Consider the following 72,089-nt stretch of genomic DNA (forward strand, 5'->3'; position numbering starts at 1 on the left):
TAACTATTTTGATTTGACAATCTCACCTGTCAGCTCTTCTAGTTTCATTCATCCTCTTTATTTGAGCTGATCAAAAACCTTATATGAAGATTTGTCGTTGAGTTCTTGTCGTTTTTTGATAGAAAAATATTTTTCAATGCAAGAAACTTGAATCAAAAATGATAGAAAGCAGCATATTCAAGAATTTTTTAATTACAAAGTGTCCCATAGAAACACTCGAGTTAAACCTCTGCGATTTCTCTTTCGTTGTGATCCAAATGATTGAAATTGTCACTTTTCCTAAAAATCAAGTTAAAGCCATACAAATTTAGAACTTTTTTATCCTTTAATTTTTGTGACTAGTTTATACAGGGTGTCCCGAAATTCATGCAACAAAATTTGATCACAGATTCTTAAGACGTTTAGAGGACCCGTATTTTTTATTTTTGTCAAGTGGCCTCCTCTTTCGGAGTTCAAGCCCCCTGAAGCCCGCCCCTAAGAATAATCTTTTTTTTATATTTTAGAACCCTGTTGTACGAGAATCACTAAATTGGTACACAGGGGTTTTACGACATGTGGAATTTGATGCTGCTACGTTTTTTGGCGGGGAACCCCCTTAAGATAATTTTTCGTGGGCCCCCTTGTCTTTGGAGCCAAAAAAATTTGGTCGCATATTTAAATTTATTAAAAATTATCAGTCCACTAGAAAAACATTAAATTTAGAAACTTTTTGTCTCTTTATACTTTTTTCGTAAAACGCAATGTTTTCGAGAAAAATGTCAATATGTGATCGAATGCATATCGTGATTCGCCATTTTCCTCAAAAACAATGCGTTTTACGAAACAAATATCAAGTGACAAAAAAGTTTCTAAATTCAATGGCTTTCTAGCTAACTAATAATTTAAAAAAAAAATCAAATTTGCGACCAAATTTTTCTGGTTCCAAATACAAGGAGGCCCACGAAAAAATGTCTTAAGGGGGTTTGTCACCAAAATACGGGTCCCCTAAATTTGTCTTAAGAATCTATGACCAAATTTTGTTACATGAATTTCGGGACACCCTGTATTGCAATATTCCACAGATAAAGTTCAGAGCGTTATAAATTTAATTTTTACTAAAAGTTTTGTATTTCGTATATAATTTATAAAGTAATATTCATATGTCAATTAATTCCAATCTAAAAAGGAGGCCAAGAAAAAATCTCTAAAATGAGAAATATATCAGATCTGTTATCGTGGTTAAATGCGCGTTCAATGTTTTATCATAGTCTAAGGTGATTTTCTTTGAAAACTAACATTATTTAAACATTTCGCTTAGAAAAAATAAAAATACAAAAGGTAATATAAAAAATGTATAATTAAAAAATATATAAGACTATCGATGTCTGGCTTCATGTCTTTACCAAAATCTAAATCAATTTACAGGTCCCTTCAACATTCCCATCTTCACTGGAACCTTTCGTCCATAAACAATAACCCAGGAAGAGGCATACGGTCCGGGGTGAGGTCTCCTTGTACTCTTGCTCGCAGGAGGTACGGACTGGTGAAAATTCAGGCCAAGCTTTGCAGGAGCACTATGGAGGCGATGCCCCACGTCCAGAACGCCGCCATGTTGGCCTCGGAAACCTGCAGGAACGTGTTCAAACACAGAAGGTGGAACTGTTCCTCGATTGTCACAGCTCCATATCTCACACCAGATTTAACCAGAGGTAAGAAAAAATGATTCTAGATTTGTAAGCAATCAGTGAAAATATTTTGGATATGTGTCTTTTTCACTAGCCTTTATGTTTGATTAATTGCAAGAATTGCGCTCAAAATGAATTTCAAAAGTGTAGTAAAAATATCCTCGAATAAATTATTAGAAACAATTTAGTCAATCGGTTGCCAAAATGCATTACATATTTTCGACAAAGCATTCTTTATATGATGCCTGATGCTGACATTTAATGAAGGGATTGTGCTCTAAATTAAATTTAAATACAAATCTTAAAAAAATATATTAAATTATTAGAAACAATTCAGTCACTCAGTTGTCCAAAAATTCATTTATATGACGCTTTGATCTTGATGATGACTAGATTCGAGTAGTAATACCAGAGCTCAGATTTTCGCCAGAGTTTCGAACAACCCATCGGCGACAAGCATGTACACAATAACAGGCGTTTTGTTTTCCGCGCACGTTTTCCAGGTCGATTCTTCTCCCTCGCAATCATTAATAATGACGGTAAAAGTATATTATCTAAAAAGATTAAAGCAATCGCCGAAAAAGAAAATCCAATCCACGTAGCGATGTCCCTTTTTCCAGACTTTCTTTTATTCGATCAGTTTCCCGACGTGCGCTGAATTCGGGATACATGCATCGGCAACCTAAGCGAGAAAAGTTTTTTGGTAGCATCACGGCAGTGGCGTATCACGGGGAATAATTTAACGAAGGTGCAAATAACTGATATCTTTAAAAATTAATTCCTGAATACAAACGATAACATGAAAATAGAATAGACAGATAGACAAGTTCTTAAAAGTGTTCAGTAATATGTACTTGAATATAGAAAAAAAACACTAATTCACATCAGATAGCCTGAATCATTCTAAACAAAAAAGGTCTCTTGTAATTTTTTTGTAAAATTAACGATTTCTGAGCAAAATATTTTTTTAAAATCACAAGGCACGATTGGCATAGGGTAGAAATTTTGTCGAACTGTAGTTTTTCTAGTAGGCAGCTGTCACGTTGACATTTTATAATGGCAACTCAATTGTTTAATTGATTCAATTATTTCATTAAATATGTTAAAAAAATACAATATCTTTATCGATTTCGCTTACTGTTAAAAATGTATATTATTGCGCTTCACTAGATAGTTCTTAAAATTGTTTAATCTGTGATGATAAAAATTGTAAGGTTAAGACTAATAGTGTGGCTTAAGATTAAGGTAATGGAAGACTAGATTAAGACCAAAGTTGTCGTAAATATAGTGATACAACAAGTTCCTATGACACTTTCTTGAACACAGAATATTAACAGAGTGACATAACCTCAGTTGTTTTTTTACTTAAATTTTGCCATACCTTTTTGGTAGTCAGTTTTTCTGATTCATTTTAAAAAAAAGTCACGCAATCATCGACTTACCGATATAACATTTCAAAACCTAAACACTTTTTAGTTTGATTTAAAAAAAAATCATGCAATCAACGGTTTACACATATAAGTAAGATTTAAAAACCTAAACACATTTTGATTTCATTTTGCCAGATTTTACCGAGACACCCCAATCTTGTGAAACCCGGAGCTATAGCCCCCGTAGCCCCCCTAGACAAGGGCCTAACTGTCAGCAATTGTAGATAGTCTCTAGGTTCCATATTTCAAAAATGGATAAAAAAAATGTTCGGTTAAAAAAGTTAACCTTCTGCAAATATATTTATTTGTCGTCACGTTATGCGAAAACCGAGTACGACCCTGGATTGTACGATTTACTGTCGGACCTTTTATATTTTTAAAGTTAAAGTAACTTTTCTTTAACATATGTAGAAAATAAGTATCTACACACTAAGCGGAGTTCTCTGTATGTACTATTTTTCTACGTGATAACTTTATATATCATCAGAATTTTTTTAATTCGCATTTTCTCCAGCCACACGAGAACAAGCGTACGTTTACGCCATCAGCTCGGCGGCGCTGACTTTCACGATGGCCCGTGCATGTTCCAGCGGGTCCCTGTACCACTGCACGTGTGCCAGCAAGCCCAGCAGCCCCACGAACGGGCAGTTCCAGTGGGGTGGGTGCGGGGATAACATCAAATGGGGGACGCAGTTCGCCAAGCGGTTCATTGACAACGTGGAAAAGTACACGCTGGAGAAGAGCGGGACGAAGGCGAAGAGGCATAGCGGCAATGGGAAAACTGAGGAAGGAGAGAAGATGGTAACAAACGAGGTGGCCGCCGTTAACTTGCACAACAACAGGGTAGGCAGAAAGGTGAGTTAGTGGAGTTGACATTTATGAATTGTTTAAAACTCCCTAAAATCTCGAAAATGAAAACTTTGCGAGTAGTATTGGGTAGTGGATATAATAATATATGACTTAAATTCTTGGTACAAACGATATACAGGGTGTAAGAAGCTTAACTGCCATTACTTCAGCATGAGAGTAATCATAAGTGAACAAAAAAGTTGTATATTACAGGGGCGTAAGATTAACAGTTTTCAAAATACAACGATATTGGGGAGTTTCATCACAACGTGACAACAGCGCTTAACCCGCTGATGCACACACGTGTGCACACGGCAGACTTGTCCTACGGAAAAAATGTAAACAACTATTATTGTGAAACATTTAGTAAATTTCTAGACAATTATTTTCAGGTTTTGAAATAAATAAAATAAAATGTATCGATTTTGTAGTACGAAGATAGTGTTGTGCTTAAATTTTAGCTCGAATATTAGAAATTAGAAATCTCTTATAGTCTGTTTGGAAATGAAAGAGAACAATAAAACCCCGAGATAAGAACCGGCCATGGGCGTGGTAATATTTCGTTTCAGGTAATTATCGGGTAACACTAATGCTAACAGGTAATGGGTGTACATTAGTATGTTTTACTGGATACATCATAGGGCAGGAGCCAGTGTATTGTGACAGATCAATCCAGTCTTAGAGCTGAATATACGAAGACGTGCTAGTGCAGTAGAGTAAAATTCGACTTGTGTTTAGTGGCTATTGTGCCAGTGAATATAATATTGTTTGGGTAAAATGTCGAGCTTATCAGATTACGTACCTGCTAAACGCTTGAAAAGATGTGCGCTGTCTCAGAATGAGAAGATTATTATATTAAATGTATTTAATGCATTGAAACACCAAAATCCTACCAACAGTGTTGACGACATCGTGGAAAAGTGTTCCAAAATGACAGGGATTGGAAAATCGACTATCTACAGACTTCTAAAGGAAACAAAAAATGAACAAGATACTGTAAATCCCCCAAAATCATCTACAGGGAGGTCAAAAGTCGTTATAGATGATTTCTTCAAAAATGTCATTCGCAGAAAAGTACACCCATTTTATTTTAAAAAAGAAATACCAACGCTAAACAAACTTTTAAGTGAACTTTCAGAGGACAACGATTTGCCAAAAATCAGTAGAAGCAAACTATGGGCCGTCTTACGAGAGTTGAATTTTTGCTGGGAAAAGCAGAACAGGAAAAACATGAAATTATTTGTTGGCGAAGATCCTACTTAAGGAATATTTATTATCTAGACGAAACTTGGGTCACCGAGGGATATACTGTAACAAAATTATGGCAAGATAAAAACGTATAAAGTTTTCAACAAGCATTTTTGGATGGATTTCAACAGGGTTCAAGGCACCTTCAGGTAAAGGGCGAAGATTAATAGTGACACATATAGGTAGTGCCAGTGGTTTTGTAGATGGCGGTTTACTTTTATTTGAATCTAAAAATACAGGTGACTATCACGAAGACATGAACGCAGATGTTTTCGAAGAGTATTTTACACAGATGTTGGATCTCATTCCTCCGGGATCTGTAATTGTCATGGATAATCCCAGTTACCATTCACGGCAGACCGAGCGGACGCTTACGGCTGCTTGGAGGAAAGCCGATATAATTCAATGGTTATCCGGAAAAAACATTTCTTTTGAAACAAATATGGTGAAAAAGGAACTTTTGACACTTGTCAATCTTAATAAAGATCAGAAAAAATATGTTATCGATGAAATGGCAACAAATCGCCAAATAACGGTACTACGGTTACCACCTTATCACTGTGAACTTAACCCAATCGAATTAGTCTGGGCGCAGGTAAAAGGAGATGTAGCGCGAAATAATACGACGTTTAAATTAAGTGACGTGAAGAATTTGTTAAAAAATTCCTTGGAAGGAGTAACTGCAGATAACTGGCAAAGATGTATACATCATGTACAAAAAGAAGAGGAGAAAATGTGGGATCTCGATAATTTAATTGACGTTACTGTGGAACCTATCGTTATCAATCTAGGAGAAGAAGATAATTCATCAGAATATTCAGAGGATGAATTTTAATATACCTACTTTTTTATTTTCTTTATTGTACATTTATACAACACTACATTTACTTACCATAATTTGAATTTTCAAAATACATATATTTTTGTGTGGAATAAAAGTCTATTCATTAAATTTAAATAAATATTTTGATAATAATATTGAATAATTTTATTTGAATTACTAAAGACCCTCTTAACCCGGTTATGATACTTAAAGTAGCCTCATGTTTTGAAATGCTGTTTTTATATTGTTTACTTATAAGAGAAATGGACCGAGAAATTGAAGCGGCATAGACAAAGACGGATTGTCGGGGATTAAATTTTAGCTACCTGCTACAATTTAGTACAGTCCGATCGCACAAAGTTTTTTTTAAAAGTACAATATAAAAATATTGAATATAAGCACCAGTACTACATTTATTTACGATTTGCATACATGATAAGCTTTTATTACTCTCTTTCATTTCTAAACAGACTATAAAACAGGAATTTGACTTTTAATCAAATTGTTGATTTGAAAAATATGAATTAAAGTAGGTCCCAAATATTCACGTCATCCAAATAATCATACGTTTTAAAAATAATTTAGGAACTTATCAAAGAGCAAAATTTTTTAACGCACATGTACAAAACAAACTCCGACATATGCTTGAAATGTCCACCGCCATTTTCGATGCGCGCACGACACCTTCGAATCCAATTTTCTTGCACTCGCTGTGAAACACTTCAAGAAAAGGAAATAGTGGTACACAAAAAACACTCAGACACGGTCCAATTCCAGATACCAACTGAATTGCGTAATTCTGGACAACTTAGTACCTCGTGTTATCTGCCGCGCCGTTGTCACATTGCTCGATATGATTTTATCGTATTTTAAATTTATTACAACGCTAATTATTTTTTAGAATTAAGCATAAAGAAGTTAAAAAAGTGATAATCATTGTATTTTATGGTATTCTATGCACGCAGTTATGTCAATATTCCTTAATTAATCGAACTTTTGTACGTCAAGTTGAAGATTTTTATAATTTTTTTCTCGGAAATGGTTGAGTTTAGGACCTATGTCATATATGGTTTTTTTGTTTATTTTAATGTATTCTATCGTCTGTTAAGGCAGTCAAACTTCTAACACCCTATATTTCTCTTTACAGCAGTATAGAATGCGCAAAACACAACAAACCAAAGTGGTTCGCGCATCAAGTCCTGACCAGCTTTCAAAATATTCATTGTAAATTTAGTGATGAGTTCTTCATACTTTTATTCATCCTTGACAATTTGTTTAAAACGAAAATAGCTATTACCAATATTGCAAGCAAGCTATATCAGTATCTTGTTTTAGGCTTTGGCTTGCCCAGCAGTTGTTTGGAGATCTCCTGTGAGTTGCTGAAATATCGAAGCTTCTTGGAGTTTGTGTAGGTTTTCTATTAGTACCTACTTATAAATTTAGGCAGCTTCTTGTAACTTATCCCTTGGAATCCTCTCTGCAGGATTGAACAAAATTCCTCGGTGAATGGAGCGACAGAACTGAGGCCTAGGCTGAAAGCAATATGCTCGTAAAAGAATTTGTGAAAAGTTTTTTAACAAAGTTTCGAATTATTAAAAATAGATTTATTATTAAAATATATATTTATAACAAACGAGTATTTGATTATTGATCTTTATATAATGCAAAATGGCAATAATTTAAATATTTAAAACGTACTCACGTATTCATCTGGTTCCGTATCTGGTTAATGAACGGCAAGGCATTAGAGTTCGATCACAGTTTTTGATGAGTCCGCAGAGGTCTTGTAGCGAAGTCCGCCTTAGGTTTGGACAATTGGCGTAACCGGATTATATCCCGCTTTGGATTCTCGCCGACTAGAGCCAATGATCGGCTTCTAGTCTGACGTAGTACCTATTTGGTTTGGTCTTGCGGTTCTCCAGTTCGAATTCCGTAATATTCGGAAAACTTTTCAGTTTCCGAAATTCGAAACTGAGGTGAATTTTATATTTTTGCAGCGTTTCATCGGCTACTGCTCTGTCGATAGCATCGGCCTCTGGCGGTGTCATTTGCTGCGGCTTCCGTGTTTGGAGGTAGCTGAGAGCTTCTTAGGAACTTCAGTGGAAACTTAGTTGAAAATGTTAATATCCGAGTCGCGCCTTCTACTTCTAAGAGTTTCGGTCCCCTCGGAATTATTTTATTCTCAGCTAAAGTTTGGCGTGTGCAAAAAATCAAGACTCACATAAACTTTCAACTTAAAGTAGGTACTCAGAAACCAGTGATTTTTTGAAAATTTTTTATATAGGTTGCGGAATTTGTTTGGAAATTATTTTCTGTGTGACGGCACTGGAAATAAAATCCAACTGAACAATCTCTATCTTTTATTCTTGGTTCACTACTGATCATTACTATTATTATAAATACTTATAAAATTTTAAATAGTTATTTATTGATATTTCACGTGAACCACTTCTTGTACTCGAAAAATCTGCGGCGACAAAAAAATACTACGATTAAAGAACTACAATTGAAGTTAATAACATCTAACATCTGCGTCAACTTACAGGTAATGGCTGAAAGCCTACAAACGCAGTGCAAGTGCCATGGCGTTTCCGGATCCTGTAACATAAAGACTTGTTGGAAAGCACTTCCACCTATGTTGGTGATTGGTCAAAAGATTCTCCAAAAATACACTAACGCTATTGAGATCCCGAAGGCTTCGCTGGAGAAGGGTTTGCCAGAAAGCGGGTCCAAGAAAAATAAGAACAAATCTCTCAAATCTCAGCAACTGATTTATCTTTCAAAGTCGCCTGATTATTGTACAAAAGACGAGAAGCTGGGCAGCTTTGGCACCGTGGGAAGGTAAGTAACCTAGAATTGTTCAATAACCCACGATGGTTGCTGCGCTTAGTTTGCTATACTCCGCGGTCGAAATTATAGAGAGTGACTCATCGCTAGCTTTTGGACTAGTAAGGGGGATGAAGCGTGCCGGGAACGAAAATCCATTGGCGTGTCTGTGTAAAAGGCAACAAGACATAGAAAATATTGAAAAAAGATAATAAAACATAACATCTAATATACGGTTTGCTATAACCGGCACTTTGATCCATTTTAATTATTACAGCATTTTAAAACGTCCCAGTTGTGTTTTTTTAATTTATAAATTTATTATAGCAATGGAATTAAACCCCTCGTCTACGCTTTTGCTATGACGTTACTCAGGACGGCTAAATCAAGTCCGTTTAACCCACTAAAAAAATATTTCCCTATTCCCTACCAAGTGCAAAAGACAGATATAGAATATAGATCGACGTTCAGTGTAACTCAGTCTATAGACGATTATAGATTCTATCGATGTGCGTAGTGAGCGGCACAAAGATAAATAATATTGAACCGTTATAAAAATCATTTTATATTTTATGCGCATTATGGTAATAGTGTGTTTATATTATGTCTGAATCACTCTCTATAATTTCGACCGCGGAGTATAGCATGATCGATCGTGACGAGAGAAAAGAAGTTGCATACATTTTTTTAATTATCTAGAAATAATCCTTATACCTTATATAATCATGTAATAAAAATATTAGAAATATCTTAGAGGTTGTTAATTAATAATTAATTAAAGTTTGGCGCGCAATTTAATATTTTAAATGGGGTTTGCTGTTACGCTAATTAGTGACGTCATTTAGTGCGACCGAGAACGTGGCAACCAATCCGGCAGTTATTCAAACAAATACTATTTAGTTCTGTAAAATGTTATTTAATTAACGCAAAAGCTATAACAGCAAATTTACAACATTGCTATCAAAGTTATGAAATAAAATAACACGTTTTCCATATTTCCTAACCCACCGTGATTCAAGAAATTAAGAACCTTAAATCTCTAGGTATTTTCTCCGTCATCACCTGCACCTCCTGGCTCATTTCAACAAAAGGCAGTTTAGGTGGCCGCTGCAAATTATAACTAAGAAAAAAGGATACTTCTGCAAGATTTATGGGCGCTAATTACACCGGGCCCCTCTTAACAAAAAGTGGACAGTATCCACATTCAGAAAACAAATTAAAATGTTTCAGTTATATGAAAGCATTTTTAACGGGAGCGGGAGAGCAGTCGGCAGTTATCTGTGGCCGCAATTAAGCTCAGTTTTTGCGCCCTGCACTGAAGTGTACGCCTTCCTTAATACATTAGATGACATAACTGAGAAATTTGCGGTAGTGCTAGAGATATATATTGCGGAAAATTACTTTTGCCACCGCTAAAATGAGTAGCGATATCTTTTAGTTTCCGTTAAGAATGTCTAAACGATTTAAACTCACGCTAAAAATGTGCCCAGTTCAAATAATCTATAGAAGCAGTATAATTTTTGTCAAAAAAAAATACATTTAATATTTATTTTTAACTTAAATAAAAATATTACTAATTTGCCTTACTGATGATGCCACTTTTCCCCGTAAATTGGGTAAATTAGCACGGTTTTAAGAAATTATTATACAGTGTAATGAAAATACTCCGCGAAACTTTATTTACGTCAAATTAAGAAAACAAGTTTGAAGTGTGTGTCCAGAAGCACTTTGTTTTACGATTTATTTCCAGTAGCAAAAAATAGTTAAGGAAAACATGAAAGAACACATAAATAAAATTTTATTTCTATCATCGATAATATAATTGTAGCAAGAACATTGTAAAGCTTCTAGTGCTCCATCAAAATTTGGTTAGAAAAAAATTGTGAGCAAAAATTGACATTAGTGGACGGCCAACACAACGTCCCTGTGGGTATAAGAACACTATGATGTGTAGATACTGTATGAGTAACCTAAATTAAATCTATATAACAAATATAAATGAGATCGATTTTAAAAACACATTTTTTTCTTTTAATTTCGACGTTTTCTGACACATGTTTATAGGAACTCTTTTATTAATTTGTGATGTATAATTTTCCATACGCGCCAATATACTAAGCAGGAAAAATTACCTCGAATGGGGCGAGGTCGAGCAGGACTATCGCTCTTTACCCACGCCATCTCTGAAGAACCGAACGTCTCGTAAAGGCAGGCCCTTTCCCCGTCATCCCGGACCGCTATAATTTGCCAATAAAATCTAGCTAAACATTTTAGTTAGGTGTACGTACACCAAACCTTTGGGTGTAGATGAGATACAATCTATACTAAGTATGTCATATTAATGCCATTACTATTCGATGCCTACTAGCATGAAGCATCGCTTATTCTTGTGTACCTACTGGCAGAGAGCGACCTGCTTATTAGCCATATGACATACTTTGTAGGTTATATCACCAACACTCAAACTATGTGTGTGCATCACTCCTCTGGTATACCATTGAAAAATAATAAATTTAAAACTGGTGTATATTCTGTTGACGAACGATCTTTGCTGTTTTCTAGATATTGCGGGTGTAATTTAATGCTAAACGGGTCAGCCCACATTATCATTAGTTAAAAAGTTTGTTTTACCTTGGGTGGAGACACATTGCAAGATACCAATGTGTTAAAACATATCAAACTTTTAACTGACATAAATGATATTTTATTATAAAGGGGGAACATCAATTGTTAAAAAAATATAATTTCTTTCCATTTTGCCCTGTGTTTCCCTATTAATTAAATATCTACTTATTTTTCTAGGCAATGTAACGTGACCTCCAACGGTCTAGAGAGCTGCAGGCAGCTTTGTTGTGGACGGGGATACAGAACTGTTGTGGATGAAAAAATTGAGCGGTGTCAGTGCAAGATCTACGGCTGTTGCTACGTTAAATGCAAGATATGTAGAATGATGACTCAAGTTTATGAATGCTTATAAAGGAAATTTCCAGTTCAAAAGTATAATCAAAAGCAATATATTTTGTAATCAAATCTAAAATAATGACTTAAGAATCGAAAATTGTACAGTGTGGCTTATTATATTCAATGCTGTTGATTGTTGTTGATTTTCGCCTCCACTAAATTTGAGACAATTTACGTAAATTATGTCAATTTATTTTTGTTTAATTTCAAATTGTGTTTATATTACCACAAATTTAAAATTTTTATTTTCAGTGGCAACTAAACTAATTTTGTCAAACCAAAAACGATTATGCCCCGTTATGCTATATCAATATTTGTAAACTGCAGGGCCAAAACAGTAAGGCAGCGACTCATTCCTCATTCGATGCGTAAGGTGTGCGGGAAATGTAATTCCATAGGCGTAGCATTTCAGAGGGTTCCAAAAAATTGTTAAATGTAAACCAAAAAACAGATATCGATTTTTGGAAACAAAAGAACTAAATTATTGTGACAAATTTACACTTACCTTGATGTATCCAACAGGTACATAAATACTTGTTTATTTATACTATGTTACTAAGCATGTATAAAATCACTAAAGATATGATTGAAAAATGAGAATGACCATTTTAAAATTAAATCACTAATTACTGTTGTTGCAATCACTAATACTGTCAAGGGATTATAGTTCAATGAGGTTTAGCTCACAGTGGTGTGGTGGCAATCAACCAAGTGTAACACCCAAGCTTTAGCCATTCATCCACTACATATTTCATGTATTTGGCTCTTTTTTATTCAATTTGCTAATTATTGTACTTTTAACATCATGTTTTTATATTCAACCTATTTCTATTTCATCAGATATTTTTCTATTTATTCACTATGGTAAGGAGCATTATCCATGACAAACACCAGGTTCAATATGAGATAAAATAGATGCAAACCACATCTCCAATACCCCAATATCTATATCTTTATCTAATTGCCTGTTTGTGGAGAAGACTCAAATCACATGTAAACCATTACCCAAGAATCCGCATTCACTTCCAATATTTGCAATTAATCACCATCCTTTCGCAGAAAATACGCCTTTAATCCTGTAGAAAATCCTTGAAAAAATCTCCTTCCTTCTAAAACATAAATGACTACGTATTTCATTTATGCATATTTTGTCCAGATAGTAATCTATCCTTTTTGATGTAGGTACACCATTATTTTTTATAAATTGTCTCTGACATACTACAATTTAGTTTCATTCGATTTCGTTTTTAGTAACAAAAATTCATTTTGTGCTTAGCACATATAGGCCAACCAATAGAACGAAAAAAGAGGCTGTTTTTACACTTAAATATTACAGCAAATTTCATGTATTTCCTTTTCAAAAATACTTAGTAAATGAAAACCCAAGTGATTTCCCCAGCAAAGTCGTGAACAATTTTTTTTTAAACAATAAAAACTGCAAATAAATTAAATTTTTTTGGTTTTTTATAATATCTTGAGAAATAGTGATGGAAGAAAAAAACCTATAAAATGGTTTTTGTGCAGCCTGATCAGTTCTTTTTTTTTTACAGAGAAAATCCAGAAAAACTTCTAAAATAGACTTTTTTTCAAAAATTCATAACCGTCAAATTTGAAGCTGGAAAAACAATCTTGCGGAAAATGACAGATAATAAAATGTAGTTTAATCATGCGCAAGATGGTTTCAGTCCAATGCATAGTTTCTGCACAATTGCACTGTAAACAAATTAGGGACTTTTTTTGCACAGCATGGCGATTTATCAAAAATGGTCCGATTTAAATTCTGAAAACGGCATCCGAAAGTAGACGACAAAGTCTCCAATTTGTATATCTCGGATTTTCACCTGGGTGATGGGGAATATGCTAAAAATGCCCTTGAAAAACTAAACAAGATATGTGAAAAATGCAAAAGTTCAAAATTAAGTCTTTTTCTATAATATTTTTGCTCTTTCAATTTTTCTGTAGAGCAAAAATTTACTGAGATATTACGTTTTTTAGTTTGCATTTGCATGTAAGGACCACCTTCTTTGAGCCCTTAAAATCTAAAAATCTCAAAATTGAATAGTTCAAGACCCTTCAACTATAAAGGTTGATTTGTAGCTCTTGCAATTCCCTGCAAATTGCTTTTTGGAGCGATGAAAAATATTAAAAATTAAAAAAGTTATTGTGGAAAAACGAATTGTATTATTCAGTGAAAATTGTCGGATCGTGTAAATGGCTTAATTTCCGATAGTTTCCGAGGCGTAATACACACTAATTACATAATTTAAGTTTCGAGTTTTAAGTAATCTCGTTGAATTTAGTAATGTATCGTTGAGTGTTTTGAAGCAGGTAAAAATTCTTCAATTCCTCATTAAGGGTTGTTTTTAAGGGTTGAAACGTTGCAATAAATCATGTATTATTTCATAAACAAGCCGCGAAAACTAATTTTTGTTTTTTTTCCTCATAAAGGGTGGATTTTAAGGGTTGAAATGTTGCTACAATCAAAAATTATTATTAATAAAAGAATGCTTATTCTATTGACATAACACTTGAATCTATGGTTTTTACGTTTTTTGCAAGGGGTAGTTTTCACCCCCTAAAAACAATAAGCACACATTATGGATATGTAACTTTTGTAAAAGAGGGTGAAATGAGCTTACTCACCAATTTTCATGAAAAACGGTGCATGTGTCAAGAATTCGGAGGTAACACCCTATTTTTACCGTTGTATACTGGACTATAACTCATATATCGTTATCATACAACCTTCTTGATCTGTTAAATTTATTTCTTTATGACTACTCTGATTATTAACAGATTAGCCACTAATATTGGCACACAATTCCATTTTTAAAAATGGAATACGTAAAATACGAAAATATTGAAAAGAAAAACGTTTTTCCCACTTACACGCATATGACAAGAAGTGAAATGCCTAAAGTGACAAATCAAGAAATGAAACTATGCAGTGCTGGTCATCTCTCTCTTTATACACGATACGCAAAGATAGAAATGGGCACTTGTAACGTTCCAAGTGCACGCGCGCACTCTGAACATATTATCGGTACACTGTGCAACATGAACAGCACATTACAATTTCCATGCAAAATAATTTTATCAGATTAAGAAATAGTAAAACATTGTGGTTTACACTTTTTTATGAATACTACCTTCTGTTTTGGTACTGGAGTGTAGCAATAAGTCCTTACTCGTACTAAATATATAATTCAGTCATATTTATTTATTTATTATTATAGACAAAAACAAAAACTGTCGAATGACATTATAAACTTAAAAAAATACAAATTAAAATATTTACTAATTATTTATTTTATTTAGATGTAAGTTTGAATACTTATAATTTAAAAACGTGTAAATATATTACAGTTTACAAATTATTAAAAAAAACTTTGTACATAAATTGAATTTGCCTATCATAATTCCGAATGTATATCAGTCCTCTCTATAAAAGAAATAAGTAATCAATAAAAATTGTATAATACATAAATATATACGGAAAGCTCACATGCATAACCAGTTGATGAAAAAAAATGCTAGGTTTGAGTCGACTGGTCATCATGTGCGATTTCTAGGTTTTGTTTTGTTTTTACCTTTTTCATCTACATCTGAATTTTCGGCTGGATCGGCATCTAATAAACCAGAATCGATTTTTTTCTGCAACTCTCGAATTTCTTCATCATATCCCTTCCACTCGGGCAATATCCTTACAGCTGCCGTTAACTTGGCTTCTTTCGTCATTGGATTATTACACTAAATACAAAAAATATGTTATTCTCGCATAACATTATTTTTAATTTTTCATTATTCTCTTACCAAATCTATGGTTTTAGCTATCTCCTTCGAAGAGTCGTCGCACCACGTCTCGCACCACAGCCATTCCTGGGGCAACGATTTAATCGCCACTTGATGTATCATGTTATTCGGCAAGTCTTGGTCTAGATTAGAGAGACTGTTGGGGTCCTGACTGAGAGCTTGGTACTGCCCCCTCAACCTATCGCCCGCTGCTATCCTCCTAAACCTCCTCAAATCTACCACGTACAAGGCCGAGATGTGGTAGCGCCTGCCCTGTAAGTGGTTCTTCCAATAACCGTGTTTCCAGAACCTGAAACCGTCCATTTCCCTGCGGGATTCGCAGAAGGGAGTGTAACCATAAGGGGCTCCCCCTAAGTCTAGTTGCTGAAGTTCTTTCAAATCTGCCCTAACGACCTAAAATTTTGTACGTTTAATGAAAGGTATGAGTGTCGGTTTGTACGTTTTTTACCTGATCGGCATCGACGAAAATTATCTTCTTTACATCTAGAGGGAAAAGGACGTCTAAGAAGAGAATTTTATAACCCCAGATTATGCGTTGCTTTTCTGTTTGTTGGTGCAACCACCTCGGCCATTTGTACTGGACCAGTTCGTATTCAAAACCGTATTCTTTGGCCATATAAGGTAAGAAGTCCTAAAATGCTTACTTTTAAGGAAAAATACATCACAAATACTGAAAAGATTTTACCTTGATCTGAGGCGACAGATAATTTTTTAAAAACCAAAATTTCACAGGTGTTTTAGTGTGTTTGAGCACCGACAACATCATGATTCTAAGGAACCGTTCGTACAGATGACCAGAGGCCAAAGAGAATATGTTAAGTTTTTCATCTGTTTCCTCTTCATTGCCGGTGAAGGAACTGCAAGGTTACACTTTTAGAAACATTTGTAAAATACCTAATATAACTGTTTTTTAATTCTCAGTAAATTTTAGAGATGTGCCGCGGACATGTCAGCTAAACATGTCCATCGGACATGTCGTGAAAAGTGGACATGCCCTGAGGGCAGTTTTCAAGATTGAAAAGTTGTATGCACATGAGCGGAATTATTTGTTGCATTCATAATTCCCGCAAAAAATGTTTGAGGTTAGTACATGTAAAATTAAAGATATTTAGCCATTTTCTTGTAATTTTGTTGGTAATTGTTTAACTGAAACTGACATTTTAAAAATATAACCTCTTTTATTTATATGTCCATATCTTATTATTTTTGGCAAAGTTAATGATTAGTAAGTAATAATCAGTTGATTCTTAATTTAATATTTAATACACAAAGAGTTTATAAATGAAGTATGACGCCAAAATCAACAGTTTGGTTATATTTTTCTGAATTGAGTAAAAATCATTATAAATGTAACTTCTGCTCAAAAACAATTTTTAAGAATTCGAGTAGGATGGAAAAACATTTAAATAAGTGTATTGGCTGTCCGGAGAAAATTAGAAACCAGTTCATAAAAAAGTCTAAAGGTAGGTAATAAGTAAAATATATCGACATATTCATTAGAATAAAAGTAATATTTTGCTTTTGCTTTGCACTCAGATGCCTTATTAGATTCAAGGTCAAAAGTACTTTTCCCGACATGTCCGTAACACACTTTTCCGAAAAGTGCCCATCTCTAGTAAATTTATTGGATATAGTTTGTATCGGACTATGAACTACAAAATTATAGCAACTGAAAAAGTGGTTACATACCTCTCATATTTTTATTCTTTTTTAAATGTATTTAGTTAATTCAAATAAATAAAAAATCTTTTGACTAAAAATGCTTAACAAATTAAGTCAAACAGTATTAACCAAATACTAAAAAATCGAGGTATTTGAAATTTGTTGTTGAAAATGTTGAAGACCTGAGGAATCAAATTACAGCCGGCTGCGAGACAATAAGAAATACAGTAGGAATATTTCAGCGAATATTCAATGAGGCGAAGAGTCGACTTTTCTATCATTTGTGAGGGAGGTAATTTTCAACCTCTGTTGTAGGTTTGCGACTATTAAAAAATATTTTTATTACTGTTTTGTGTTATTGTTTTGGTTTAATGTTACTGAACTAGATAATAAAACATTATGAAATATTCAAGACATCAAATAAAGATTAAAATTTGAACATCCTGTATCTCGAAATTGAAGAATTTTTTACCCACATTCATATCAACTTTTTATTTTCAATGTTGAATTGCATTATTACTTTAAATAAAATATTAACAAAACCTACAATAAAATGTTTTATTTTTTTTTTTTCAAAAACGGTGCATCCTACGAAAAAAATTGAAGGGATCAATTCCAATCAGAATTGATGGCGGATTTCTAAGAAGATATCAAAACGGGAAAAACTCAGTAGCATACCATTTTTCTTATTAAAAAAGGTTGTGGTATTCTCGCACGAATGCCACTGGTGCAAGTGGAAATATTCGTATCACCCCAAAATAAGCACATTTATCCCTCCAAAGTGTTTTTCAAATTTCGAGTCAATATTTTTAAAACTCTGAAATAATTAATGAAAATAAATAAAAAATTAAAATTTAAACGCTCTGTATCTCGGAAATGAAGCATATTTTGACCTACGTTTATATGAACTTTTTTTCACAAAATAACTTCAGCAACCACCCCCTAAAATATTTCGCACATATACGAACACCCTGTATATTGTATTTTTGTTCTAAAATCATCGTCGGCAAAGATCAACAAATAAAAATAGTTTTCTAAGAAAGATCTTACTATTTCTATATATTTTGACATTTTGGTTTTTGTCAATGGTGATGTTGAACAAAAATAAAGGGTATTTTAAATTTTTTTGAAATTATTTAACAGCGTGTTACAAATTAGTAGGTCAAGCAGTTAACCGCATATTCTTTGGACTAAAATAATGGGACTTTTCCTATGCCACCTTTCATTTCAGAGACCCATTTTCAAAATACAGGGCGTCAAAATTAAAATTTAAAAATTGATTTTTATTGATAACTCCGGTGATTGTAGAGTATTTTGCATATATTTTGATTTTAAGTGGGCACACTTTTTGTATAATTTTGATTTAAAATATCAAAGCACGAACGGAGGGGAGGGGGGTTGCAATACCCATGGACACCCAATTTTTTTTTTTTAGAGTACCCAATGTTTTCCGAATATTTTTTTTTAGATAAAGCGGTGATATATTCTATTTTTTTCACTCTTGTAAGATTTCTGTAAGCCCTGTATGACTTGGTTGTGAACAAATATCACTTTTTTCTTATGATTCTTTATACAAATCAAACAAATGTGGACTGTATTTTTTTAATTAATGTCAAGAATGACAATATTACAAACAAAGTGACCGTGTTTGTTCGACTGGGTTGCTGACTTTTTTTTACTGTCTATCTTGCATGCACAAAACAATTTCTATTTGGAGCCTCGTTTATGAGATATTGTAACTTTTTTGGATTAGCAATATCAATTTAGTCAACGTTAGACGTTAATTTTTGGGATTTTATGAAAAATTTCTTTTATATGATACCATTGCCAACTAAACAACAGTTAAAAAAACGAATTGTACAAGGTATAGAGCCTTTTAGGCAGAAACCACATATTTTGATTGGGCTTGCTGTGCGAGATTTGCAATTTTTTTAGATATGTTAGATTTTAGCTCAAATTAAATTCGTTGATCATGATGATGATCATTTCCATTTTATTTTGTAAATTGAAATAAATTAGATGACTCAAATAATTCATATAGCCCCAAAAAATAAAGTCTAACGTCAACTAAATCGATGTCACGTATCCAAAAATGTTACAATATCTCGTAAATGAATACCCAAATCAAAATCTTACAAAAGTGACAAAAAAAATAGGATAAAACGCTGCTTTATCTAAAAAAAATATTCGGAAAGCATAGGCATACTCAAAAAAAATAAAGGATCCATGGGCAGTGCAACCCCTCTCTCGTCTGTTCATGCTTTGATATTTTAAACCAAAATTACACAAAAAGTGTGCCGACTTGAGAACAAAATATGTGCTAAATTTTAAATAAATATCTCTACAATCACCAGAGTTATCAATAAAAATCATTTTTTAAATTTTAATTTTGCCACACTATATTTTGAAAATAGGGCTCCGAAATGAAGAATGACATAAGAAAAGTCACATTATTTTAGTTCATAGAATATGTGGTTAAGGGGTTGACCTACTAATTTGTAATGACCTGTATTTTATAATATTTAGACATCATTTTTAATTTTTATTTTGGAAAATTATTAATTTTCAGTATTTACTTGATATTGCTCTTATAATTCAATGCTAGTTGAGGTATGTACCCGATAGAGTATATAGTTACCTGCAACATCAACAATTAGGAACCTTATTTGTGAGGTTAGATATCTTTTGTATAGTTAGATTATTAGTTTCTTTGGTTCGACTTCATTTGTTATAATTTTTTAAGAAAAAAAATGTTTGAATTTATTTGAATTATCTTAATAATACATTTATAATGGAGAAAAATTATGTGAGCGTTAATAAAATACATATTTCTGAAAAGGCATTTGTCTATATTAACAATTTTGTTGTTTTCAAAGCGCAGAATACTCTCTTTTTAGCTAGGCCATGGCCAACTACAACCTAACTGTAATTTTGTCTGTAAGTCAAAAATAGTAACAATTATTTAAAAATTACATAAACCACATTAAGATAGCCACTAACCAGAGGTCATCTGAAATATAAAAACTATATTTATTTTGACTATAACTTCAAAGATTTCCCTCAAAAAGTGGTAAAGGCGAATGTAAAACAGGATGCACTGTACAGGTTTCTATCATTTACAGAAAATTTTAATGTTTTGAGAGTTTATAATGTGGGTGGTAGTGCTTTTATTATTCTTTTTTTGAGTTGTTGTACTATAGCCTATGTGTCCGATTGCTGCCAGTTACAGACTTACATTGCACTTCTTAGCTTCAGATAGGAATCTTTGATCTATCCTTGTTCTCGGGCTAGGCTTTGTGGGGTAAACCCGCTATCAGAACCCCTCCCACAGATCCTAGTCCCAGAACAACAGGGGAAGGTCAAAGATTCCCAGCTAAGGGAAGTGCAATATAAGTCTGCAACCTGGTACATAGGCCATGGCAGAACTACCGGAAAAACTCTACTTCTGATGAAAAATGTATTTACCTGAGCATTCTTATTGGTGAGCATGCAAAATTAAAATTAAACATCATGCAAATGTCTAGAAAAAGCCAACCGCTACCCTTACCTCGTTATCGAATTCCAAATTCCAGAGTTCGTGTCATCCTCGGCCAACAAATCCACATTTAACTTGTCCGGCTTCTTCTGGACCCTCAATTTGACTATGTGAGACCTCAGGGAACTTAGAAGTACCTTAATATCACTTGAATTCGCCGGGCTGTCCGTGCCGTCGTGACTACAAGGAACGAATACGTTTAAACAATTTCTTTTTAGTAAGTTCAACGCTTACCTGACTATGTCGTAGATGTCTGCGCTTCTGCCTTGCCTCAAACGGAGGATCCAAGCGCCCGGGTTAGCTTTCAGTTGGAAATACCCAAGATTAGCCATGACGATGGTGTCCATGATAACGGGCCTGCTCTCCGTACCCAAAGTTATTTGTAAACCTCTGGGTGGGCTTCCCGTATTCTGCTCGAAACAGTGGCCCTCGAGAAGAAGGTGCTCTAATTCGTACTCGCTAAAAAAAATGACCGTTTCCATCGACGAAATTACGAATTCTCTCTCAAACATTTTCTATATTACCTGTGTACATTGCTGTCTACGTTCTCTAACCGAATATTATCCAAATCATAAACGGATCTCACAACCTCTACCAACCAGTTCTCGGGAACGTGATAGTTCTGAGTTAAAAGTGGGGAGGTCGGCATGTTATTAAACCTTGCTATGGGACCGGGAAGTTGTTTGCCGTCATCGCTGAACTGTACCTCAGGTTCCAAAACAAACCGATAAAAACTGAAAATAGTGTCTTAATGAAAAATTTTATTATACTCTGTATACTAATGTTTTTCATGGTCATGCCCACACATTTTTTTAGATATTTGCGAATTATTTTAAAAATCTTCAATGTTAAACTTTCTTGTTAGCTGTACCTATTTAATCCATTATCGTCTGAAGGGTCGTATTTTTTTTCATTTTTTAACGGCTGCAATGACAAAAAAGATTGTAAAAAAATTTAAAAATTACTGTATCCGACGTAAAATCAGCGCAACTTTCAGAATCTGTGATCAGATTCCTCGAAAAATGCAGCTGGAAGTCACTACATGGTATTTTTCCAAAAAAGTTCGAATTTTTCACTTAAAATTTTTTTCAAACTGGAATTTTGAATCGAAATCAGATAAGGATTTATAAGTGGAGTGAAAATATTGTGGCATACGACCCTAAACTTCAAGATGCATGCATTCAAAAAAATTTTTTTGAGGTCTTAGCGACCATACTGCCGGTGCAAAGGAAAAAAAGCTCAAAAGTTTTAGGAATTTTTTCTTGAAAATGGTGGTTTCCAAAAAAAATTTTATAGAACAAAAAGTTGTTAAAATTATGCAAAGAATATAAGTACTCAAATTTTTTCACAATTTTTTTGAGACATCTACATTTTTCAAATTTGGCCGTTTTTTGAAAAATCCAAAAATAATTCCAAAAATTCTGAAAAAATGTGAGCGTATGTATTACTATTTATTGTAATAAAAATAAAATATAATAAAATTACAAAAAAAAACAATAAAAAAAGTTTACATAAAAAACAAAAAAAAACCTGACTCTTTCGTTCATCGACTTACACGTTGCGTTGGTAAGAGTTGGGCAATGCATCAATTAGATACGGCAAACAGGAGAAATGAAAAGCTGGCACATTCGATAAAAAAAATTTTTTTATAATTTTCGGGATACAATATTAAATTAGCCAGTACATTTTAAGCCTAACTGCACATTCAAGCCAAGAAATTGAAATTTCATTACATAAACCATGTTTTTTCCTAAATCCGATGAAATTTGAATCAAATATTCGTAAAAAAAAATTTTCCACGACAATGATGGGGTTTCAGAAAAAATTTTATAGAACAAAAAAATTCTTGAAATTCATTAGAGAATACACTTTTTTCAGAATTTTTGGAATTATTTTTGGACTTTCCAAAAAACGGCCAAATTTCAAAAAAGTAGAAACGTCTCAAATTGTGAAAAAATTTGAGCATATTTGCATAATTTTAAGAAATTTTTTTTCTATAAATTTTGTCGGAAACCCCATTTTCAAGAAAAAAATTCCTAAAAATGTTGAGGTTTTTTTTCCTTTGAACCGGCATTTTTGTCGTTAAGACCTCCAAAAAAAATGTTTGGATGAAAGAATTTTAATTGAAAAATTTCGAACTTTTTTGGAAAAACACCATATAGTGACTTCCAGCTGTATTTTTCGAGGAATTTTTAAACTTTTTCACGATCTTTTTTGTCATTGCAGCCGTTGAAAAATGAAAAAAAAAAATACGTCCCTTCAGGCGTAAACAGGTTAAACTTTGATTTGATATTTACATTTAATTTTTAAACTTAATAATATTATAAGAAAAATTAAATTTTGTGAGAAAAAAACAAATTTTGCACGTAACATATCAGTCAAAAAGTCCCGGGACTAACCCACAGATGGCGCCACAAATCAAAAGCACTAACCTTCAAAAGAAACGTGTCAAAGTTTCATGACCTTTCAACAGTTACTTACAGAGATATTGAAGTTTTAGTGATGCTACTTTTGACATTTGCATTTTGAAACAGTGGACAAAACCGAATTTCATGTGTTGATTACACTGCCTTTAGTGTAGCGAAATTTGGCCTAGTGTGCTTTGGTTTACATTTGTTTATTTATCTATTTCCTGATGTTTCTAAAATATGTTCTGTTTTTTTCTGTCATGTTTCTGTTTAGAAATTGTGCTATACTGATCTTGGAGACCCATGGAAAGTTAGAGAAACAAAGAAAAATATACAAACGGAAGTTTTTTTTGAGGTTAAGTTGTTATTTGTGATTCTCAATTGTCAAAGTTGTAAACTCTTGTGTAAAAAAATTGTGTTAAATAAAGGAATTTCGGTACAATATCTTTACGATGTCAGCAATCTAAACTAAGGTTTACCCGGGTTCCCAGATTGGTTTACACCTTGAAGTATATCAAAGAAGCCACTATTTATATAAAAAATAATTATTATTTGAATCGTGAATTCCAAAAATATTTTAGTGTCTTGCTACTAAATGGATCACACTGTATAATGTACATACAGTCCTAACTACATGAAACAAAGATTGATTTTAGATTAGCAGAATATTGTTATCAAGGAAATTTAATATAAAATCACACACTTAATTATTCCTACCTTTTCACTGGCATATCGCTGTTCTTCTCGACGCAATTCAAGAACACTCTTATATCGCAGTTCAACACCTCCTGCAGTACCTGCAGAATGGGCCCCAGTTTCTGTGCTCCTCTCGAAACCGGATCGACTACCGCTACTATATCGAAAGCTACTTGATCAGGATGTGCAGCAGGTATTTTCACTACCGAATATTCGTCTCCTCCGAAGTTGATGTCGAATCGTGACCTCGTCTGCGGCCTTGAGACCAAAAGCGACACTATTTTCAGTAGCGTATTACTGGAAATATCTGAAAATGGTACGAAGTATGTATTAAAAACAAATTATAGTTCGGCTAACGAGAGCTCACCGTCTTCTTCATCGCTATTTTTCTCAAGGGCACCGTTAATTTTTTCCAAATATACGGTGGAACTGAATCTCTCCAAAAGATTAAAGTCTTCACTAGAGAAGCTCTCATTATTTTCTAAGGGGCCTAAAACTCTTCCGTTGGCTACCACGGCTCTTTCGCTTTCTTTAAAGTTTAGAACTTTCTGGCTGTATACTCGTAACATCTTCAAGTTGAGCTCCTGGGCGTTGGTTTTGGAAGATACTTCGACCTGTCGAAAAATTATATTATTTTTACGTACTTCATGTTTGATTATCACTCACGGGTATGTCCAACTTTTCGCCATTTTCCAGTTGCTTTGCCGCTTTGTCGTCTCTCAAAAGAGACAAAACTAAATTCAGCGATTTTTCTGGAGGCAACTCTTGCTGGGCGGCTAATACAATTTTGTTCAATAGATTACTTTTATCTCCATTTACGTTTGGCAAGAAGCTGACTCTTACGTCACTCTCAGATTTCTAAAAACATAAATTATGAATATAACATGGCTCGATTATTTTAAATCATTTTTAGAAAGAGGTCAGTATCACTTAAATTATTAAGCCCACAACATTCACGATTGGCTACTCCGTCCTAAGCTTTACTCAAATTTAAAACCTGTTTCAAATTGCATAAATCAAGTGAAATAATAAAATATATATACGCATCACACACAATAAATCCGTCAGACTAGTGCTTGCTTTCGCACGAAGCGTGATCCTGTTTTAAAATAACTCTAACACAATAGATCATAAAAGAGTGCTGCGGGTAACTGGGCAGCCTGTCACAACAACAAAAATAAAAAAAGATATTGAGAAAATTGATAAAACTAGACACTGTCAAATATATTGAACGAAAATTTGAGAAAAAGTATTAAATTCAGGAAATAAAGTACGATAAAAAAAAAGTAAGAAAAAAATAATAACGACAAATGAATGCATTTTAATTCTGATGTCACTCACCAAATGTTCCAAGGCCTCCAGTAGCAGTGTCCTAGACTTTACACAGTTCAAATCACCAACGATCCAATAAGTCATAGTGTGATACAGCTTGCCTTTCTTAGCGACGGTAAAGTATTTCAAGTTATCCACAGCAGTCGCTGTCATATCCCTAGGGCTAAGCTTCAGCAGAGTTTGTACGTTATTTATGCTATTAGCAGAGCCGGTCATGTCCAGATAAAAAGACTTTTCTTTGTTGAGGATTCTATCGTTCAGCCGTGGCATAACGTTGGGTTGGTTCATTATGTAATCGGTTACGTCGTCTGTATCCGACAATTTCCCCCGGTATATTGCTTTCTGGAACTTGGGAGTTTGAGACATGACTTCTTGTAAGATGGCTTCTTCGAAATCATCCGTGTTTACTTGGTTTTGAGGTAAGGGGACGCCATTCATTAGCACCTGCGGAAACGTGTGTAACCCCGTTCTTTCTATAAAATCCGACGACAACTGTCTGCCGAAATCATAGTCGGAATCTTCACCTAAACAAATTATTAATTTTTACACAATTTAGATAAATAAAAACACTGAGAATACCTAAAATATCTTCAGGATCTTCCCCATACTGCTTTTTAAGTTGTTCCTTGACATCTTTCACCGTGACTTTTTCACTAGCTCTTCCTAATATGGCACTGACTAAACTAAGAGCGGCAGGTCCGTCTTTTTTCTGCATTACATAATTTAGCGCGCACTGCATGGCAATGCCAGCATCTTGCAGACCATTCAAAGTAGTTGTATCATTTACTTTGAAAACTATACCAACCCTTATGGGGGCAGTGTGTACTACAAATGATTCTATTAGCTTCAGGACATCTTTTATCGAAGGGTCAGTTGGGTCAATAATAAGTATCTAGAAAGAATATAGTTTTTGACAAAATTAATACAATTTCGATTATAATAACTATAATTTTTTGAGAAAATATTTTACTGTTTTAGATGCTCATCTTATTTACTATATTCCAGAACCAAAATAGCAGGTAGTGGCATAATTAAAAAAAGGATTAATGAGTTTTACTACTTCAATCATTTTGAATATTTTTTGCATGAAATTTGTAATGTGCTGTTCATTTCTCATAGTGTTCCAATAATATGTTCAGCTTAGGCCTACACTAGTAACATTCTATTGTTACAATACATCACTTCTATTATCTAGAAAAAGAGAGCCAATTGAGACTGCATGGCTTTTCTTGAAATGCTTATCTGTCTTGGTTTCTAGCTGAGTGTTATAAGCATAGATGGTCCTGCTTTTACTGTGTACTATGTATGAATTACTAGTGTCGTCAACAAAAACAAAAATAAATTATCTCAACGAAACATGGATAAATGACGGACATACACTCTACAAGGTTTAGCAAGATTTAAATATCAACAGCGGATGAGCAACATTTTTAGAAAGTTTTTCTATGGGATCAAAGGTAAGTGAATGCAGATTGCGATTAGATAATGGTTCAAATGTGTTTAAGTGGTGACGATCAGATTACCATGAGAACAATGGACAGTAGATTTGAAAAATGGTTTACATTTATTTTGCCTTACATCAAACCTGCTGCAGTTATTGTCAAAGATAACGAGTCTCTAAAAACTTACGTGGCACAAAATAACTTTTAAATTAAGACAATTAATCACAAATATAACAAGAAAAACAACTAATGTAGAACCTCAATACAAGAGTGGGGTTATAATAGAACCACTTATACCGGGTGGTGCCTCTCATTTGTCTGTGATGTTTGTACCTTTAGTAATTAGCAGTTTTACTGATTTTATATTGGTTAGTCTTACAGCAATATGTAAGTAGATTTTTCACAGAGACCATTTGTTCTTTTAACCAAAGTGGTGCGAACGAATAAATTGTAGAAAAAAGTAAACTGAGGCAGTAGTAAATCTTTGCCTGAGAGAGAATTGCTGAATACATACTTTAGTACAAATAAGAAAGTACCTACCTACCTGTTGTATATACCAAAGTGAGCTTAAATTTGCAAGGATAATCTAATTTTTACCAAAATCGACCTACCTAAGTACCTACATGTTTTGAGAATTTGTGAGATATAGCCTAGTGTATATGGCAAATGTCATACATTTAAATGTCATTGATACTTTATGTCTACTGGAACATGTAGCTATTGACACAAAATGACCTACTAATCTGTAGGTGGAATAAGCTTTGTAACTATTGATATTATGGAAACAACTACACTACGAACTATATATCCTGGCTGACATTGAATTACACCCCCAATATCTAATAAATAGGTATCGTTCATCAGGTATATAGACCATGGAGTACATGTTTCTCACCATATCATTAATTAAAAACATCTATTTGTTGTTCCATATTTAACAATCTTTGGATATACATCTTGAAAATGAGTCATTGCCTACTATTTTATGGAGTATATAAGTTACAACACAATTTTAACAAACCGACTAATCTCTATAGTACTTATAAATATTACAAATATATTGCCACAAGTATATTTACACAGTCAGATATCTGTTACGAAAGAGTCTAGACAGAAAAATAAAAATCTTTTGTAATTTTAAAAGTAATGTTCCAGTTTAATTTGTTGTACTGTTAAAATAATTGTCCTTAAAGAACATAATTTTTGTTTAAGTTACTTTGGGGTGTGAAAAATTAACTATGTTGGAATGTTAAATAAAAAACTTAGATATAAAAGTCTTTCTGTGCAATTTATCTGAATATTAGATGAATTGTCAAAGTTATTCAAAAGTCAAGAATTTCATACACATACTCAGGACATTTCTTTCAGTATTTGTTGTATAAATCAATCATATTTGGAGTGTACAGAACAATAATAAAATTTGGGAGATATCCAGTTGTGGGAATTGTCAAGATGAAATTTCAATTAAATGAAAGCAGTGACTAGAATGTTTCGTTTTAATTCATATGAATATTGCTTGTGACACGATGGAAAAGATACAGCGGTTTTAATATAATTAACTAGTTTGATATTTTCGACATAAAAAATCCCTAGAACTGAAAAAACAATTGTAAATTGGCAGCATAATCTGGTTGTGCCTGAACATCTGTGTATTGACAATTAGTACAGTCATTGAAGCTGAAAATCCGCTGTAACCTCCGAATTCTTTGAAACTGCTTGGATTTGCATGAAAATTTAGAATAAGGCTCATCTTAGGGTCAAGTTCAAAGTGACATTTTTGTTTTTTAGGGGTAAAAACTACATCTGTGATAAAAAATTGAAAAAATTAAGTTATAAGCATTTTATTGATAAAAAATCTTGTTCAAGCACAAAGATTAAATAATGTTCCATGCTCTCAAACATGTTTTATGATATATTTGATCTTTTCGACCCTTTATTTAACCCTTAAAAACTACCCCTATGTAAAAAATAATGATAAAAAGTTACTTTTTAAAGATTTGGAATGATTAAATCGTGCAATTATTTAAAATAAAAGTTACCTTATAGCTAATAAAATAATTTTTCCCTTTCAACCCCTAAAAACCACCCCTGTATTGACAAAAATTATGAAAAATTACTTTTTAAAAGCTTGGAATGCTATAAAGGTGCAATTATTTAAAATAAAAATTCCCTCATTGCTTATGAAAGAATTTGTATCTCATAACACTATTCAACTTTTATAATCATCTCTGTGCTAAATAAATGATAAAAAATTACGTTTTAAATCTTGGTATGCTATAATTGCGCAATAATTTAAAATAAAAATTCCCTTATATTGTTTATGAAAGAATATTTTACTTTTGCCATTTTCAACTCTTATAAACTACCCTTTTACCAATATTAATGTAAAATATATTTATTATAATCGATTTTTAAATATAATCAATCATAAAAAAAATTGCTATGCTGCATATAAACTTTTATAAACGCTGACGCGCACTTAAATCCTAACATTTTGCTCCAAAAATGAGAAAGCCTATTTTGCTCTGAAAAAATGTCATTGGTTTTTTACCATAACTCAGTTAATTTTGAAGCTATAGTATCCTACAAAAAAGCATTTTAAAGATAATTTCAAGAGCTGTAAGATCATTTGCATATAAAACCTTTTAAGTTCTTCGTTTTCTAAAGGGAAGGGATCGAAGGGCTCGAGACAGGTAGTTTTTTCACTAAAATGGATACTTCAAGTGGCGATATTTCTTTTATTTTTTATGCTATAGGAATAAAAAAAAGCAAAATATTTGTTAAAAAAAGCTACATTTTTGTTGTCTATCATTTTTTACGTATTTTTCATAGTTTCAGAGTTATTATATAAATAAGGCAATTTTTTTTTAATAATGAAAAATACGTTTTCAACTTTTACCGTACATAAAAAAATATGCATTCTAAACCAGTCTAACTTCAGGATCGTATGAAAAACACGAAAACAAAACTAATTGTAAAGGGTCTACGATTTTTTAAAATTCTTATGGAAATGAATGGTACAGCGTTTACTGCTCATTTTCTCTTAAAAAATATGAGCAACCCATCTGTTTTTGACGATAACTCCTTCAATTTTGCTCTAATTAACTTTTATAAGTGCTCATTTTGAAGGACTTTTTGAGTACTACAAAAAACTCCAGGAGCGTTATACACGTACAATTAATGCTTTTGCCGTTATTTGACGTTGAATCCATCGATTTGAGTATTTCCCCCAAAACAAGTCCCCTTCCACTAACCATATTTCGCTTTGTATAGGACGTACAACACTTTTTAAAAAACGATTTTCTTTGTTTATTCATAAGCTACATTTTTGTTCATTACACTTTTTTTAATAAAATGCGTAGTTTTTTAGTTATTCGCGAAAAATACTTTGAAAAAGAGTTTTTTTTTCACTCAAAATTACAAGTTTTCAATTGTCAATAACTAAAAAACTATTGATTTCTCGAAAAAATTCTTCGAATATTTTTTGCTCAAGATTTGAATCGCTATCGCTTTCCAGCGTTATTTTTGAAAAACAACAGGGTGGAAGTGTCAATCAGCGCTATGCCACTAATGTTTATTAACCTTTTCTCTAACTGTCTGCCAAATTTCAAGTCAATCGGTTCAGTTTCAAAGAATTCGGAGGTGAAAAGCTTCAATGACTGTACTAAATAGATTCCGAGACCGGTGTATATTAATAACAATGTAAATAATTCTTCTTACTCACCAAATTATACAAATTTCGTCTAACTTGGCGCATCATTCCCGGAAAGGTAGGCCTCAGCAATTCCATAAGGCTACTGGACCACCTCCCGTACTTAGAATCCTGCTCTATGTCGTTTACCCAATTAATCGCTGAATCTCTAATGTCAATAGCGAATTCCTGAGAGTCACTATCATCGCCAAAATCCAAAGCTAGTAACGATGACATTCTCTTATTAGTTATCCCGATGTTGTGGAGTCCCTCCATCGACCTCAGCTCGTTGCGGAGAACCTCTAATATTCCGTATACGTCTATTAAATCAATATCGTAAAACATTCCATTGATGAATAGAGCTGTGTCCGAAGGTTGGAGGTTTAAGGTGGATGCAAATATATCGGAATTTTTCTTCATTTCTCGTTTTAACTCGGGATTTACCACTGTCTTCGCCAAACCTTTCGCCTATACGAAGTAAAACTCCTTAAAGATCTAATAATTATTATGTATTAAAAGAAATACCTGCATTGGAAAGTTCTGAGCAATATTGATAAACACTTTTAAAGCTTCGTCCTTAGGAGCACTCATAATTCTCTCCGCAGCTTGTACGCTTAAATCCTGGAACTGCCATACTTTTAATGGTGCCAATTCGTTCGACATTTCTTCAAGATGTGATTTAAACTTATCCAAATTGTTCTTCAGTTCTGGGAATATTTGCCTAAAGTATTTAAAGTGTTAATAATCGTATTTAATAGAATTAAACACATAATTACTTTATTTTTGCAAAGTTGAAACCTTCAATTTCAGTATCTTCGTCTTCCTGGGAAGATTCCTCAGAACTTGGATCGTCGTGTAGTTGAGTATCATCTTGTGATTTATATTCAGTCGATTTCATCTGAAGTTCTACTCCGTACCCTGACAAGCGCAGCCGTTTATTTTCCTTGTTCTAAAAAACATATAAAATAATTCCAGGCAAAAAAATGTGAGTAGGTATTATTACATTAACACTGTATCGAACAACATAATCAATATTTCCAGCTACAGCTTCTTCTTTAAGTAAAGCATGAAATTTAGCGAAACTTTCAGTGCCTAGTTCTCCATAAAGAGCCACAGCGAGTGACCTATTAGCTGACCCTGGATAATGATGATCTACTCTATACAAATCCAATGTTCTTTCTATACCAGAAGGCTAAAAAAATTATACAAAATAATTATCAATAAGTTAATCTCACTACTACTATTACTACTCACATTCTTTATTAATCTTTTTAATTCTGCTATATCACAAGTTAAAATTCCTTTAACATCGGCAACTGTGGGACAAGACGGTAAATTCCTTTCGTGAGCTATTTGCTCATACATTTGTACCTTGGGTGAGTAAATATGCATTGATAATCCTAATTTTAATAGACCTAATTGTGATGATGTGATTAGTCGAGACGCGTGATCCATAACTTTACTGTATCGCTCTCTATCATTTTCTAAAACATACGGATAAACATAACTTGGCTATTTGAAAAACTAATTATTATTATAATTACCTATCGTCGCTAATGGAGGATTCAACGAGCTGATGGAATCAATAAAGTTCCAATAAAAATCCAAACTTTCATCAGCTAAGTATTCCGCTACCTCTAGGACTAATGGGGTAACTTCCCATTTTGCTTCTAATAATGTAGTCACTGATTTAGATTTTTTAGTTTTTAGTTCTACATTACGTATAAATAAACAAAAATATATACTGCAGATTATTAACAACCTCATTCTGAAAAAAACAGAATTTATGTTAAAAAACGAAATTTATAAAATGAAAAATTGAAACACATAACCTAACAAGCCGGGTATGAGTAAATAAAATAATGTACTTTACCTTATCTAATATATAACTTAAAACTAACTTTTACTGTAACACTACAGTATTTATTTTATACTTAAGTTTTTTAAATATCACAAAAATTACAGAATCATATTAATGTTTGGAATCTACTTAGCTGTTTATTTGTAATTTCAATACACTTTTTGATTTTGGTTTTGTAAATATACGTATATTTGCTGTCTCTTTTTATTGTGATGTTTAGCGGCTCTCGTAGCATTTATCTTTCTTTATTTTACACTCAAGTGTACTTGACTGTATCTATAGAACAGACAAATCAACAAATCTTCATGATTGTTATGTCAAATGAGAACCAATCAGATACAGACAACTCGAAAACAAAAAACTGCGCACTTGGCACTCAATTTATCTCAAAATTTGAATTTAATTTAGGTTATGTTTCTTGTTTTTGTATAATGCGTGATGTTTGTTAATACTGTAAGTTATGTTTCCAATAATTCCAATATTCCCATGAATCCACAAATTACCAGTTAATGAATCACACATCTCTCATACATATTATATTAACCCATTATTGCTTCAATTGTGTACATTTGAAGATACCATGAAAATACCTGTACCACATATCTACCTGTACACTGCACAAAATAATTGTAAAAGGAAAAAGGTATTTATTCTTTAAATTTTTTAATTTTAGGAATTTTACTTTCAATGATTGATACAGTGTGAGTTTATGTACATTAAGTGCCTGAGAAAAAATATAATTTAAAATTTCATTGTACTATCCAAGTTTAACAAAAAGAGTTGGTAAATAACACTTTTCATAACTTTCATGTTTTTATTATTAAAAGTTAATAAACAGGAAAACTTTAATTAAAAAAATGCAATAATAAATACAAGTTAAATAAGAACTGTTAACAATTCCTTGTTCTTTTATATTATTTAAAATGGACATTCTAAAAATACCTAAAATACATTGACAAATTATCTAAACTTCACATGATCCTTTCCCAGTTATTGCAACTGTCCCTCTTACATCAGTTACCTGATTGGAATCAGCCTCGCCCATCTGCACAATGACAAAAAATACATATGTTATTAAAACTTATTGCATTTCTGATTAATATAGATATTATTACCTCATTTTCCTGCTTCCTACTATCTTCATAATACTGAATTTTCTCCTCAGTGTACAGTCGATAACTAGAATCCACGGCTGAAACAAGGAGAGGACTGTTTTCATTTGAATCTTCTGAACTATAAGAACTCCTCCATGACTCGCTAATACCACTGTCAGATGCTGTATCACAGTCGTTACAGTAGGTTGATTTACAAAAAAAGAAGAAGAAAGTAATAATGGACTGAAATAAAATTAATAACACAAGTCAGTGAGTAAATATGAGAATCAAAAGTAAAATAAGCCAGTCTCAGTTTAAAGTTAATTATAAATATTTAACATGTTTTAACATTATATCTCACCAGCACAAATGTCATGCTCGCCATAACAGTCGCTGTTATGGGAAACCCGTAATACTCTAATAAATATCCCCCAAGGGCAGGTCCAATAACTTCTCCCAAGGAATACATGCATGACCATATCCCCGCCACCATACTGTATGTATGTAAGCTATCTCTGCATCCTCCACGGCTTGAATATAAAAAAAATATGTATATTTTTAATCAATATTAATTTAAACATCATATACCTTTCTGATATATTTTCGACAGTACATTATTGCTTTTATTAATTGATAAATTCTTGACTTTCTTTGCGGTCAAAGGAAATGTTTACAATTCGTGAAAAAAAATATACTTACATTGCACTTGTTAGGACACCTTGGAAAGTGGGCATAAATGTTAAGGCTATCGAGATTCCTAAAATTGATAGTGCCACAAGATCTAACCATATGTTGCTAAAAAAACGATGTGAGAATAATAAGATAATTTTATAAAAAATTAAAGGCTATTATAATTAGGTACATACTTACAATTACTTAATCGGTAAATTAAATTTGGATATACGATATTTTTCTAGGGGGTAACCACACTACTCAAAATTTTTACATGTATGCCAAATTTCATGAAATTATAACTTTCAATAAGTTTGCTACAAAACCTTGAAATAACTGAAGAGAAAAATTATTTTGATTTGGTGGTCTAGGGAGTTTTGGAATTAAATAAAAAGTGCAGAAACAAGTGTCACACTTTTATATACAATATGAAGCTTTAGAACAAATTCTAACATGGTTCAGCCGTTCAGACAGAGAGTCACAAATGATTATTTAGGCGTGTAACAAGCCAATATTAAATTTATTATGAAAAAACTATTTGTGAAGAAATGTCATGTGACCTAAACGTTTTTCATATTAGAATATTGTACTTAAATGGTTCATAAAAACATCCCTCTGTAACAAAGGGAGAAGAGCCAGGAATCTGTCTTTTTCCTCCATAGCTCAGTATATGACGGTTTTTAGGTCCGAATTCTTGACACATGCACCGATTGATGTGAAATTTTAACATAAGTAGAAAATTGCTCAAAAAACAAAAGTTACATAGTGCCGATGTGTGCTTTCACCCTGAGGGTGAATGCCACCCTTTCTCGGGGGTGGCAATGAAGGCACCCATTTTAATCGCAAAAATCAATAGAAGGATGAATTCTAAGCAAAAATGCTCTATAACGTTTTTTCCAAAAATTAATATTTTCCGAGTTGTTTGCGATTGAAAATGTTGATTTTTCATCAAAAAGGTGCATGTTTTTCAACCATTTTTGATTGTTTATTTTTCGGAAAATAAAATCGAACCTTTTACCGTAAAATAATGGAGAGACCTAATTTTTCGAAAAAAATGAATATAACCTTTTTTAAAGTGCTTGGAAAGACCTTTAAAATGTTTTCTGAAAAAATTTCGCTCAAAAACTCGCGGAGTTATGATGAAAATAAAATGGTCATCTCATTTTTTCAGAGAAAAAATGAGATGACCAATAAAATGAAGATGAACAATAAAATCTATGGCTAAACCATAAAAATAGAAACTAAGCATAATCCATGTACAGTTGACTTTATTTAGGTACTAATAATAGGCTCTGCAAGTTTGACCGGTTTAGAATGCCTAAATTAAAAAAAAAAGTTTGAAATAATGAAAAAAAGTTTTTTTAATTTTTAAAAAGATTTCCTTTTTTTGAAATAACTCAAAAACTAAACAAGATACGTGAAAAATACAAGAGTTCAACTGAAAGGTCTTTTTTTTATAATATTTTTGCTCTCTTTCAATTTTTCTGTAGAGCAAAATTTAACTGAGATATTACGTTTTTTAGTTTGCATTTGCGTGTAAGGACCACCTTCTTTGAGCCCTTAAAACCTAAAAATCTCGAAAACGAAGAGTTCAAGACCCTTCAACTATAAGGGTTGATTTGTAGCTCTTGCAATTTTAGAGTGATGAAAAATATTAAAAATTAAAAAAGTTATCGTGAAAAAACGAATTGGTAATGATAGCATTAATCCAACTGATTGGGGATGGATTAAAAATGAAAATCGTCTCCAGCCAATCAAAATGTTCAACCACAGCCTGTACCCGAAGAACTTTTAAAAATGATATTTTGCAATTGCAAAAAAGGATGCGGTGCGACTTGCAGTTGCCGCGAAGTTGGACTCTATTGTAATGCGACATGCGGAGCAATTTCTGTATAATTGCGGTCACTACAAAAAATTGCTAACGATTTTCTATAGAAACGTACACGTGTTGTGGAGAGTGATTACCCCTTTGATATTTTTATGCCGTTTCATAAAAATGTACCTACCTTTCAAGAATAGGTAGAAATGGACATGGCCCCAGTAACAGCAAACCGATAGTGCTCATCACCAGTCCAGCAACCATCATGGACCAATGATTGTTGACTTTATCGGCAACCCAGCCCCAGACTGGGCTGGATAACCCGTACAAAGCAGAAAAGAGTAAAAATATCAATCCTATTTGCTCAGGACTTAAGTCAAACTGAAAAAATTATATTTAACAACTATTCAAATTAAAAAGTTATTAGACGTACTTGCCTCAAATGTGGTTCCAGAGTGGGATCCAGAAACGACCAAGTACTTGAAACTATTACTACGACTAGACCGGTTACCATCACAGCAGGTACTTTTATAACTTTTAATATGGACGTGCCTCTACTTGTAACGTCATCCCAATCTACGATAATAAAAAATGTACAAGGAGTACTTACATTTTTAATTTTCATTTTGTACTTACTTTCAACGGTAGTCAACATCCATAAGTTTAAAGGAACTATAACTACCATTGCTATGCCTAATACAAAAAATGGCATACCGAAGCCACCTAACTGCCTAGAAATAAACATAAAGATACATTCTTTTTAAAATTAGAAATTTAGATTGCTAGTACTTCAAAATCTATACATACCGAATATAAAATTCCTCCTAAGGCTGGTCCGGTACTCATGCCGAGACCAACAAAAGTTTCTAGAATTCCCTACAAACGAATATCGTACTAAATTTTTATAGAAATAGAAAGTAAATGATTATTTTAATGTAATTTGCTAGGCTAAATGCTTCGTGCAGTGACACACGCCGTATATGAGAACTTCTATTAAATATTTTAAATGAAATTTATGAAATAAAGTGTTACATTTGTAGTGGCAGATCTTGAAATTTTGATAGGTTGCTCATATACAGGGTGTAAATAAATAAGTGCGAAAAAATTCAAGGGATGATTCCCTTTTGAAGTATAAGGTGGGTCTCATATAAAAAATGTCCTTTGATCATCCCATGTGACAATACAACCGCTTAAAGAGGGTGCCAAAAAACTAGTTCATTTCTACCCTGTACCAATCATACCATGTAATTAATTTTAAATAAATTTTTTGCTCAGAAATCGTTAATTTTATGAAAAAATTACAAGAGACCTTTTTGTTTACAGTGTATCGGGCTATCTGAAATGAATGAATTTTTAAATGATAAGATATAAAATACAAAAAAAATTACGTATGAAACAAGTCTTTTTCTGGCTTTTTCTACCCCTTACAACCGTCTACTTAATTTAATTTGTCACTTTTTTGGTATTTCCAAAAAAAATAAAAAACTACTTTTGTGGAATCCTCTTTAAGCATTTGTATCTTTACAGGGGATCTTCAAAGGAGATTTTTTTTTATATGAAAGACCCAACTTATTTTTCAAAAGAGTATCACCCCCTGAATTTGTTCGCACTTATTTATATACATCCTGTATATACATAGGTATATGCATTTTTTTTCTTTCATAATCAACAAAATACAATGAGGTGATTCTTTTTAAAAAAAAAATTTCTAGAGGTCGCTCAAGATTTTAAAAAATTTCCAAAATCGTGAGAAATTGAATTTTTAAAAATTTTTTTTGTTATTTTATCATTTTCTAGGTTGAAAAAAATCTCGATTCTGAAAATTTCAAATCGATATTTTATTTCTAAAGGTCACTTATAATTATTTTAACTTTCAAAGTAGTGTATTCAAGCGACCTCTAAAAAATAAATATCAAGGAACTAATAATTTTTTTTATTGAATTTGATGAACAAAATAGAAATAAATCACGACACTTAAATTTTAAAAAATTAAAAAATTATAAATGTACATATTTGATACTCACAGTGCGGTAGTAAATTTTTCCTCGATAAATTTATTAAGTGTCTCGTGATTTATTTCTATTCTTTTGTTCATCAAATTCAATAAAAAAATAATTAGTTCGCTGATATTTATTTTTAGAGGTCGCTCGAAGACATTTTAGGTACACTACTTTTAAAGTTATAATAATTATGAGTGACCTTTAGAAATTAAAATATCGATTTGAAATTTTCAGAATCGAGATTTTTTTCAACCCAGAAAATTATAAAAGAAAAAAATTTTAAAAATATTCAATTTTTGACCATTTTGGAATTGAAAAATCTAGCTCTAAAATTTTTTTTTGAGCTGATTTTTTGAGGGGGCTCTTAAAACATGATAAACTAACATATTTTCACAAGAGACACGAAAAAAATTTGTTTTTTTTTTAGCCACCCTACTGTTTATATGTAATACTTTTTCGAATTTCAGGTTATTTTAATTTAATTTGAATCCCTATTTTAATTTTTTGTTCAGCAAATTTAAATTGAAATTTATTTGACGTAGAAGTAGTTTATGTGGGTCAACAAATTATCTTCTAAAAAACAGAGTGGGCCCCACATTTCATTATCAAAATATAACAGAGTTTGAATTGAATTTTTTAAATATACCGTACCTATATTCTGTCTATATCTAAGAAAAACATAAATAAGTACTTACTATAACAGATCCTATATTATTAGGAAAAGCTTTTACAACAATTACATAACTAGCTGTGGAAAATGCACTGGCCCCTAAAGCTTCAAAGCCTCGAATTAAAACACAAAATGTTGTAAAAAGTGTATAATTTTGAATATACTCCAGCATTCTGAAAAAATAATTCGGTGAAATGAACATTTGCTATTTAATAATAATAATAATAAAATCCAACATAAATCACTTACCCAAATAATATATTTGATATTCCTGCTATAAGAATTCCTAGCACAAATAAGAACTTTGCTCCGATTTTCGGTAGCTGAAATAGAAACAATTGCAGTGCATTTAACTTTTATAATTTTTAAGTATTACTAACAATTTTTCCAAATATTGGTGAAGTGATGAAAACTATGAGGGCGTAGAAGCTGAAAACGAACCCAGACATGGTATCTGAAAGACCCTTTTCAGCTGCTTCTCTTGGAAAAAATGGTGCCATTATTGACATTGAACAGAAACTCATAAAATCGACCAGTGCTAATAAGGCTAGGGTTAATTTTTGAGATCTGGAAAAATTCCTTATTGCAGATGGCTCTAAATGTGAGTTTGTCCTGAAATAACATAAATTTAAGAACTACTATAGAATAATAATACGTTGCCCCCATCCCACACAAACAACGGTTTTGAAATAAAACAATAATGTATTTATCCATATGCCATATACCTTAATAATCTCTCCCTCATTCTTGCAATATCACCATGAGTGTAAGATTCAGGGAATACGTTCGATAAGGACTTGCTCCTACAGTATTTTTTATATACAGGACGACTGGGAATGGCTTTGTTCAAGGATAATGCAAAGCTGCCCTTACTGGAACTTGAAACGGAAGGCTCTGGAGATGGCATCGTGCTTGATTTTGATGCTATCATTTCTTCCTTCGTCATGTTAAACTATCCAAAATTGATAAATTAACGCCTTTCTCTTAAATGAATAAATCTGAAATTTTAAATGAAATGTTTTCTGAAACATGACATACGAGTAATAAGGACCTGGCTAACAAACAAGGTTTGTATTAAAAACTTTTTCGTTACAAAGGATCATATATCCAAAATAACGTGGTTCAAATAAGCAATTTAGTCTCGAATTTAGCGATAAGGGCAAACGTTTACTTACATATTTCTTCATCAAAATATTCACTCGCAAATTAAACGGTTTTTATACTCTTCCAGTCACAGTAAACGCTGCTGTGAAGTAACATATTTTTATGAACAAACAGTACAACAGAAAAACACTAAGAGTAGTTTGTCAATACGACAGTGATATCCTTTCTTATCAGAAAGTAATTCAACATATTTAGTCAATAGATAGATATGTAGTACATAGTATAAGTGCATGTAAACAAATTTCCGGTGGAAAATTCTATTTTGATGTGGACAGAATTTCAACTATTCATGATAATAATAATTTAATAGCCCTCAAACAAAAAGACGGGAAACCCACTTATTTATTTTATTAAGTTAATTCATAAAGTAATGTTTCTTGCGTGTAAAACAAATACATTCAACAGAATAATGTTATAAAAAGGTATCAGGGAGCCAAAAAGTAAATATCTAGCTCTACAAAGTAAATAAAATTAGATATTATCTCAAAAACTATTACATGATTGTATAAAATATGTGTATAAAATACTACTTTATATAAAGTAGGTAAAAGAAAATATTACTATGTATGTAGGTACTGATTTTGACCTTACCAATACAATTATCACAGGTGGTTTAAAAAATAATGTTTACTAAAATACCATGTCGGGACATTTCAAATAATAATTTTTTCTTCTGGTAGTTAACTCTGATAATCACATAATTATAATTTTCATTTTATTTTATATTATGATGGAATTATATAAGTTGTAAAAATAATGTAATAGGTACGTATTTTATTTTCATAGAAAATATATCAAATCCGCCAAATATTAATAATAATATAATATTAATTATTTCAAATTACCTTCCACACCTTCCTTATATTTTTATATAGGGTGAATTGCTTAAAGATGTTTACCATAGAACTCTGACTAAAGATTAGAAACTAAACTAATGACATTCGACATCGACTAGTGCTATTAAATTTTTTGTTATTAGCTATGGCCAACTGTGCATAAATTATGTTTTTGTTAAAATATTACTAACTGAAACTTTTTAAATATACCCACAAACGGAGACACTTCCATAAAGAAATTATGAAAAGAGCACGCTATCACAAAAATGTGAAAATTGGAAAAAAAATGATTTTCATCCTAGAAAGTTAGAAAAATTATGTAAAAGATGTAAATTTATACTTGAACATAGGTATACTTGAAAAGGTAAAGCCTCTGGTATTTATACAATATATTTTATAATAAAAAAAAAGAAGTTATCGTAGGAAACTTAGTTCATTTTTAATCTCTCTTAAGAAATGTACATTCATATTACATTCAAATAAGTTTTAAACTTTCAGTGACGTGGTACAAAAACTTACCTATAAACAAACAAATTATGTTTTGTTGTTCGAAATTCAGATCCGTATACCTACAAATAAATAATCAATATCAATACATCCACGTTTTGGAAATTGTTGTACACTTGGACCTTATTGGCATATAAACGTCATCACCATGTGTGTTTATAAATAAAATAAAAATGCGTTGATAGTTTCACATTTCAAAAATAATTCAGCCGCATTAAGGCAAGCTCGCGGCTGTTGGTACGCAGTTGATAAGAGAAGGTCGTGTTACCCAGATAACATACATACTTTTTTTGAGCTGTAAGTACCTTCGATTTCATGAGACGGATTGCCGATCGATTTGTATGAGAATTTAACAAAGAATAAACGTGCATTATAATTCGTAACTATCCACTTAATAACAATTAATATGGTGTTTTATTAGATAATCTTTTCTCTTTCACCCCGTATACTACTAATTAGAAATAGAGAAACGGTACGCAAGATAAATAATTACCTACTTAGAAAAGTCTACAACATTTTGTAGCGAAAAATTTTATTTAATTCCATTTTTAGTCTTTAATGATTACATATTGCAGAAATTACAGTGGAAATTACATTTTTTGTTTATCTATTCATTGAGAAAATTATTTCAATTTTATAAAAGGTAGGAACAACTATTTTAACTTTTTTAAGAATTTATTTAAATAAAAATATAAAGGATAGTAGGGGAAACTTTAAAATAATTGTCTGTGAATAAAAATATAACTTTTATTATTGGATATAGGATATAAATACTTTTTGTCAAGACTATTGAGGCCCAGGGCCCAACTCCAAGCAACTTGGAATAAAGTTTGACATTTCAGTGTCAAGTCAGTGGCGTCACTAAGGAATTTAAAAATAATTTAGCTGCATTAAATATATTCACAAATGTTAACTTACCAGCATCTTATATTTTATTACAGATGAAATATGGACTTTAGATATTATTAATATCGCTTCTGTAGTGCAGTTATTTACAGTATTTCCAAGTCCAACAGCTCTAATACTGTCAGTTTCTTCATTTATGCATTGCATGGGACAATACAATAAAAATTGTCCATTATTAATATAGGTTGGAACATTACACACATAGTGGACATAGAAATTGAGTCATAATAAAAATACCCAGTATGACAGCTGTAAGCATCATTTTTTTTATACAGGGTTATCCAAAAGTCCCGGTGCGGCAGAAAAACGTTCGAAGAAAGCATTTTGGGAAAAAATGTTTCAGACAAAAGTGTAAGGATTTTTCCCTGGCTATCTGATGGCGACCTTGGATTTGACCTTCAAGGTCATTTGAAGATCAAGTTAAGTTTTTTAAATGGAAACCCCTATTTTTTATTGCGGATTTGGAAAGAGCAGGAAATTTTACGTCCAAACATGGTCTTGACCATGACTTTGACAATGACCTTCAAGGTCAAATGTGGTTCGACTTCCAAAAGTCCCGGAGCGGCAGAACTTTCGTAGAATGCATTTTGGGAATAAAATTTTCAGACAAAAGTGTAAGGATTTTTCCCTGGCTGTCTGATGGTGACCTTGGATTTGACCTTCAAGGTCATTTGAAGATCAACTCGACCCACATTTGATCGTAGTCATTGTCAGAGTCATGGTTAAGACCATTTTTGGATGTAAAATTTCCTGCTCTTTTCAAATCCGCAATAAAAAATAGGGGTTCCTATTTAAAAAACATAACTTAACCTTCAAATGACCTTGACGGTCAGTCGGTCAAATCCAAGGTCACCATCAGATAGTTAGGGAAAAATCCTTATACTTTTGTCTGTAACATTTTTTCCCAAAATGCTTTCCTCGAAAGTTTTTCTGCCGTACCGGGACTTTTGGATAACCCTGTATATTTGGCTCTCAATGTTTTTTACACTGATAAGGCTCCCAAAAAAATTGTCCACAAACGTAACATTGTATATGTTTAAATTACTATTTTTAAAGGATGCACTGTGGGGAATAGAAAATATTTCACAAAAATAAACTTCGAAATAATAAAAATGATTTTATTAAAAATATCACAATACAACATTTGCTCAACAGTGTCATTAAAATATAAAATAACTAGAATACTATTGTAAAGAATCAATTTAAAATAAAAATAAAGTTATAAATTATTCGTTTTTGGTTTCCACACTTTTATCACACGATCCTGACTACCAGTTGCTATGAATTCCCTTTCCAAAGATATATCCAATGTTTTAATGACGTCTGTAAGAAAACCACAAAATTTATCAAAACAATAATACTAACATAATAGAAAGCATATGTTTATCCTCTTTCTCCAATAACTAACATTAAATATTCACTGGACTTTATAAATATTACCTGAGTGCGCCTTGACCTCCAAGAGCAACTTGACTTCAAAAATGTCCCATATCGACAATCCTCCATCGTCACAACCCAACACCAACAGAAACTCGTTCCATTTCAATGACGAAATGCTTGATTTTAAAGTCTTACTGAAAACAGGCATACCCGTATTCACATCTATTATTTGGAAGAGTTTATCGCTGCTGCCTATAGCAAGTTTCAATCCTTCCGGGCTGTAGCTAAGTGCCCTAATACTGGAACAGTGCTTATCGTATTTCTTGAATAAGGTGAAATTCGTTGTCTCCCAAACGTATATTTCTCCATCTTCCGTACCCACCGCCAAATACTTATTTTCCCTACAAAGAAAACGTGGAAAAATCATTTTTGTATAATGTCAACATAGTCAAGGATACTGTATAATTTTTTTTTACCTGTCAAAACATAAACAAGTCACTTGAGAGTTGTGATCAATCTGCTTATGCAGGCACTGTATGGGTTTAATTATGCCGTCGCTATTAAGGCCTTTCCATATTTTCACCGTGCAATCGCCACTTCCAGATACCAAAAGGTTGATTTTGGAAGCGAAGGACATGCAAGTGATAGCGTCTTCATGTGCGAGCACGCTTTCCTTTACCTTCCCGTAGTCCAGATCATACAACAATCTGAAACGGTATAAAATATTGCACTGTCGAAACCAACCATATGAAAAAACCGAATCAAAGAGGCCAAAGGAAATCAGTTGTTTTTTTCATACAAACTGAATATAGAATAATGAGGGTACAATGGGCAGCCTACAAATTTTTACTGCATGTTTTCATTAAGGGGTAACATGACTTTAAAATGCTAAAATAAAACGTAATTGTGTGATATGTTTTTTAAATGCAAGGAAAAGTAAGAGAATAATGATATTCAAGGATGTTATTGATCATGTCTTTAAAGTACTCAAAAAAAAAAGTTATTATTATTATAGTAGAAAATGACGACACTAGGGTCATTCTCATGAGGCAAGTTGAATTTTCTTTTAATCTACACGACTATGGTTAGAGAAATATTAATTTTTGTGTGATTGTCGAACGTTTGAAGTAAAAAATTTAATTACCGACAAAAAAATAGGCAATCATTTGTTAATAAATAATGTTAAAATCAACTTATCAAAAATCCCCTACGTAATTCTCTTCCCATTGTTATTTTAAAGATACCGTGAAAATTTGGAGTAAATGGAATGCAAATTGTTGGAATTATGCTGTGTGCCATTTAAAAAAATAATGTTTCGAGAAGAACACCTTTAAACTTTTGAGATATACACTATACTAGCGTACTTTTGTTTAAAAATGTTTCTAATTGAACACAAATGCTTTCTAACGACATCTGTTAGTATTAGAGAACTTGTAAATCACATTAGACTTCCTGTACGTATCCATGTGCCGCAAAAAAAATTGTCCAGGTATAAGTCTATTTTCCCCTTACTCTAGAAGGTTCAAGGCATCTTTTAAATCAATAAAAAAATAGATTTTCTGAAAATTATATAATGGTGTTACCCTTTACAAGTGCAATTTGCATTAATATGTGCAATAATTTTTTCATACACCAATAAAGAAAGTCGGACGGCGACTGTCTGGCGCTATTACTAATAATTACCAAACAAAACAATTTGACGAAAAAACAACATTTATATGATTCATGCAAAAGAATCATGCATCGGTGTAATTAAATTTCTAGAAAACAATAAATTGCCGAGCAATATTTAAACTATCATAAAATTACCTCTGCTGATAAAATGCCAACAACGTAAAATTAAGGTTTCATAATATAATCTTACAATATTAATCTTTCACCCGGGAAAATAGTGAATTATAAATGCCTCATGTTACTTATCTTCATGTTTTAATGATAAGTTTAATTGCTAGCATAACAATAAATTAGGAATTTCTTTTATTAATATCAATCAGTCATTATTTACATGGGAACAAGATAATAAAATGCAAAAATATTTCCATGGCGTCATTCAAACAACATTAAAATTTGAAAAATAAAAGACGTATTCCATTTACTTACATTTGATTATCCCAACTTCCAATAACTAAAACATTAATATTAGGAAGTTGGATGCAACTGCTAAGGGGCATGTTTCCGATATTAGCGCTTCTAGTTTGTTTGTTCTGCGGCAAAGAGAATACCTTCAGTTTCGAGTCGTATCCCACCGATGTGATCCGAGTACCATCGTCACTTATAAAAATATGACTTACTGTATTTTTATGGGAATTAAAACTAGTTTGTAGGCATAGATTTGTCATGGTTTTCCATTTATCTAAAATGGAGAAATATATACAGTGGAGTTCAGTTATATACAGGGTGTTTTCACTTTAAATTTGGAAAACGCAGGAATATATTCCCTATCAAAAATTAAGTGTAGTTTGCTCTATAAATTTTTTTTATGAAAGCCTTTGTTTTGGAGATACAGGGCGTTGAAGTTAAAAAAAAAATAAATACTTTTTGACATATCTCGGCTATCCACGTGTAGATTTGATTTAAACTTGGTGCACATTATGCGTATTGGGGGTTCTCATAATTGGCAGAATATTTGTCTTATCCCATTAGCCAGTGGCGTGCAAAGGGGGATGCGTGGCCCCTTTTTTTTAAAAAAAAGTACGCCATTGAGTTTTTCGAAGAATGTAAAGTAAATTTAAATACTACCATACAAAAGCAATCTAAAAGGCCTCTTGGTATTTTTCGATAATACGCAGCGTTCATGAGACTCTCGGACTATTAAGATTTCAATGCATGAAAAAAAAATAATTACGACATTGAGTAGAGGAAAGTAATGAAAATATTTACAGGTTCTTGACTTGCTGCGAAACAAAAAAGTTGCTATAAATTTTAATGCAGCATTTGAATTCAAAGAAAAATATCTCTTTTTCTCATTCAGCACTACCGTGCCATGTTATCATGCATTGGAATCTTGATAGTCCAAGAATCTCATGAACGCTGCGTATTATCGAAAAATACCAAGAGACCTTTTAGATTGCTTTTGTATGGTAGTATTTAAATTTACTTTACATTCTTCGAAAAACTCAATGGCGTACTTTTTTTTGAAAAAGGTGCCACGCATCCCTACCTTTGCACGCCACTGGCTAATCCGATAGGACTAATATTCTGTTAATTATGAGAACCCCCAATACGCAAAATGTGTACCAAGTTTGAATCAAATCTACTCGTGGATAGCCGAGATATGTAAAAAAGTGTTTATTTTTTTTTAACTTCAACGCCCTGTATCTCCAAAACAAAGGCTTTCATAAAAAAAATTTATAGAGCAAACTACACTTAATTTTGGATACGGAATACATTCCTGCATTTTCCAAATTTAAAGTGAAAACACCCTGTATATATAACATTTTTTTAAATGTGGCTTTAAAATAACAGCTTTGTAACTCCGAAAGAAATAATTGCAGTTTATTATTCTGGGAATACATACTACTACCCCTAAAGAGCTGACCCTCTGTATATGTTTTGTAATGTGTAAAACTAAAATCGTATATACCTTCAAGTTTGGGATCGTCTTGTGTGATCTGATAGGGTTCAGTCAACAATTTGAGTCCAACTTTGCGTTGAGGATGGGGTACCTTGAATACTTGTTTTGGTATTTGTCCAAATTCCATAATTTGTACCTCCAATGCATGTCTTTCGTTTAAGTCTATTATTGAATCCAAATCAACATTTCCCTCATAGCAAAGATGATAAAACACTAAAACATGGTATTTAGTTCTAAAAACAATTGTTTTTTTTTTTTCGTTTCTTACAGTTATTAGCCTTAACAGCCTCTTCTCCCTTTTGTTTATAACCAAAAATCAAGTCTATCCATTTGTGTAAGTTTTTCGAGGCAACATCACTCTCTAAAGCATCTCTTAATTTTTCTATAAAGTGTTTAGGGCCATTTGTCCAATGAGGTAATTCTACATCACCTACTTTTACGTTGTTGTGCCGATAACCAAAATTTATTCCCATATTATTAACCAGGAATTTTCCTTCTTGCGAGATATCATAAAATTCAGGTATTAGCTCTTTGAAATCAGACATGTTGGTCTGACAATTTTTAAAAGCATCCGCTACGGAATTGAACATTCTATCGGGGTGATCAAATCTACCACTCTGGAGACACAGTACGTAATGAGGATACTGCCTGGCTAAGTAATACAGAACAAAACCAGGAGTAGAGTAGTGTGAACCATACATGAATTTTGGGTGGGACATTTCGTTATACCTCTCTAATAAACGTCCTAAACGAAGTTCATTTAAAGCTCCGATAGGCTTGGATAAGTCACGGAAATTCTCTGGGTCATTGAGATCTAGTTTCTCTCCACTATAATTGGAAATAATCCAAGGAAAAACTGGATATTGAGTCAGATCATTTATTGTTCGGTCACCGAGGCTAAAAAGGGTATAAAAAGTAAAAAAAAATAGACATAAAGATTGTATAATAATTCACATAAAATGAACATATTTTCATTATTTTATGATTAATTTTTAAAAGAATAAGAACTATGTAGTTATGCGATACGCTACAGTACTAAATATAGGTACATTATCATTAAACAAAACCGAAACAAAAACTTTGTTTACTATAATATTTATCAATGTTTATCTATGCAATATGATAAAAACATATAGACTTACCTATGGAATTAAAATAAACTCACCTATTTATATACAATAGATATTCGTAGTTTGAAATAATACCATTCTGCCACTGAAGAGTCATAACATCTTGCTCTATTTCATTCAATTTCAGTTCAGGTTGTTGCAATAAATTATCATAAAACTCATCTCTTAATTTTTGGTTTTTGAAGGATAAATAAATATGAGGATTAGAAGAGTTCTCATTTGAGTAAATTTCGAGGCCCTTAAAAAAAACAAGTCGTATAAAGACATATATTTAAAAATGTATCTACTTACAATTTGTTGAAGTAAAAATCTTCTTTTCACTATTCTTTTAATACTGTTTAAGTCGATTTTTAACACTGGATACTGAAATATGAATGTTTTTGGTTTTAATGCCATTAGTATGTTATTTCTGTTGTGAATTATATTTTGAATGTATTTGAAAACAAATAACAAACTGCTGCATAGTTACCTGTTCTATATTATTATATGGTTGAAAACATAAGCGTGATGTTGACAAAAGAATTCTTCCAGGGTTTACTACCAACGGTGTTACTTTGTCAGCTTGGGTTTCCATCACAATTTTTTCATATAAATCCAACCATAAAGGGTTAAAACTTACTCTGGCTTGCCTAGAGTGAACAATCGTTGCTATCTAAAAATGTATGGATTAGATGAAAATTTAATAAAACTCGATAAATCACATCTAATATAAAAAGAAAACCTCTTTATCAAATGTTAAATTAAAATTAAAATGAATTACCATATCTGCCTGTTCTGCAGCAGGTAAAGTACTAGCCCTATGAAGCTGACAAATTTGTGGTAAACAGTTCATAATATTTGCATAATTCAACAGGAATAAAAAATTTGCAGAATCCTTAAACTGATATGGGGCTATGATATTTCTCTCTAACATTTCGATATATTCCCTGCAATTTACACTGAGGACATTGTTGCTTTGTAAAAACTTTGCGCTTCCCTTCCATTGCTCAATAATTACACAGTCTTTCAATTGTATTTTTATCATGGGTTTGTTTATATCTTTTGGGTCGAATACCAATGATTTCGAGCACATTTTGAGTCGTCCATCCTGTTTTTTAACATCATACGTTTTAGGGGTGGTGTCGGGTGGAATAAAAATTGCGCTATAGTCTTCAAAGTATATTTCTCCAGGGTCAAGTTGTAATAACGAGAACCTGTGCAAAAATAATTAAAAAACCATTTTTTGTTAATTAATAATGACAAAATTACCTTCCTCTATCCATATTTATTTACTAATTTTTTGGTTTTAAATACCCTACATCCACACCGGATTTACAATTATCATTACAAACTTTACCATCTTCCTCTTACAACACAAACTTACAATAAATGCACAACAAATACTTAAATATTTACTTTATTCTCAACATTTGACAGTTTACTAAAAGCACACTAACCTCAAAAAAGGTCAAAACCACAGACCACCGTCAAAACTAAAAACTGCCACATGACGTCACAATCCAAGACTAATTTACAGAAGGTTTGTTCATGGAGAAAGTTAATGACCTAAAATGCAACACATCATAGCGATTTCTCGTTCCGAAAATATTGCTATTTTATTTATTTCATGCATGTAAATATAATACAGGTTTAGGAAGCTCCATGGTGGCTTCCGGATAAACTTATTTAGGGATATCCATAAAGAAATATAGAACTTGAAAAACGCCCACATCAAAATGTAGGTAAGTCAGGATACTACACTTTTGTGGTTTGGATTTAGAGTGCGTTACAAGTAGTGATGGGCAGAATCGAGAACTCGGTACTCGAATACTTTTAAGAATCGAATGATTATCCGAGAACCGAGTACCGGACCGAGACCGAATGAGTATCCGAGAACAGGACTCGAGAACAGCGACAATGCAGAATCGGTGTATGTCGGCGACACGGTGTGGATTCGAAAGCATCATTGGGATATTTTTATTCGTACTCGCATCGATGGTAGCTTAGCAGTTAGTAATTAAGGTAAATCTCGCAACGAACGAGAGATGTGGTTTGTTTCACGCAGCATTTTCCGTTATTAAATATTAATGTTTTTAGTTATTTTATAATTATTAAATTCTTATTTTTAAAATGAAGCCTGGCTGCAAATCATTAGTTTGGGATATTATTTTAAAAAAAGTAATAAATAAGTAAAAAGTTTAAATTATTTGGCAATACAACAAATCTTAAAAAACAGTCAATTTTGGCCTCTAAAGCACATCCGCCTAGTGTCTAGTCCATCTATCTGCCTGCCCTGAGGGATACTCGAAATCTCGTCATGAATTCTCAAGTATTCGAATGCCGGCATAAAAGTTCTCGAGAACAGCGAGAACTTTTAAGAATCGAATGGATATCGATTCTTGCATTCGAATTCTCCCATCACTAGTTACAAGGCAAAATAAATTTTGACATTGTGCCGACTTGCAATTTGTCTTTCTTCAGTTTTGATATTTCCATTAGTTTTAAATAGTTAAACAAGTTAATAGCAGCATGGGAGTTACTGAAACCGATGTCGAAATGAAGAACGCAGACAGTCCTCCAGGTTTGGAAGCCGGAGATACTAAACGAGATGTGGATCTGCAAAGTTTACTGGAAATTCGGGAGCATGCAAGGCAAATTGAAAAAGCTGTAGCCAACAAGGAAAATCGGTTTATTTTAAGAGTGCTGAGATGTCTTCCAAATACCAGAAGAAAATTGAACGGTGCTGTCCTAAGGAGCTTAATAAATCAGATTTACCCTGTGGCTGAAAGGGAATCTTTGTTAAATTTTGTAGAAGAAGCGACTGGAGAAATAGACAATGCTCAAGCAAGAGCAAGATCAGCTGCCAAGTCCCCAGTGCCAGAGGTCGATACATACATAAACTTATTAATTTTGGTACGTTTAATTGATACCAACAAACTACAAGAAGCAGAACGGTGCTCACAGGCTTTAATGAATAAAATCACTAGTCAGAATAGACGTACTATCGATCACATTGCAGCCAAATGCTACTTTTACCATTCTAGAGTAGCAGAACTGACGAATAAGTTGGATTCTATAAGAGCTTTTCTGCATTCTCGTCTCCGCACTACAACATTAAGAAATGATTTTGAAGGCCAAGCTGTACTTATCAACTGCCTGTTAAGAAATTATCTGCATTACTCTCTGTACGATCAAGCTGACAAATTAGTAAGTAAATGTGTTTTTCCAGACACGGCAAGTAATAATGAATGTGCTAGATTTCTGTATTATTTGGGACGTATTAAAGCTGCACGTTTAGAATATAGTGTTGCTCAGAAGCACTTGGTACAGGCTATGCGAAAAGCACCACAAAATGCTGCAGTTGGATTCCGACAGACAGTCCAGAAGTTAACGGTAGTCGTCGAACTCTTATTGGGAGACATACCAGAAAGGCAGATTTTCCGACAAGCTAGCATGAGACACTCCCTGGCTCCTTATTTTCAATTGACCCAAGCTGTTAGAATGGGCAACTTACATCGCTTTGGAGAGGTATTGGAAAACTTTGGTCCACAATTCAGACAAGACCATACTTACACACTTATCTTACGTTTACGCCACAATGTCATCAAAACTGCTATCCGTGCTATCGGACTGTCTTATTCTAGAATTTCTCCGCAAGACATTGCGAAGAAGCTTGGTCTGGATTCTGCAGAAGATGCAGAATTTATCGTAGCTAAAGCCATTAGGGATGGAGTTATTGAGGCAACGTTAGATCCACAAGGGGGTTATATGCGCAGCAAGGAAAGTACCGACATCTACTGCACAAAAGAACCGCAAATGGCGTTCCACCAACGTATATCCTTCTGCTTAGATTTGCACAATCAGAGCGTTAAGGCCATGAGATATCCACCAAAAGCCTACGGCAAGGAATTGGAATCTGCCGAGGAGAGAAGAGAACGTGAACAGCAAGATTTAGAGCTAGCCAAAGAAATGGCTGAAGAAGATGATGACGGTTTCCCTTAGACCATTTAATTGTAACTGTCTGCATATATTGGATATTTCTTTTTGTATTTTATAGATGAATAAATCTTATTTAACTCAAAACTATATTTTTTTACCAAAATTAAATATTGGAAAGTGTATACTAAATTTTTACAAAAAAGTTCCACGTTAAGTTTTCTAGGTACATTTAAGAAATTTTTAAATTTAAGAAGATATTACTATTTCACAATTGTTTTGTCAATATCTCCCTGGTAAATATTTAACAAAGTATGATTATTTCGAAAATTATACAGTGGCGCTACTATTAAATTTGCACCAAACATGGAACATCATATTTATGACTTAAAAAAAAACAATAGCTTGTCTGATTCACTGGCTTTTTACAAGTTACTTTTAAATACTAAATAAAGGCAGTCTTTATACGTAATAATATACAATAAGATTTTTGAGTAAGAAAAATTACATTATTTCACTGTTAAAAATAAAAAATACATCGTTGAAATATTTGATTTATATTTTGGGTATTTTGCCATGTGTGAAAAAAAATTAAAAATTAGTGTAATAAAACCCTTTCACCAAAGCAGGATCAGTCAAGGGTAATTTTTTTTTAAACTAATTTTGCCTGATCAGAAAAACAGACAAATAAATACAAAAAATACCTCGCTACGGATTTTTAAAACATTTTTAAGTATGTGATATAAAGTGATGTGCTTTTTGTATTTCTCTGCCTTTTTCAGTGAATGAATAGTTTCATAAAAATAACCCTCGACTGATCCTTATTTTGGCGCAAGGGGGGTCCTTTATTTCACTAATTTTAAAATTTTTTCACAGGTGGCATAATTTTATATACAGGGAACCATATATAGGAAACACTGAAAACCTTACATGCAAAAAGTACTACAAAATTTAATGAAATTGAAAAAAATTGATTTTTTAATTTTATTAAAAAAGTAAAAAATGTTGCAACTTCTTTTTTTAGTCTGGCCAAAAAAAAATCTTGAATCATTCGGTTGCAGTTTTTTTTGTTTTTTACACTAGCTAACTTTGCTAGTTTATAATTTTAGCCATAATATTTGACAAAATTACTTTTTTTATGTATGCCATATCGGAATTTGATGAAAAAGATTAATCGTCCATTTTGACCACTAAAGCTTTTATGTACATTTAAAAATTACCAAGAACCCTGTTTTAGAAATAAGTAAATATGATTCTGTAAGGAAAAATATCGTGTACAGGTGATGGAGATAAACGACAGTGATAGTAACCTATCACCTTGTAAATGAGGACCTATTACAATCATTATTAGAATCAGGGCGTTCCTGGGGTACTTCCCGCCTTGGTGCATAGAAAAATTGGCCGCAATTACCCCATATATATCTATCATATCATTATGACAGTATTAATATTAGGATTTAAGGATATACTATGATGGAGGTGTGTTATTAGAAATACAGATAGATTTATTTTTGCACTAACAAACTTTAATATTCTATTGCAAAATATAATACCTAATTTAAAAAGGTCATAAGAAAAATAATCAAAAATTCGAAAACTAAGATGGTAACTCTTTGGAAAACAGAACAGGGAACAGAAACTTATTATTGCGACTAGTACATACGAGAGGTATTCACAAAAACTCGTGCAACAATAGTATACCTACGTGTACATCAAAAAATGAACTCACAAATTCATCTACAATCGAATTGAGATCAAGTTCCTCAGACAATTCACGTTCTGTTGACAACATAGCAAGGGAGGTAGTTCTCTCTTGGGTAATACTAGATCTTAAAAAATTTTTATAATAAATTAAGTTTGGAGAAACTCCACTCCCCAGATGCAACTGATATACTTTACAGTTGGTATATTCTTGTATATTAGACAAAGTCCAAATGTTTCATTACGTTTATTTAATAAGTCGAATCTTTCTGCCACTGATGTTTTGGCAGTTGTTGTTGAATATTATGAGAAATATACAGTTACAAAAATTAAAACTCATAGGACCGATCTAAGTATGTTTACATTATCTTTCCGTTTATTTATTAAGACTGGTCTGCTTGATCCATGCTTTTCTAAAAGAGGTATATTGATAACTGTAGAAATATATGTATCAAAATGAATGTCGTTGAACTGGAAATTCAGCAACAATGCCACTTTCATTTGCCAAAGTTTTAGCATCTTTCACTAACCAATTGTATACCTCATCAGATCCTTTTGCTCACTTTTACTTTATAAAACATCTATGCTTCGACATTTGTTTTATTAAAAATGTGTATTTAATACTAGACAGGGGGGTGTGTGGGTATACACCTTGCAAGTGACCCATTATGTCCAGAGCGCCAGTTTGACGCCCAGGGTTCCAGAAAGGGTCCACGGCAAATTGGCGCCGGCGACCAGGTGCTTACTCAGATATCTGCGAACGACTCCCACACACGAGAACTCTCCAGCGAACGCTCAACCCGACAACACGTCTTTTTCACAAATCTTGTTTTCAATAAAAATACTTTTATTTTTACCGTTGAGAGTTTTATTTTGCTGCACACCAAAAGCAACACTCAAATGAAACTTAATATACATTCTATCTTTTGCAGCCTTTGCTGCTTTTGTTTAAGTACTTTTAGTTAGGAATCTGGGGAAGGCCAGGAGAGAAAAGTTGAATTTTGGCCGCCCTGGTGCAGGAACACCACCAGAACACTGTCCAAGAATGGCCTTGACTAAAATAATCAATATATGAAAATTTAAAAAATTTGTTTTTACCGAAAAAGTTGTTTGCGTAAAATAAGACACAGACATGTTAGAAAACTTTATTTTTTAATTAATCTCATTTTAAGTTAAACTTTCAGTCAGACTGATTGTATTATAAATATATCAATATTTAATATTAACTAATGTAACTACAAGTCACTATATACAGTAAAACCTCATGGTAATTTACAGAACAATATTTATATATATATATGTATATAGAAAGACCATCTCGATATTTCAAGATAACAAAATCACAACAAAAATAAATTTAATATGTATATAAATTAAAAATACAAGTTACTTTAATAAATAAATAATGGCAAAATAATCTAAACTACGAAAAATCAAAACTCAATTTGGTTTACTCCGCAAACAAAAATTCAGTTCAAAACATTAGAAATGTCTTCAACGATACAACATAGGTCTAAATTATAAATTATAAAATTACTTGATAAAATATCCTAAAACCGGTTAAATGACTTGGATTTGAACTAGAAAATAGATTTGAGACATACAAATAATCCTTCGACAGTTTCCATTCAACAATAACAAATTAAGGCCTAATAGAATTGATTCGTTTTACATTCATTTTATGGCTGCTGCCATAAAAGATCTAAGATTTATCATCGAAAATTGGAATGTATGGACATTCGAACTTTGACACGAATTATTAGTTTGCTTGTAATAATCATTATAAAATCATCACCCCGACATAAATAACAAAATATAATTTTTCAAAATGCCAAAAAATTTATTACATCATATAGAAATTAATGCAAACTAGTAATCAATATAAAAGTTCCTATTCAGTAACGGCTTCTGACTATTTATTACCTGTCATTTACGGAGCCTGATCTAAAAGCACATTCAAAAAAGCAAACATAGAGATCAAACAATTTTTAAAGAGACAAATCTGTGCATACCTATGTATAAATTTAAAGTGACGAAACACAAACCTAAAATATCAATCTCCCAGAAACCGCCACCGTTTCATCTCGAGGCTGTTTCAAAAAGAATATGTAGCACCCGTGGAGTCAATTGTAGAAAAAGATAGATCCAAAATCCTCATTTACTAATAATTAGCAGAAGTGTTTGTATTAAAAAATATTTAAGAAAAATAAAAGTGGTCTATTGGTTTAGCACCAGTAAATTTTTTTGAACGAGTTGAAACTATAGAAACCATAAAATTTCACATTCATGTTTTGGCTGTTACAAATACAGTTAAAAATATTTTCTGCGACAGCACATAAATATAAATAAAGCATGTCAGTTTAGGACTGTTCAAAATTAACATTTAAATAAATTATCGCCTAGTGCTGAAAAGGAAATATTCTTATCATTGGATGCTTTGTAGTTTCTGAGCAAAATAATGTTAATGTTGTTGAATATAGGACAAAAAAACAATAAATAACATAAGTCCTACCTTTGACCTGATCTTAAAATGTCAATTCAGGCCTAAAAATATTCAAAAGTTCAATTAGTAAAGTAGGCCTTAAATTACCGATTAAAATTAAAATCAGTAGCAAAATCGATCTGCCTATTTTAAACTAAATTATTAACAACTACAGCATATACTTACAAATTTTCAATGAATGGAGAGGTAAATCGAAAGTCAAGAATGAAAAAATTTCCTTCGTTAAACAATAAGTTATCGAGAAAATACTAAAAAATGTATTTGTTCTACTTATTCATTGAGAAAAAAATTTTGACGCAAAAATATTTTATAAACTTCTAGCAATGATAAAGAGTAGAATTCTATTAATTAGCACAATTTGGCACATCAATTTTCGAATACTTTGCATCAAAATTAACGCAACACTTAAAATGAGACCCAATTTCAAAGGTAATTTTGACTGCTTTTCTTTAAATCATAAGTCGATTTCTTAGTAATGGAAACTTCAGAGAGAATAAGTTTTTTCTCTGAAATTAGAAATATCTTGTTGGATTCACTGGCTAAAATACTGACTACATGAATTAAATGGTAGTCTCATCTTTTCTGAACAGTTTATTTTTCATTTACGTCGTTATCTCCGTTATTAATCGAGATACCATTAAACCAGTTCCATACAAAAAATTAGACAACTTAAAAAAATGTGACGGTGGATTATACTGTTCAGAGAAACATGGAATATTGATTAAGAAAAAATTAACGTCTGATTTCAACTATCAGTGAGAAGAATCATTAGAAGTACTGGTTTACTTTGTTCTTTTTTCCTTGTGTCGCATTTTTTTTTATCATATCACGTCTAAATTTTCAAATGTTTGCAATAAACTTTAATGGATAACAACAATAATGACGAGAATCAAAAACGGAATTGTTCAGTAAAGATGCGACTAGTTTAATTTGAGTCTTCCTTATTCCTAGCAATTTCAAAGGACCTCGCAACTATCCTTATGGAAAACCGGTCCCGGTCGAATGGAAACTTTGCCGAATGATAGTCCCCAATGTGTCGATCAAAAAAAGTCCATGGGACTTAGGTCTGAAAAACTACTGTTCTGAAGTTATCGAATCCACGTGCTCGATGACCATCAAGTCAAGTTTTCTGAATGTCGCTCAAGCAGTATGTGTCGCTATCGCTGTTCTTCAGTAGGTGCTTCACCGATTTTCTGAAGAATGAGGGACGATACAGCTATTTTGATCACGGATTCACATTCAGCACACGAAAATACATCAAGAAACAGCCAGCTTGGTCACTTTATAAAATATTTGCTTTTACTCGCCCGTAAATCATTGGACTTGATGGTCATCGAGCATGTGGAATCGATAACTTCAGAAGGCTGTAGCTTCAGAACAGTAGTTATTCATACCTAGGTCCCACGGACTTTTTTGATCGACACATTGAGGACTATCATTCGGCAAAGTTTCGTACTATACGACCGGGACCGGTTTTCCATAAGGATAGTTGCGGGGTCCTTTCAGAGAAAAAAATGTATTCTCCATTGCACCTTGTATCAGTCGTCGTTTGTGAAAACAAAAGTGATTCACTTTGATACTGAAACGTGGAACCCATACCGTTTTTAAGGGAGGATTTCTAGACCCGCGGATAAAACTTTCAGGGCAGAGGGGGGAAAATTGGTAAAATTTTGCAATACAAACAGAATTTTCTTTTGTTTCAAAAACTTACAAAGTCAAATTTTGTAAAAAATAAAAAAACCACTGGTTGCATCCAGCAGGGGATTGTTAAACAAAATATTTAGCAGATATACAGGGTGTCCCAGAAAAAGATGCCAAAATTTTAACCACTTAACTCATCAAAGGCAACAACTTGTGTTGTTTTTTCAGAAACCAAGTTCATAAGATCTATTTTTAAGTTTAAATTTTTGTTAACCATCATTGGACTATTTGCATACATTGCTTAGATATTTTTTTAATTAATAGGTAGCTTGTTAGCACTATTTTAATGAGCACAAATTATCTGCCGAGTTTTCAGAAAAATTTATTAGATAAGTTATTTCTGACGAATTAAATACGTAAATATTTCTGGGCAATCTTTTTCGGAATGTTGGCAATCACTTTTTTTATTCTTTGCATCGGTTTTATAAGCAACGCTATCTACGTCAAAATAAGGGCTGACGCTTGCCCACAAATTTCAACGGTTATAAGCCTTAGATCTCAAGAATTATGCATTTAACATATTACAGTAGAATCCCGATTATCCGTGCACGGTTGATCCTTATGATTATCCACTATCCGTGCGGCGGATTCTTCGTGCGCTGCAATGTTTATGATTATCCATTATCCATGCTAGGGCGAAAAAAGCGCTAAGAAACAAAAAAAAAGATGAGTTTCTGCTTGTTTATCGCATACATATTATTTACCTACATATGTACAAATTGGTGAGTTTGGGCGTTATTTCGATTTAACCGTGTTTTCGATTATCCAGCAAAGGTTCGGTCCCGGCCGGCTCGGATAATTGAGGTTCTTACTGTATTTATTACATTTATTACTGTATTATAACAGCTTCAGCAACAAATTGCCTCTTCTTGAGGCTTAGATCAGATTCTTTATTCCGCAAATTTCATTCCAATTTTTGAATCACAAAAGTTCTCTAAGCGATGATATGTCATTCCCTAAGAACCTACGGGTTCCACCCTTCAGTTTTAAAATATAACCAATTTAAATTTCCCAGCAACCATATGCTGAGAACCGACATTTCTATCATTACCGAAGAATAAGATTAGGAGTTCGTGAAATTAAAGCTCATTTTGTGTTAATTTTGGCAAAACGAAAAATAGTTTCGAGGAAAAATCCACCCGGCTTCTTGCCGCTAGATCGAAATTAATACAGATTTACCTTTTCCTCAATAACTTACTGTTTCGTTAGAAATCACGATCTGAAACGGTTTTGTTTGAAATTTAGCAGGGCAAATCTTACGCCATATTTATCTAATTCAACTAGATATTTCAGACTAGTCGAGGAAACAAAGCACTAAAAACGGCCTTACCTCCGAAATCTGTGCAGTAAGATGGATCGTGATGAGTTTTTTTGCATTCAATTCGTTAGAGCATCCAGAAAGTTTGTGACCCTATGTGATCAATGAGAAATGAAAATTGCATCGGTGCATAAGAAAAATGCATTTTTAAAATTGCATCTCGAAAAATTAAAACATGAAAAATTTATAACTCGGAAAATATTGACGGAAATGAGTTCAATTTTGCTACTCGGGGGTTTTTGGGGTCGCTGAACACGAATATCACGACGGCAACGGTCTCCGAGGTACCTAGTGCCCAGGGTGGCTAGTTTCCACTTCGTCTCCTGGAGTTTTGTGGAAACTCGTTATCTCGGGGTTTTTGGGGTCGCTCAACACAAATATCACAACGGTAATCGTCTCCGAGGTACCAATGTCATCTTTGTAAGCTTTATCCAATATCCATATATAAATTATCGGAAACATTTTTTTTTTAAATTTGGTGCTTTTAATACAGTTGGTAGCATTGATGAAATTTTAGGTAAGGACTGCGATCGCTAGCCGCTGCTTCCACGTTTTACTCTTACATATATACTCTTAACATACTAGTATATACAGATACGCTCCAAGTTATAGCGCACACGTGTTTTTTCTTGAAAATAGTATAAGTGCAAAACTGGCTATATGGTTTGAGTCCGACAGACTGGGGATGGGAACTAAAAGAACAAACCTTAGTTCCCATAAAAATGACTCAGTTACCTGGTCCAGCAAGTATCATGAATATGATTTTCTGTGGGTGCAAAATAGATTGTGGAACTTCTTGTGGATGTAGGAAGCACGGATTGAACTGCTGCATTGCGTGCAAAGATTGTGCAGGCATTAATTGCACGAATAATGAAAAATATTCTGCAAACGACATATTTTCTTCGGAACTGGAAACCCTAGATGATGAAGAAGATAATAATGAAAATTAAAAATTTAAATAAGAAAATTTAAAATTGTAAAGACATCTAAGTATAATATTTTTTTGAAAACATGTATTTTTTGTAATGAATAAATGTATTTTTATAATAAAAAATAATTAAGAAAATAATTGTCACAGAATCCAGCCATCCTGGGTACTAGGTACCTCGTGGACCGTTACCGTCGTGATATTAGTGTTGAGCGACCCCAAAAATCCCGAGGAAATGAGTTTCGGCTAAGTTTATAATGAATTTCCACAAAATTCCAGGATATTCGTGTTCAACGACCTCAAAAACCCCCGAGTAGCAAAATTGAACTCATTTCCGTCAATATCCCCCGAGTTGTAAATTTTTCATATTTTAACTCTTCGAGATGCAATTTTAAAAATGCATATTTCTTATGCACCAATGCAATTTTCATTTCTCATTGATCACACAGGGTCACAAACTTTCTGGACGCTCTAACGAATCGAAAGCAAAAAACCGCGTCACGATCCATCTTACTGCACAGATTTCGGAGGTTCAGTGCTTCATTTCCTCGAATACACTTGTTTTATCGATCGTTACAATAATCGTAACTAGGCGTACACCGACACTAAAAATAAGAATACAAGAAATATTCATCGAGAAGATAACTATCACAATATTTGACTAAGAAATCGGTGTTCCACGACTGTAGCAGGAAAAAAGTAATTAAGTTGTAAAACTAAACACATTACTACTGCTCGTACTTAACATCACTAAATTAACATATATTTTACATGATATTTCATCAAACCGTCATAAATAACCGATTATCGTTCCTGATTTATCTTACTGCAGTCATTCCTTAATACGCTGGTTGTAAAAAGCACTTTATTGACATAATTCGATTACATTTCCTAGAACCAATCTAACCAACTTTTATTTTGTTTTTTTTTTCGTAACAAAAAAAAATAGTAAACAATAAACATGGTACTTAATCTGTATATGGCGACATTATTTCTGCAATAAGTACTGTATTAAAAAAAATATGATAAAAATCATACGTTGTCTATAAAACACCCGGAGATTCTCGAATTTTAAAAATTGCAAATTTATATAAAATTGTATAAAAACAAGACTAAAAACCACAGAGGTAAAATTAGAGAAAAAAAAAACGGCAGGCGTAATTAATGCCAAACGAGAAAAAATAAAGACTTTTTACATAATAATTACATGATTTTAAACCTATATTACACATTTCAAACAGTACGGTAACTGTTCAGATCACTGGATAAACTCGTTCAAAACTGTACGGTACACTATCATTTCTCCGGATCGGGTAGCGGAGATGTGTATTCTAACTGATAGGTCTTCTTCTGCGTGATCTCCTCGATATTCTGACTGGGGCATTCGGTGCCCAGGTGGCCGGTCGCGCCACAATTGTAGCAACCGGGAGGAGTCCGTGGCTGGTAGTGGCTGGAAATTATAAGGGACATATAAGGATAAGTGTAGGTGGGGAAGGAGTTGTCAGTCGGGTAATTGGGGTAGGGGGGAGTGAAAGTAGGTCTGAAAGCCTGGGTGTAATGGAACATTGACCTGTTCGGGGGAAGGGCCGTGAACTGGGGAAAACTGTAAGGCACCGAGCTGTTGCTGAACGTTGGTGGGGGCGGCGGCGTGGTGTTGTGGAGGGGTGGCCCCGAGCTCACTCCGAACTGCGGCATTCCGTTCACCCTGGACTTGTCGCCCCTGCCCGGCCCGTGCGGCGTGGAAGCCGGCGTGCTAAGGGGTGTGCTGGGGGGCGTCCCGTTCGGGCTGCTATTGCTGGACGAGTTGGATTGGTGAAGGGAGTTCTCGCCTTCCAGGTTTAGGGCTTGCATTTGTTCAACGAGGAAGGGTTTAACGTTCCCTAGAAAATGGGGAAATCTAATGCCGTTCGACTTCACTTCGTTCAGCGGAGGAGCCTGTTGGGGCCACATTAGATGCTTCTCTTCCACTATTGAGCTTAACTGCAAAGTGAGAGGGATTAAAACACATTCAAATCTAGTATTTCCACAAAGGACTTTGACCGAGCATTATTAATGCGAATTATCATTCTATCGTACAGTGTTACCCACTCAAGATGGAAACTTCCCAATAAAAAGCTATTTCTCACGACATTTGCATAGTTTTTTGGAGATAAATTTGAACGATAAAACCTGACTGTTTCTACAAGTGCACATGCACAAACAATTAAACGAGGTTACAAGCACTTTTGTTCCACAGGATCCCATTCTGCACCATCTTGGGATGTGTCAATGCCCTGTCTTTGTAAACCGAAATGATGGTATGAAGATGGTATGAAATGACTTGGGTTACAGATCCAGATCCAACAGTGACGGTTATACAATGTTATTTAAAAAGATTCATTAACTCGATAAAAAAAAAAACAATGTACAATTATAAAGACGAGGGCTCTATACAGATCCTCTGTCACTCCATTTGTTGAATGATGAAAAGACACAAATACGAGGAAGCAAAGCTGGTGCTTGCTTTCGCTCATAGCATAGGCTTATTTTAAACTCTTACTGGCAGCGTGCACAATGGTTCACAAGATCTGAGTATTGGGGGTTGCTGCACTATTTTCACAACAACAGCACTGGAATCTACATCCTCAAAAAAGAGTTTGTTTCCAGTTTAATAAAAAAATATTAATATTATTGACAAAATTAATATTATATCAATTATTCTTAAATCAACCAAGCATTCCAATAATTATTAAATTATGCCCTTCATAACTTATACCCAAATATTTCCTAAAACATCTCTTAATTGTCGAAAGTAATATTAATATAATAGTTCGTTTACTTAACGTAGAAATTAGAAAATTAGAAATTAAAAGAGTCAACTTTAGAGGTTGGATTGGAAACATTTTAACAATCATTATTTAAATTGAATTATTAATATTAATTTTGGCATTAGCAAAATAATATCGACTAGACTTTCTGCAAACTCTTTCTACATAATTCTGAGTTCAATAACAGCGAAGTCCGAGTTTAAATTTAAAAAATGGCTAATAAATTTTGTAAATTTGACAGAGAAAAAAATAATAATAAGTGGGCTTTGATAATAATTAAATATTAATTCAAACGTTTTATAAGCTGCTATTTTCAAGAAAAAAAAAAAGTAATAAATCGAAACAAATCAGGACAGAAATACTTTTTTTTAAGGATATTTCCATCTTAAATGGATCACAGAGCAGTATAAAAAATTGTGCCACATTTTTAAAATTAATTTTCTTAAAATTTCTAAAACAGCTTTTCCTACATTTATGGAAAAAAACATATTCGTCTATTACAAGGAAATGCGTTCGTAGATTAGTATCTACAGTAGAACCTCATTCAACAAACCATCTATTTTTCAATACACCGAATTATCCGAGATTTTTCATGTTTTCTATTATATTGTCAGGCTCGGCCTTTGAGGAAAATACTTCATTTTAACGATTCTAAAGTGGAATTGAGAAACTGACAAAAAATGGCAATAAATAGGCATTCTTTGTAAAGATCCTGCGTCAATTCTAGACTAAATGTTTAAATGGCACTTGACTAGATGGTGCTATCACCTATAACCCTTGTTTAAACCGATTCTAATAAAATGCCAGTCATTCGTGAAATATACTTTTAAATATTTGGCAGTCTTAAAAAATTGTAGCAACAAATTTGTATTTTAAAAGACTACTAAAATATGAAAAACAAGAAATTTCGAAATGGAAATTCAGAATAACTATTTGTACAAAATATGCTTCATGATCAAGTATATTTATGTTTCAAAAATATTTTCATTTAGTGCCAAATTGAGATCTTTTTTACAAAGGTAACCACACTAATTAATTATTTAAAAAACTAATTCTAACTTTAAATTCATAATTCCCTCATTAAATTCAGAATTTCAACTGAGAAATTCATGTTATTTTGGTTTTCTAATTACCACGGAAAAAAGAAAATTGTTACTTTCTTTTTTTAACACTATCATAATGGTGAAATAGAATTCAATAATCTTATGGTCTCAACAGCCTTAATAAATAATTACAAGCCATGTGACCGCCAAGCACGACAGGTACTGGTAAAGAAAAATCCCTAAATCTTGGCATCACCAATATTAATGATTCGTTTACAATGAACAATGACAAACCGTTATGTCTACGCTCAAGATAATGCTGATTGGTTGAATAAAATCTCGTGAAAAATCACACCAATCACAGCTGGTGACACAGAATATTATGTTTTAATTAATCTTGATCCTACTGTATTAATAATTTTTAACAACACGAAGGAAATAAAATTACTGTTCCAAAGAAAATTACTGATCACTTGGCTTATAATCATTTATGAAGACTCTGTATATGTACAGGACATTGCTAAAATATGGTAGAGTAGTTTCAAAATCTCATAAGCCGCGAAATGCGCGAAAGGCATGGCGTATCCACATAATTCTTCTAAAAAGCACTTTGTGGAAAACATTGACTCAGAATTAGACCACGTGCCTCATTACAACCAGAAATGAACTAAGGCGCTCGGGCCTCAATAAAGTCAACTGGCGGACGTTCGTTATAACGAGCGTTCAAATAAAAACATGGTCAAGTTGGTTCTGAAAATTTGGACGTAGGGACTTAAACGTCATCTGTCAAAACGCTATATCGCCGCTATCAATTTGAATATTTTCGTTTTAAAAAGCGTTTAAAATGGTGTTTTCTCAAGAACAAAAAGTGTTTATCATAGAGTCCTACTTTAGAAATGGACGCAAGATTGATGGAATATGGAAGTATTCTACTGAGGAATGTTTCATAGAATTTCAAAATCAATTTCCCGGCGTTGTTGAGTACAAAATTTTTCAAAGTGCAGTTCAGCATTGTGTTAATGTTTTTCGTGAAACGGGCAGTGTAACAAGAAAAGAAGGAAGCGGCCGACCTAAAAAGCGGACTGAAGAATTAAAAGAAAATGTCCAACAAATAATGGAAAATGCGCCAAGAACTTCTGTACGTGTTTTATTACAAATTACAAACTTTTACTTTCAACAAGATGGCGCAAGGGCACATACGGCAGGCGAGACAATGAATATGTTGAGGGAAGTTTTCCAAAATCGACTAATAAGTCTCAATGCTGAACATGAATTTCCACCGAGGTCATGTGATATTACGCCGTGAGATTTCTTTTTGTGGCCTTACCTTAAAAACACTATTTTTGAACTGTCTTTTCCTGATTTAAACCATCTGCAGGCTCGACTTATAGACAAGATTCGTGAAATTAACAATACCCCGAGCATCTTAGAAAATGTCTTTAATTCTTTGAGGAACAGGTGTGAAAAGTGCTTGGAACAAGGAGGGGGACACTTTCCGCAGCTCCTTTAATTGTTTGTTATTGTTATCACGATTATTCTTTAAAATAAAGTTATATAGTCATTAACGTTATTGAAACTGACAGCAGCTATACAGCTCGTTGAGAAATGAGGTTAAGTTGGTCGCTATAAGTTACTCCCTACGTCCAATGTGTCAGAGCCAACTTCGACCACGTTTTTATTTGAACGCTTGTTATATATTTTTATTGTTTAAATTAAAATAATAAAGAATAGGGCATTTTATTATGATATTTGTAATCGGATAAGGCTTGTTTACGCTACGAGAGCTCGAGATAGACTGAGAATAATGGATGTAATGTTTTTAGGACGTAGAATAATTTAGGCGACAGTCGGAATTATGTTTCTGCGCATATGAAGGTCAAAGCTCATAAGATTTTGAAACAACTCTACTACACTGAAATAAATAAATTTTAAGAAGTTTAGAAAAAAAGCATACCTTGTTTAAGGCATATTAAATTTTAGGAGCTAATGGGGAAAAAACATATCTGGGAAAGAAAATGTACCTGTTTTTTTTTGCTGTATTTATATTTTAGACATACTCTTTAGTGTATCATTTTTTTTATTTTTAAAAGTCAAAATACCTAAGTTATTTTTAATACCGTTGTAGTTTTTGTATATTAAAATTAAAATTAAAAAAAAATAAATGTTTAATTAGTAAAATTAACTAGCTCTTTCATTTATCAGCAACCGATTGACCCTTGAGTATTAAATACAAGAAGTCCTACTGTAGCTACCTTCACTAAAACTTCCTACGAACTGAAAAACATACCTCACCCGACTCGCAAGCCAAATACTTCTAAACTAAATACCTTTGCTAAGTCGTCCTCGGCCAACTTTAAGTCGGGGTTACTATACACAGGCAGATTAGTTTGAGAGAGCTGATCTAGTGATGGCTGCGGATGCACAGAGACTGGCATTATATCCAGAGGTGGCGGTGGGCCGTTCATCGGAACGTTAGGTGGTGGCCCTGCCAGCGGCGGCTGCAACACCTGCGGAGGTGGCGGCGGTCTTATACTCATCTGGGATCTGTGCGGCGAGGTACTTCTGCTCTGATTAGGTGAAGTTGCTTGACTAACTAACGGTGATATGGAAGGAGGTGGGAAAGGTGGCACCTGCAAATTAGTAAGTCGCAACTAGTAGAATTAAATTATTTTTATACAAAAATAGCTATACAGCCTGATTCAGTGAAGAATTCCCCCAGGAGGATTGCGGAAACGTAAAAGATATAAGTTAATTAAACTGAGCATATAAGTTAAGGAAAATGGAGGAAAATCGACGTAATTTCAGTGCTATAAATTTTAAATGCCATTAAAGTTACAGAAAAAATGTAAAATTCTACAATAATTATATTGCCATTTCTAAAACCGGTAATAAGGAAAACGGTTACAATTCTCACCTAAGTTCGGTCTATACATGTATTTCATTATGATGAAAAAAGTGTCTAGTCCATTTTTTTTTATCGTTGTGCATTAGTCAGGTATCACAAAAGGGCCCATCCATGGTACGGTTTATTGAAGGTGATGAGCAATATATATATCTAAAATCAACTTGTCGACTGTATGTAATCGTTTCTGGCAACAATTTATTACATTTGTCAGCAATTAGTTGCACAATATAAATAGAAAATATATGATTGAAAGAGCAATATAATGTGTATAGCGATTGCAATAATTCAATAAATAAAAGACGGCAATGATGCAATATATTGCAGTCCGTTAAACCGCGCCGTAGATGGAGCATTTTACATAGTTACTGTTATTCAATAAGTCTTAAACAGTTCAGCTATTAACTGTTTAAAATATTTTGTGTTTGTAGAAAATACTCTTTTGTACGAATAGCACTTTTAAATAACAAAACAGCTGTGCAACGCCACACGTTTTTGAATGACCCCTTCAAATTTCTTATACAAGATGTTTACAGATTAATTGGACAAACTTAAAATTTTAATTCAAGTAGTCAAAATAAGAAAAAAAAGTCCGATGAAGGAATGTAGAGCTTCATTTAGAGATACAAAGAACCCCGCACAAAACATGGAAATTGAATACCAGTCAATTTTTATGAAACTTCGTATTTTGATAGTCCTCGTGATGCTGATTAAATGTCTCAATGGGCACGAAGCCCTACAACCCTTTCCAACACCACAAAATCACCCCCAAAGATCAGGATAATGAACTTGACAGATTACAGGTCAATTGGCTTACCGTAATATTTCACTATTGTAGTCGAATCTACAGACACCTATGCCATAACTTGGCTTAAGACTATCAATGGGTACCGAGCCCTGCAACCCCCACCAACACCCCAAAGCCACCCCCAAATGTCAGCAGGATGCACTTAACAGATTATCGGTCAATGAATCTACTGAAATATTTTACTGCTGCAGTCGAACCTACAGCCAGGGATTCACATCCCACAAACAGCAAAAAATCTTATGTCAGGTTTTGATACTTCTTGTGGGTTATTAAATATATAATATATTATTAAAAGGCTGTATTAAACAATAAGATGGGTGTAAGATGGAATTCAAGATTGAACGGTTTCATAAGCCGTAAGCAGGGATAAGTCATGTCAGGCTTCGATAAGAACTGGGGTTGGTCCGACCCCAACCGTGGGATTTGGGTTGGTGGTGGGTGGTTCAATTGTCGGGGGTCGACGTTGGAGAATATAGAGTAATGATTGTTTAGGTGGCTGTGAGATGGAATTCACAATTAAGTAGTTACTCAACCAGTAAGTAGGGAAAAGTCACATGACAGGCTTTGGTAGTTAGTGGGGAGGGAGAGGGATGGAGGATTAAGTGTTTTGGAGATAGTAGTCTTAAACCTAGTTACAGTTTGGGTGGCTGCATGTTCCACTACAACAGTAAAATATTTCGGTAGTTTTATTGACCGATAATCTGTCAAGTGCATCCCCCTGACCTTTGGGGGGTTGGTGGGGGTTGCAGGGCTCGGTGCCCATTGATAGTCTTAAGCCTAGTTATGGTACAGGTGTCTGTAGGTTCGACTACAGTAGTGAAATATTCCGGTCAGCCAATTGACCTGTAATCTATCAAGTTCATTACCCTGATTTTGGGGGGTTGGAAGGGGATGTAGAGCTTCGTGCCGATTGAGACTTTTGATCAGCATGACGAGGACTATCAAAATACGAAGTTTCATAAAAATTGATTGGTGTTCAATTTCCATATGTTTTGTACGGGGTTCTTTGAAAAATATTTCACGTTTTCAAAAATATCTCTTGAAGACGCTTGAGGCAGACTACTGATATGTTTAACTGAAAAATTTTTCCGAACATACATATCAACCAGTGACATACATGGGGAGTCATTAACACCAAGTATCAATGAAATTTGATGCCACTATATATTTTGAAAATTAGATCACTATTTTTAATTTCTGGTGGTTTTAAAGATTTTTTTTTCAACAATCGATTTCAATTTATAACTTGTTTTATCTTACATTATTGTTATTAGGTACTTCAGTGAATATAAAATAATTATAGAAGAGCTTGTTTTATAGAAAAAGCTTACAGAATTTTTTATTTTTTTTTACTAGAAGTGGGATTATAATTGCAAAACACTGAAAATGTCAAAATAGTCATTGATTTACACATTTTACATTTTCCTAGGCCAATGATCTTTTCCGGTTTTACATGAATTACATTTATATTTCAATTAAAATCGCATTTCTAGAAAAATCATTAGCTATTCCCTACTATCTGTAGTAATGTACAAAACACATTTAAAATATAATTACTAGTAAACAGTTTAACCAACGATTATCAGTTAAACACTTTTTTTGCTTAGTGAGACACTAATTTTTCCTGAATAGTTTATTTATATATAATGCTCGTATTACTTTGTACATGGCTTGTTTTTCAAATAAAATTAAAATAATTAAAAGTAGTGAGCAAACTTCCAAAATATCTCTTCCACCAATTGATTAATTAGGTATACAGGGTCGGAGAGTCCCCATGGTTCAAGGGCCGTTACGTGAGAGCGATAAAGAAAGTCATAGAAATCCGTGCGATAGAGAAAGATGGCTATAATGAAAGCGTCTAATAGTCACCGCCCATTTCGCCCTTCCACAAATAAGATCCACTTCTTATTTGTGGAAGGACGAAATGGGCGGTGACTATTAGACGCCTTCATTATAGCCATCTTTCTCTATCGCACGGATTTCTGTGACTTACTTTATCGCTCTCACGTAACAGCCGATGAACCATGGGGACTTTCCGACCCTGTATATGAATTTAGTGGATTTTTAACATTAATTATATGTATATTGTGAGCTTCAGTTTTACCCCTCTGCATCGAGCATCTTCAGAGATAATTATTTAAAAAATTAGCTTTTTTTATTTTCGAACAGTTTCATCTATAATTTGAAGCATTACTGGACATTCCTTGATAAGATTCTTTTTCCTTATTTTGGTTTACATAATACTTGAAGTTTTCAAACTTCTATTCTACATAATTATAGTTATTAAAAAAGAAGAAAATTGGTGTCTATAAAATTCCACTTATCTATAGTAGGATCTTATTTGATGCAAAGTAGAGCAAAAAATTGTTGGTTTTTATCAAAGGAAAATCGTGTTATCAGTTTTAGGAAGCGTAAGATGAACCATCTGAAATTTAACATGAAATACCGCTTCATATATACTGTGTTCTGGTAGTAGCTGTAGTCGCCCAGGTGCATAGAGTGTATGAAGTGGTCGGTTATACGTCAAATACTAACCTGGCGAGCTTGGACGAAAATCAGAGACCGCCTTCAAAAAACAAGTAAATAACAGTGGCGCGTACGGAGATAAAATGTAAAATTTAAAAAACAAATTGGATTTATAATCAATTACGTTTAGAATAAATAGTTTATGAGAATAAAGGGATTTTTCCCTTCATAGTGCATAAAGAAATTATTCAATTTCTAAACCCCTTAAAACCGTACTGCACTGGATCCCTTGACAGATAATGATTTATTACTTTGTATCGAATATGATCCTACTATAGTAATATATGAAAGCTCTAAGAAAATTAAAGCCATCTTTCAAAAGCCGCTGATGTCATGCAACTTATTTATGATTTAAATTTTGTATCTTTTATTGTTTATGAGATCCCTGTGGTGATCAAGCCACCCAGAATATAAACTTTTCAGTTTCACAATTAATTTTACTAAAACAAACTTGTATGATTAGATAAATGATATTTCAATTTCAATTAATAATTTGATTTCGTAATAGACATAATTTTCTGAAAATTTCATATTTTTATAATAATTATGTTACCTAATTGCTGATTTTATGGTAGTATTTATAATAAATTTATATATTTATTGTTTAATTCGGTATTTTTGCCACTGCAAAAAAATTTAAATATTTAAAATTAAAAAATCTTTTCAGTGTGGCAAAAATACACTGTGGAACAAAAAAAAAGTAAGTTTATTTATTCCAATTTTAATAGTAACCCAACATCAATTAAACTCTATTCAGAGAAAAAATATAAATACTAATTTCAAGCAATAGATAATTTGTCAACTGAACAACTGATAAATATTTTAAATTTTTAAGTAGGCTAATTGAGGTCACGAAATAGTTTTATAAAATGAAATAAACTGATAAATCTGTATCTCAATCTAAACCAGTTAATCTTTCAGGACAAAGCTCTAAATTCGATTCATTATATTACTGCTTTAATTACTAAATTATTTAATCACAGTTGTTCACTAAATTTTAAATGTAGTAGTAATAATTGCGCTTTATATATTTTAAAAGACCGCATAATCTGGCTAAAAACAGTCGTATTATTTTCTACAGAATTGTGACTGTCCGCGGTAAAATTAAAAATAATTGGTGTAATTCTTAAATAAAAAGGTCCAAGAAACAGTTTTTTAACTCCTCCGAACAAGTTGATAAAATACACATGGCGCATTTTGAAGGCGCAATGATGATATGCTGATCATAACAGTAGACGATAAGAAAATAATTTTTTGATTCACTAAAAATTCCTTAAATTTCAGTCATAGAAATTATCACAAAATAGTAACTTAGAGCTAAACTGTCATCGGAAATTATAAAACTTATACAACAAAAAAAAATTGTAATTCATTGGATCTTTGGAATATACAGGGTGTAACGTTGAGTGGGGGTCATATTTATACAGAGGCTTTTGATAAATGAAATACACAAAAATAAATAGTCTGTTTACTCATATGATTTTATAACACTTCTCTGAATTTGTTGTTTTATGTGGCCTCAGGATATGGAGTTTAGAATATAATAATGATGCAAAACATTCAAATTCATAGTTAGATGTACCAGACTCAAATGCGGAACAACTGACCCCTTTTGCTTCGTCACCATTGTCCCGCACTATCTCCCTCCACGTGCACTGTAGTTGCCAACAATCTTGTTATAAATACATAAGTATCAGTGGCGGCGTATATAAGAAGTAAAGAGCATTTTAAAAAACTAATTACATAGAACTCGACTATTTATTTGAAAAAAAAAAAATTCATATTCGTATTCAGGTAAACATGTACTATTACCCCTTAAAAACTAACACCCACATAAAGTTGCACCTTGTATTGAACATTAAAAAAAACAAGGACAATATCGCGCTATTACCTCTGGAGCACCGTATGGAAATCCCGGCCTGCTCCACATAGGAGTGATAAAGT

The 72,089-nt window shown here is 32.9% G+C and overlaps 6 protein-coding genes across 8 annotated transcripts in view; 2 read left to right on the forward strand and 4 right to left on the reverse strand.

Annotated features, from left to right (window-relative positions):
• The first annotated feature begins 1,360 nt into the window (after positions 1-1,360).
• On the forward strand, positions 1,361-11,817 carry LOC108910690 (protein Wnt-11b-2-like). Its single transcript, XM_018715390.1, has 4 exons — positions 1,361-1,688; positions 3,609-3,949; positions 8,560-8,855; positions 11,643-11,817. Exons 1-4 carry the CDS (start codon positions 1,361-1,363, stop codon positions 11,815-11,817), a joined length of 1,140 nt encoding a protein of 379 aa, XP_018570906.1.
• A 3,309-nt stretch (positions 11,818-15,126) lies between these two features.
• LOC108910917 (UDP-glucose:glycoprotein glucosyltransferase) lies at positions 15,127-32,365 on the reverse strand. The gene is made up of 20 exons (XM_018715678.1): positions 32,254-32,365; positions 31,925-32,148; positions 31,635-31,864; positions 31,384-31,572; positions 31,157-31,329; positions 30,906-31,101; positions 30,414-30,848; positions 25,827-26,139; positions 25,257-25,771; positions 24,582-24,773; positions 24,283-24,529; positions 23,937-24,222; positions 21,336-21,545; positions 21,046-21,270; positions 20,824-20,991; positions 16,300-16,471; positions 16,063-16,245; positions 15,615-16,007; positions 15,392-15,551; positions 15,127-15,243 (listed from the first exon to the last, which is right to left on the reverse strand). The coding sequence occupies exons 2-20, from the start codon at positions 32,145-32,147 to the stop codon at positions 15,215-15,217; spliced, it is 4,539 nt and encodes a 1,512-aa protein (XP_018571194.1). The 5' UTR covers position 32,148; positions 32,254-32,365; the 3' UTR covers positions 15,127-15,214.
• A 685-nt stretch (positions 32,366-33,050) lies between these two features.
• Positions 33,051-41,232, reverse strand: LOC108910776 (MFS-type transporter SLC18B1). 3 transcript variants are annotated; one of them, XM_018715507.1, is made up of 14 exons: positions 41,118-41,232; positions 41,016-41,065; positions 39,222-39,494; positions 38,877-39,108; positions 38,746-38,819; positions 38,522-38,669; positions 36,634-36,702; positions 36,463-36,553; positions 36,260-36,402; positions 36,014-36,207; positions 34,035-34,130; positions 33,697-33,865; positions 33,357-33,578; positions 33,051-33,286 (listed from the first exon to the last, which is right to left on the reverse strand). In XM_018715507.1, exons 3-14 carry the CDS (start codon positions 39,440-39,442, stop codon positions 33,206-33,208), a joined length of 1,740 nt encoding a protein of 579 aa, XP_018571023.1. In that variant the 5' UTR covers positions 39,443-39,494; positions 41,016-41,065; positions 41,118-41,232; the 3' UTR covers positions 33,051-33,205. The 3 variants fall into 3 exon arrangements, with proteins under 3 accessions (XP_018571023.1, XP_018571014.1, XP_018571004.1); XM_018715498.1 differs by lacking the exon at positions 41,016-41,065 and having other exon boundaries at positions 41,070-41,232; XM_018715488.1 differs by lacking the exons at positions 41,016-41,065; positions 41,118-41,232 and adding an exon at positions 39,672-40,290.
• A 1,781-nt stretch (positions 41,233-43,013) lies between these two features.
• LOC108910766 (protein FAN-like) lies at positions 43,014-49,418 on the reverse strand. Its single transcript, XM_018715477.1, has 11 exons — positions 49,242-49,418; positions 48,754-49,186; positions 48,463-48,645; positions 48,285-48,356; positions 48,029-48,231; positions 47,132-47,760; positions 46,873-47,076; positions 45,390-45,642; positions 43,766-43,996; positions 43,350-43,690; positions 43,014-43,232 (listed from the first exon to the last, which is right to left on the reverse strand). The coding sequence occupies exons 1-11, from the start codon at positions 49,253-49,255 to the stop codon at positions 43,129-43,131; spliced, it is 2,667 nt and encodes an 888-aa protein (XP_018570993.1). The 5' UTR covers positions 49,256-49,418; the 3' UTR covers positions 43,014-43,128.
• Positions 49,419-50,395: 977 nt separating this feature from the next.
• On the forward strand, positions 50,396-52,055 carry LOC108910746 (probable 26S proteasome non-ATPase regulatory subunit 3). The gene has a single exon (XM_018715454.2). The coding sequence runs from the start codon at positions 50,502-50,504 to the stop codon at positions 51,972-51,974; it is 1,473 nt and encodes a 490-aa protein (XP_018570970.1). The 5' UTR covers positions 50,396-50,501; the 3' UTR covers positions 51,975-52,055.
• Positions 52,056-60,584: 8,529 nt separating this feature from the next.
• LOC108910826 (leucine-rich repeat extensin-like protein 5) overlaps positions 60,585-72,089 on the reverse strand; it is a 14,290-nt gene continuing 2,785 nt past the window's right edge. Inside the window, exons 3-5 of the mRNA XM_018715566.1 lie at positions 72,037-72,089; positions 66,237-66,539; positions 60,585-62,039 (exon numbers count right to left, since the gene is read on the reverse strand). The exon at positions 72,037-72,089 is cut by the window's right edge and continues 115 nt beyond it. Coding sequence (XP_018571082.1) covers positions 61,356-62,039; positions 66,237-66,539; positions 72,037-72,089 — 1,040 coding nt within the window. The 3' untranslated portion in view covers positions 60,585-61,355. The remainder of the gene's footprint in view (positions 62,040-66,236; positions 66,540-72,036) is intronic.

Source organism: Anoplophora glabripennis, unplaced genomic scaffold (genome assembly GCF_000390285.2).
Source record: "Anoplophora glabripennis isolate ALB-LARVAE unplaced genomic scaffold, Agla_2.0 scaffold24, whole genome shotgun sequence".
Lineage (NCBI taxonomy): Eukaryota > Metazoa > Arthropoda > Insecta > Coleoptera > Cerambycidae > Anoplophora > Anoplophora glabripennis.

Coding starts and splice junctions, on each gene's coding strand:
- LOC108910766 (XM_018715477.1), bottom strand. Junction 47,077..47,131: donor GGCTGTTAAGGCTAATAACT/GTAAGAAACGAA, acceptor ACCATGTTTTAG/TGTTTTATCATCTTTGCTAT. Junction 43,997..45,389: donor GGAAGTTGGGATAATCAAAT/GTAAGTAAATGG, acceptor ATACCGTTTCAG/ATTGTTGTATGATCTGGACT.
- LOC108910690 (XM_018715390.1), top strand. CDS start 1,361: ATGTCTGGCTTCATGTCTTTACCAAAATCTAAATCAATTTACAGGTCC. Junction 1,689..3,608: donor CACACCAGATTTAACCAGAG/GTAAGAAAAAAT, acceptor CATTTTCTCCAG/CCACACGAGAACAAGCGTAC. Junction 8,856..11,642: donor AGCTTTGGCACCGTGGGAAG/GTAAGTAACCTA, acceptor TTATTTTTCTAG/GCAATGTAACGTGACCTCCA.
- LOC108910917 (XM_018715678.1), bottom strand. CDS start 32,147: ATGAGGTTGTTAATAATCTGCAGTATATATTTTTGTTTATTTATACGT. Junction 31,573..31,634: donor TAAAAAGATTAATAAAGAAT/GTGAGTAGTAAT, acceptor TAATTTTTTTAG/CCTTCTGGTATAGAAAGAAC. Junction 24,530..24,581: donor GCGAAAAGTTGGACATACCC/GTGAGTGATAAT, acceptor ATTTTTCGACAG/GTCGAAGTATCTTCCAAAAC.
- LOC108910776 (XM_018715507.1), bottom strand. CDS start 39,442: ATGACGAAGGAAGAAATGATAGCATCAAAATCAAGCACGATGCCATCT. Junction 36,403..36,462: donor GATGTTGACTACCGTTGAAA/GTAAGTACAAAA, acceptor TTATTATCGTAG/ATTGGGATGACGTTACAAGT. Junction 34,131..36,013: donor TTTCTACCTATTCTTGAAAG/GTAGGTACATTT, acceptor TCGTTTTTTTAG/CAACATATGGTTAGATCTTG.
- LOC108910746 (XM_018715454.2), top strand. CDS start 50,502: ATGGGAGTTACTGAAACCGATGTCGAAATGAAGAACGCAGACAGTCCT.